This window comes from Carassius auratus, unplaced genomic scaffold (genome assembly GCF_003368295.1).
Source record: "Carassius auratus strain Wakin unplaced genomic scaffold, ASM336829v1 scaf_tig00006910, whole genome shotgun sequence".
Classification (NCBI taxonomy): Eukaryota; Metazoa; Chordata; class Actinopteri; order Cypriniformes; family Cyprinidae; genus Carassius; species Carassius auratus.
In genome coordinates, this window is record NW_020523794.1 from 21,846 (window position 1) to 93,934 (window position 72,089).

The following is a 72,089-nucleotide window of genomic DNA, read 5'->3' on the forward strand; positions in this document are numbered from 1 at the left end:
ATATAAACACTTATTATAGGTGCACCCTAGTGATTCAGGACAGCCTAAAAACACGGTTTGGAAAATGGATTCATGGTGTACTCGCTTATTATATATATTTTGTCAATTTTGAACACAAAAAAGTTACGGACCGCAGCTCTGATTGGTTGTTTCTTACCGGGAGCAGCGTATTTCTGCAAATGGCAATAGGACCACTGGGAGGAGCCAGAGGAGCTTGATTTTTTTTCACAGATTATCTGTCTCATATTCTACTGTCAGGACATAATGACAGGTTTAATAAATATGTAAAAAAAAAAAAGTTACCTACTGCATCTTTAAAGAATCAGCAAACTGGACCACTTCCTAGGCGGACATATTTTTTTATGACAATGCCTGACTGTACATTATCCCTCACTTAGCAACTCCATCTTTCCTTCTCTTTCAGCTTTAATTGTCCACGAAGGTCCCTCCGTATTTCGCATCTTTAACCGCTGGCAGGCTGTTAATCAGCAGTGGAAAGTCTTAAACTACGACAAGGTGAAAGACAATGAGGAACATCAGAAGACCGGTGCCACGTTCCGGACCCTCTCTCTGCCGCTGACACAACGAATGGAGCCGAACGGCACGGAAGGTGAAGCCTCCACCTCCACGTCCTCCCTCATGGCTGCAGCTGCAGCAGCCGCGGTGGCCACCGCAACCCCCAGCACAAACTCTGTCCCGCTGGCAGCAGGTGCCATGACAGAGCCGCAGGACTCATCTGAGCCCAGCAATGGGCAGCCCTCACTGCCAGACCACCACTGTTCTTATAACATCCTTCATCTCCTCAGCCACCACCTGAGGGCCCAGGAGCCACGCGGACAGACCAGCAGCAGCAACCGCGAACTGGTCATGAGAGTCACCACAGTGTGAGGCCTTTGATGAAGTCCAGTTTACGGTTCAATCTCTGCATGCAACGTATTTAAAAGAAAGGATTCACTGAGGAGAATTAAACTGTTACCCGACGACCCAGTACAGTGCTGTCTGAGTTTAAGGCATTTATTTTTAGAGTATTGACTAAATCAAGGAAGCAGTTTCTCTCACAGTGGCTACAGGAAAGATTATGGCCATAAAGCTTCCTATGTGAGCAACTGAGAAAGGTCAAAGGTCAGTGGGGTGGACTCTCTGCGTGTATCGTCAGCTCAAGGTCAGAGTCAAAGCTGTGACCGTTCTGAAGCACAACCTTAATGCAATCCAGTTTCTACACTGACAGCCACTGCTGAACTAACAGCTCAGAGTGAAGAACAAACATGTTTGTATGTAAAACAACAAACATTTTACAATTACTACGTTGTATTTTCAGATAAAATCCTATTATTAATGTCACTTGCAGCATTGAGCAGGTCTAAATCTGTCCCTAACAAACCAAATGGGGTACTGAAGGATCAAACTGTTGTGTTTACACTCGCAGGCAGAACATTTTTTATCGAAATCAATCCTCTTTGTCTTCTCTCAGTCTTGTACGACAAATAACAGGAAACTACGTTACAATGGACACAACTTGCAGCAATCATACATTTTCGAAACAACAAAAAAGTGGCCCAGTTTGAGGCAAATTCTTGGTCAACTGACTTATTTTGTTTACATTTGTTAAATTTGTGTCAGAAAAAAGGTTGCTACATAAAAAAAAAAAAAAGACAAATCAAACTGGTTTAACTGTTGTATGTGTCTGTTTCTCTTCTGGAAATAGCTACTGCCACATAGCATTCAGTCAAATCCATTAATTTCAGTTATGCATTTAATGCGTTTCCTTTCCAGGCAATCGAGAGCACTTGAAATGTTTACATCAATCCCATTTTTATTAAAACACTTAATTTTTTTCTCAAAACAAATACAGACAGAAAGTGGACCTACTGTAAGTGGCTCGGTGCTAAAAAACAGGAAACCGCACCAGTGCCTCCTCCGAGCCTGACCACAGTCTGTTAGTCTGCGAGTAATCATATCTGCCTTCTCCTTCGGTTAATGCTCCGCTCCTTGGGATTTCTCAATTTTAGAAACCGAGGAAAAGACTGAACAATTAAAGCTCAAGCAAATGAACCGTTTGAACAGTGCACCTCCAGGATAAACTCATCACAAATGGAGTTTAATGCATTTTATGACAGAAATGAGGTACAAGTTCTATGAAAAGACTTCAATAGATCAGTGTGGGAGTGGTGATTTGAAGATGAAGAGTGAATAGGCCCATTATGTTTGAATAATCACGGAACAGAAAAATCATTGCATAATATAAACTAATAATTAAAACTGAGTTGCAGCAATGCAAAGCATTCACAGCACTTCCTCTAAACAATGCTAAATGTACACAGAGAGCAGAGAGAGAGAGAGAGGTAGGGAGTGTCAACAGCTTACACTAGCTGCATATAAAGATGCTTTCTCACTGCTGCTGATGTGTGGTTAATTCCATGTCAAACAATAAAACCAAGGCACAAGCGACCGTAAGTGTTTTGACATTTCCTTCACTAGAATCCAGCTACATTCCAGACAGATGGAAAACATTATAGTCATAATGAAAGAGGAGAAAAACCATGAGGTGGAAAACAAAAGCAAATGGAGGAATGGTCCATCTGCTCTCCTAGTGTCTTCATTTGCTCCTCCACAGCGACTGATGATCTCCAGAACCTGCAGGTGATCTGCTACTCCAGCTCCACCAGGAGATCTCCCTCTCCGACTGTATCTCCAGCTTTACAGTGCACACTCTTCACCTGAACAACAACACACATTGTGTTAGGAGAGATCTGAAACAGCTGTGTGCGTTGAAGTCAGTCAGAGATGACAAAGCAAACACTGGACACAGGAATCTCCAGAGAAACAATGGAGAAAATATTTAACAAGAAACAAATGCGTCCGTATTAAGAAAGATAGAAAACACCGCTTCGTTAAAATCACACAAGAAATATCTTTGCAACCGCTTGTTGACATTGTTTCATTGTTTAATCATTTTAATACTTTTAGGATATAACCGATGTTAATGCTTTAGTGATTCTAAACTTTGCTATGAATTAAACTAAAAGACAAAATACACACACATGCTGCATGAAGCTGCATTATTTTAGTATCACGGAGATACTATTATAGTTTACTATTATAGTTTATATTTCAAAATTGTTAGATTCTATATTTTGAATTTTCAATTCAGATTTAGTAATTGCTGTTACTTTTATGTATATTTATATATCTTTTTTTTTTTTTTCAGTCCTTTTAGTACATCAAATACATTAATCAAACTAAGTCCAAATGAAAAATGTCAACTACCGGTAGCTTAAAAAAAAAAAAAAAAAAAAAAAAAAAAAAAAGAAGAAGAAAAAATATACATGTAAAAATGTTGTACATAATATTATTTTTTTGGTTTTAGTTTAAGTTAAATATTACAACCCTGATATGAAGTACAAGAAAATATCCCGCCATCAATCAAAGGAACCATAAACACCTTAACTATAATCTGTTTTAGCTGTCTTACAAGGAGGGAGAGTATTTGTACAGTAGCTAAGTGGTCTGGTCAGAATAGTGTGGATAGTGGTCAGTGTCTATAATCACTCGCTCGCTCTCTCTCTCCCGCTTCTGTAATGTAGCTATGTGGAAGAGTGTGTTCTTTATGTCATATCGATTTATGATGCACAGAGAAGTGAGGAGGATTATGTATCAACTTATGTGTGTGTGTGTGTGTGTGTGAGCTCACCTTGGCAGTTTTTGCTGCGGTCATGCTGTTCTGCATCTTCATGGCTTCAATCACACAAATCTCCTGTCCCTCTGCAACCTTCAGAACGCCAAAGAACAATAAACCACAGCTATCCCGCAATCAGGACTTTAGAATAACTTCTTGAACCACGTAACTCAGAATATTTCACAGACTTCTGCAGGTCTAGAACATAAAACCTCAGCACAAAGAGCAGGGGAATATTGTAATATCATTTCATAAAGGCTCGTGCATTAGAAGAGTCATAACGGTTAACAAACGCACAAAGCTCACTGTAACGTGAGAGCAAAATCAATAAAAGAGACCTCTGTTTATTTCTATCTAATTCTCCATTAGGGAAATGGATTATGGAAATAAGCGAGCACTGAGGAATTACTGGTTCCCTCCATCCACAAGGATTCATTTCTGTCTCATCTATACAGAAGTGCCGAAATCAGGTGATGTGAACGTCACTGCTCTGTGTGTGTGTGTGTGTGTGGTGACTAATCAGTGTGAGAGCTCTTCATGTGATGTGCTCTTGTGTGTGTGTGTGTGTGTGTGTGTGTGTGATGCTGCTGAGTGAATGAGATGTTTTACTGGAAGGACTCAGATGTATTAGCCAGAGCCAGTCGGTCTGTGCATTATATAGAAGTCATTAACAAACTGAGTCAGGACACATTCAATACAAGTTGACAGCAACACCCACACACACACACGGACATTTTGGTCAAAATTAGCCAGAAGTAACAATTTGAAGTTAAAAAATGTCTTGAGTTTGTCACTTAAAAACATACAACTTTTCACTTCACTGGGTGTTTATTTTGTATCTCATTCTGACGGCACCCATTCACTGCAGAGGATCCACTGGTGAGCAAGTGATATGCTAAATTTCTCCAGATTTGTTCCCATGAACAAACACACTAAACCTTGGGTGGTCTGAGGGTGTGAGCGTTTTCAGCAAATGTATATTTCTGGGGGAACTGCTCTTTGAAATAATCATATCAATTATTCAATTTTAAAATTGCTCAGGCAGATTTCACTGGAAACTCCAAACTCTTGCTATTCATCCCTATGCGTTCATGTTTTTAGTGTGCCATCTAGTGCTTCATACTCCAGTCCAGTGGGTGGCGGAAATGTTCCAATTTACACCAATGTAAACAGGGCATTTTTACTGTTAAACTGCTTCAATATCAGGCTGCTTTATTTTTCCTGTTTTTGTTTTTTGTTTTAAGCAAATTGATCTGAGAACTAGGAAAATGATACACAAGCCAAATGTACTTTTTTGCTGCATGAAAGTGATGGAGAGTAAATGATGAAGGCATTTACATTTCTTGATGAACTATCACTATGAACTAACAAGATAAAGTGTACTTTATCTATATTTAAATAAGTATACTATATTTATTGCCAGTATCAATCCATTCTTTCTCATCTTGTTTCTAAGTGACTGGCATTTGACTACGATCTCACTGTTGTGAAATATTTAGGGGTCAGCTTCCTTAAAGGGGGGGTGAAATGCTATTTCATGCATACTGAGTTTTTTACACTGTTAAAGAGTTGGATTCCCATGCTAAACATGGACACAGTTTCAAAAATTAAGTTGTACGTTTGAAGAACAAAAATACTCCTTCCGGTTTGTCACAAGTTTCGGAAAGTTTTTTTCAAATATGGCTCTGTGTGACGTTAGATGGAGCGGAATTTCCTTATATGGGTCCTGAGGACACTTCTCCTGGAAGAGCGCGCGCTCCCGTATAGCAGAGCACTGAGAGCACAGACTCACTGATCAGAGCGAGAGCGTCGCGAAAAGTCACAAAAGAAGTGTGTTTTTGGTTGCCAGAGCAAGAAAACCCTGCACAGATTACCAAAAAAAAACAGCATTAAGGGACCAGTGGATGGAGTTTATTTTTACAGAGCATCAACGGAGTTGTGCAAGTGTTTGTTCCCCTGAATTTGGAAGATGCTTGTTTTACAAACAAGGTCCAGTTTGACGACAGATTTGCACATCGTTTATTTCTTAAGGATAATGCAGTCCTAATGAAAAAGGGTCACGATCATGTGTTGGAACCGCATGCGGTGAGTAAAACTGCTTCAAATATCTCTGTGTTGTTAACTTAGCTATCGGCGCGTAAGCACATCAAGTAAACAACATGTGATGTTGTCATCAAACTGCACTTTCCACATGTACAGCTTAAAAAAAAAAAAAAAAAAAAAGACGACATTAAGTGGAACTTAGTCATTTTCCAAAACCGCTAAGCAAATATATACAGTTTCAGTACATACCACACAGAGACGCTGTTGCTGATGCTGCACTTGTTAAATTTCAGCCTCTGGATCTGATTCTGGATCATAAATATATGCTGAATCTGACTGTTAGCCATGGTTTGTTTTGGTTGGTTTTGTCCTCATGTAATGTCACAGCTTCCAAACGCTCTCAACGCAAAAGCCTACTGGCGCTTCTTCTTTAGCTCCGCCCACACATCACGCCTCCAGCGGCTCGTGTTTTTCCGGGAAAAATTGGTACAGACTATCTTTCTCTTATGAATATAATAAAACTAAAGACTTTTTGGAGTTATGAAAGATGCAGTACTACTCTATAGGTACTCAAGATTAACAGGATATTGAGTGAAAACGAGCATTTCACCCCCCCTTTAAAAGCAACAATTATTTCACCCTTTGAACAATCCAAATTAAATGTGAATCCATTTGTTAAACACGGAAATGGGGAGAAATAGAGTTCTACTGATTGTGCGGTGTATTTGCACTGTTTCCAGTAAGTGGCTTACATTATCTCCTGGTTTAACGGACACGGCCACCACAGATCCTGGCATTGGAGAGCGGAGGATACTACTGGTGTCTTCTGGAATCTTCTCTGGCATGTGTTTACTGAGGGATGATGCCAGTTTACTCAGCACACGCAGCTTAAACTGAGCACATGAAACAGAGAAACGGTTACACAGGGACCTCAAATTAAATACACAATACTTTGACGATACAAACAACCAAATTAATAAATCAGACACTCCAAAAGAACATCAAACCCACACACAAACACATTTCCCCCAATTTTTCTTTTAGATTAATTTTTTTTTTTTTAACAATATAAAGTCTAGAGCACATCTTATTCAGACTAAACAAAAGCCCTGAATGCTTCTTTAAATAATATCACAGAAGATTGTACACCCAAGACAATTATGGAAAATTACTTGCTTGCAGAATGTACCCATGCATATTTCATTTTCTTGCCTTAATTGCCTTTGACAAATTTTTTTAAATCTTCACACTAGAGGTTTGAAAGAGGTCTCCTCTGTTCACCAATGCTGAATTTATATGATCGGATTAGAGGACAAACAGTAATTTTGTGAAATATTATAATGTAAAAACTTTTATCTATATTAATATATTGTAAAATGTAATTTATTGCTTTGATGCAAAGCTGATTTTTTTTTGCATCATTACTCTAGTCATCAGTGTCACATGATCATTCTAATACACTGATTTGCTGCTCAAGAAACATTTCTTTTCATTGCCTATTTTTAAACTGAATAATAATTTGAAAGTATAATGTTTTTTATTTTGTCTATTTAAGTTTTTTTTTTTGTCTCTACGGGCATACTTGATCCATTTGATGTGACTTTGCTGAATAAAAGTGTTTAATTTATTAAAAAATAATACTAATAATTAAAGCTTACTGACCCCAAACTTCTGAATGGTTTGGCCAGTATTTAATTATATTATAGCAGATGTTTCACTATTTCCCAGTACTTTTCTTTTTTTGAGGCTATATGTTTTCTCATTTTTATCTCACAGCTCACAACAAATGGCTAAGAAATGGTTCGAGAGAGTAAAAGCGTCCCATCTTCACCTTTAGGTGGCAGCACAAATCTGTATCCGATCACATGCTGGGCAGGGCTGGGCAGTTAGCGCTTTATTTAGCTTTGTGTGTATCAGACAGATGAAAGGCTCTGTCAGTGCCCAGTCTAATTTAATTAACAGACGAGTGAAGGCTGGCCCTCTGCACTGCTCAGTCAATGAAAAGCAGTTTTGTCAATTTAATGATTACCAACGCAAACACACACAACCTCTCTTCTCTCCCTCTCACAGCAGCAGCAGTATGCCAAGAGCATCCACCCCCTGCTCTCCAAACAGACACTAATGGAGAGCCATTAGCTCATAACAGCCTGCAGAGCAAATGAAGAGCTTATTAATATAGTCACAAAAAGAACAGGGCAATGACATGGAGTTCAATGTTCTGCCAGTCTATCCTCAACAAAAGTGCCATATACTTTCATTTTCCTAGCTTTTTATGGGTGTGTTCATACTTGGCAGGTTTGGTTGGATTCAAATGGGCAGTAGTGCGACTGCTCTGTTAATGTGGTTCAGTTGAATAAGTGTGAACGCTGCCATCTGAACCACCAAACAAGCTGACCAAGACCCACTTTTTCCACTTCCAAACAAACTGTTGCAGTTCGACAGAAATATGAATGCAACGTGGAGCAAAGACTAAAAACATTATCTTATCGTATAAACTATGACAAGTGATATGAGCTCTTCATGTTTATGCCCATGGCCAGTTAGGGACAGTTTTAGGTATTTTTAGGTTCTGTGTTAAAACCGACAACGTGAATGCTAAGTAAACCAGGAATACATGGATTGATTTATTTTTTTTGGTGACAAGTGTAAACAAACCCTTCACGTTCCCCACCCTCGGTGGTACTTCCTGACCAGCGTGTCATTGTGAAGCGCCCCTGGTATACTATTGATGATGTCATTTCTGAGCTATATTTAGCAGAAAGGAAAAGGTGGCTCACTCATTAATCACTGGGTAGCTCTCTGAAGGGAATATGTCTGCTTTCCAGGAATTCAACCAAGGAAGCCTTACATCATGTGTGTTAAACTCAGGTCACACACGGTAAGGAAGGCTGATGATGCGGTGACGGGGTCAAATCACTAAATCTCTGAGCAACAAAGTGAAGCCACAAACTGAAATATTTAGTGGTTGCCAGCAAGTGCTTAGAAGCACCACAACACACCTGGGTATATGAACTTGAAATATAGAAATATGAAAATGAATAACTTTGATTTATCATTACAAATTACATTACAATTTGGGGTCATTTAGAGTTTTTAAATATTTTGATTCTCTATGCTCACAATGACTTCATTTATTTGATCAAAAATACAGTAAAAACAGGAATATTGTGAAGAGTCATTACTCCAGTCTTGAGTGCCACATGAAAAATAAAAAATCTTATTATCAACACTGTAACCAGTTGTGCTGTTTCATATTTTTGTGGAAACCATAACATTTTTATTTTAATGAAATATTTGATGAAATATATCTTTACTGCCATTTTTGCTTTTATGTGTTTTTAATGTCCCCAAACATATGGCATATTACCAGTATAACAATTTGAGTAAAAAAGCTGAATTAAAAATTTTGAAATGTGAATTTTCTAAACTGCAGAAACTTTGGATAAGGCAGATCTGTACTCTGTTATGACAAAGCCCAATTTACAGCATTCATTACTTCAGTAACACTGTTACATAATCCTTAAGAAATCATTCTAACATGCTGAATTGGTACTCGTGAAACATTCTTATCTTATTAATATCGTTCTGCTGCATAATGATGTGTGAAGACTGCAGAAAAGTCGCTAAAGCACTGAGAGCACTATAGTCCCTGTACACTTGTGAGCCAAATTTTAATATTTTAAAAATGACCAAAAGCAGCATTTCTATACAAACAGATCAGTCAATATTCTATTGCTATTTTGAGAAACTAAGGCTATTCCAAGTACAACCTGAAACATTGAAGAGAAGACTTAGGCCTCTGAGTTTCAAAGAAGATACCACATCTGCTACTGACAGATAATATAGATGGACTGGAATAATTAAGGTCAGAAGAATCGCAGTTTGAGGTGTTCCTCTGCAAGGCTCGCAAAGTCTGCTACACACCTATGGGAAGTGCTGCAGAAACCATGATATGAGACTGCACCTGAATATTTTAATAAATCGATTGTCAGAATACACAAGGTCTGCACAGCTGTCACACAGAGGCTTTCTACACACATTGAAGAAATGTAAAGTGAACTGTCACAAAATCATGCTCCATTCCAGAGCAAGGGGTTGTGGGTGGAATTAGCCCGTAAAGCATGAAAATACGCACACGTCAAAAATCTGCCAGAAACATTACACCATCTTGGCACCACTGACATCATTTTCAATGCACCTTGATTTGGGACACATTTATCGTAATCTTGCATGCCATTTAAGATGGACAATATCAAAATTTGGGATGTAGCCTATAAGGTCAATATCAGGTTATGATTATTTATAATAATGATACGGTTTCTGGTACTCACTAATGAATTTTTACTCATGAAGTAGGTAAGGGAAGGTGGTTTAGGCTTGAGGTGCTCTACTAATGGTCTCACAGCATTTCTGAGTCCCATTCCTGAGAAGAAACATCTAAATTACTTTTTCTGACAGGAGGAAACTCTGAAAACGGTTAAACAAGCGCTGACGACCTCAGCCCCACTGTCCCGTTAACACAGAATGAATGGAAGGCATCCCATAATAGCAGTGACCCCAGGGAAACTTTTAAACTTTGAAGCCGAGACCCCCCATGAAGCAAACACGTGTGCAGTCTGGAAGCCAGCATTTCCTCTTCTTTTACAGAGTTACTGTGTTTTAAACCCTGTTTGTTTGTTAAAGCTGGTGATGCGCTGATGCTGATTGTTTAGGTGGCTTTGGGTAAACTATGATGGGACGGCTTGGGTTGATTTGTAGTTGGGTTGAGACACCTGTTTGTTGTTTTGGCCACATGGAGTGTGAGAGTCTGTGTGTTTGCGTGCTTGGCAGATCGACTGGAGTGTAAAGACAGGATACACACTCCTGTGAGTGACATCATAAAGCATATGTAACCAGGGCTCTGAATCGGTTCAAGGAACGGAAAGAAAACCGGAAACTAACGAAATTTTTGACAGGAAAAGAACCAGAAACAGAAACGAAATCAAATTTTATAGTTCCGAACATAATCGAAAAATTGAAATGGCCATTAACCAGTTAATAACATTATTTTATCATTCCATTTAATATTTAAAATTTGCTGTCAACCAATTCACCAATTCCAGCAGTACAGCACAGTACACAAATGTGCTGAAGCCAACGAGTGAAATGTCCGCTCAGCTGTGAACTCATCATAGGTAAATCGCAATGGCAATGCACCGCCTTCAGTGCCGGATTAAGACCAAATTAAGCCTGATTCTCGGCGTTGCGGCTCTCTTCTGATTATTCCCAACTCTGAGAAGCTCTGCTCGCCGATGGCATTGGACAACATCATGCACCGATATATTCGCAACCCAATTTCGACATTTAGAAATGTCCGAGAAAGATTTAACGATGACAAAAGCTTGTACAAGCTCTGCTGATTAGTTCACAGTCACCGGTTTCTGAGTGCATGAATGCAGCAAACTATCAGCTAATTTTGACCGATTAATAATCAGTTAAACGGTTTAAAAAGTCATTTATTTATTTTCAGTAAATTATCAAAATATTTAAAAAGGTTTGATGCATGGTTAATATGCTACGCTACGCGTATATATATATATATATATATATATATATATATATATATATATATATATATATATATATATATATATATATATATATATATATATATACAATTATTTCATTCAGAAATAGACAATGCAGACACAAAATGTTTACAAACATTACAAACTATTAAATTACAATTTTAATTAACAAATTATAATAAACACTGTTATATGCTATTTTTATAATCATTTGGCATTCAAATATATCGCGAATACTGAAACATTTGATTTTGTGTTGAATGAGACCCAACGTTGGTTTGAATTTCGTTTTGGCATAAATTAATTAGTTTTGGTTTGTCGTTAATATGCTATAGCTTCTTATATTTTTAATTCCTGTTCTTTTCTAAATATTGTTAATTGAAATGATTTGTTGTGGAGTGAGGGGAAAATAGCCTAGCGGAGCTTCTCAAATTTACCTTAAGCTGAACAATTTTCATTTGCTGTATTAACCTCAAAATTATTCTTAGAATAAAATTTGGAGTCCGACTTTCGGACGCAAATACATGGGTTAGGCATGCTCATCCTTAAAAAGTACGCTCATCTGTTATACACTGTAAAAAACGCAAGAACAAAATGTTTGCAAGATAAAAGAAAATACGATCTGAAAATTAAATGCGAGTCAATTTAGATCGAATATGAACATTTGTGCTGTGAACCATTATTTGTTTAATAAATAATGCTTAAGCTAAATTAAATATTCCAATGGTATAATCGAAGAACATTTTGATTAACTTTAATATGATATGTTTTGGCTAGGCTAGCATCTCCACAATCTGGGTTTTGAAGTAAAACCAGTTGAGAACCACTGACATAGTTCAAGCCGCTATGTGGTGCTTGTTTAAAGACTTACTGAAGTGCCCAGATACTGCAGGGTGATTTCTCCAGCTGCTGTCCGCAACAGACACTGCATTCAGACACAAAACAGTAAGACATAATGTGTTAAAGTACACACCATACTGATTATACATTATTAATATGAAATCTAATGTTGTAAAAAAGTAGGTCATTTCCTTGAAGGAGTTTATTTTACATAAAATTTATATTTTAAAATTGTGTCTAAAAAAAATACTTGTCATTGATTTTGTCAGGGATGCTAGTCAATTTATAGCGAAAAAAAATTCACAATGCACCTGATCATTCAGAATCAAAAACGCCAAAGAGCCTCGTAATAAGCTGAATAACTGACTCTGGATCAGTGGCGAGGTCAGTAATCTCAAAGTTGACAGATGTTTGTGCAACAGTGTGGTCCTCTATTCTGTGCCTCTATCCAATAATATTACAGGCTTATCTAGTGAATGAACAATTCCAATTAAGGTTACCACATCAAAGAAAAAAGGATACATTTATAAAATTATATTAAAAAAGACAAGAAATCCCATGTAAGGACTCAAAATGCTCAATCTTTTTGAACACTAGCAAGAGCCATTTGAACACAGCAATTCAGCAAAATACATGAGGCTTTCCAAAGATAAATGTGTCCGTGTAGGACAAATGAATTCAGTAGAATGAATCAGACTTTCCTAGTTCAGAAATCCGTTTAGAACAAAACCATTCACTAGAATCAATCAAACTTTCTAAAGCTAATTTATGAAAAAAGAAGGAGCAGCATTTGGGATGAATCGATTCACTACAAAAACTGAGCAATGCTACACGCGAGCAAGCACAACAGTGTGGTTGTTCACCTCCATTCTTTTGGCTGTCAAGTAATAAAAATGTGACATTTAACAGCAATCTTTTATAAAAACCGATAAGGAATCAATACATTATATTAATTAAAAACAGCAGTTGCAAATCTCAAGAGCAAAAAAATATATAAAATAAATGTATATATGTGTGTATGTGTATATATATATATATATATATATATATATATATATATATATATATATATATATATATCTCGTTATTTTGCGGTTTTATTTCCACATTGTTGGCAGCTTTGATTTACTAAATGGACCGGACAGCAATCTGGTCTGGCCAGAACCACCCGGGCCCTTATATGGCATCTGGACAACTGGACTGATTGGACAGTTGCAAAAATGTATTTACAACCACGGTGTAAATATTACCACTTAAGGTCATAACTTTTCAACTTTTTCAATACTGGAGTCAATTATTCCCTACATACGCATATGTATGTTTGTTTTTCAACCTGGAGATTCCTGTGTTTGCCGTTGATGGTGATGGGCAGCAATGCTGAGGCCAGGTTCCATTCTCCAGACACTTCAACCTTCTCTCCATCTATCTCCACCTAAACCGACAAACACACATGGGAGCAGTTAGACGGAGCACAACAAAGATCTGTGTTATAATTGAGTTACTATGTGTGAAAGAGAAAAGGCCTGAGCTGATCTGGATGAAAGAAACAGTGAGACAAAGAAATCAAATGTACGTTTCTGAACTCATGTAAGGTTAGTCAGTAGATTCTGCAACCAAATCCACCTGATGCCTGTTAGGGGAGGTGGGGGGTTTCATGTTAGTCTTTTCTTTAAACCAGTGTCTCTGGTCAAACTGATTACCCTCAGCCCTCAAACACTTGTCTAAACAACAGTTTTTTCAACAGAATAATCTGTTACATTCCCAAAGCAGGCTGGGACACTAGAACCTCCAGGGCCCCCTCAGGAGCAGGGGGCCCAGTCTGATGTGCAGTTCTGGGAGAGAAACACACATCCAGCCCTCAGCTGTAAGAGAAAGAGAGAGAGGGGTCCAGAGAGATCAGGTGAGGGTCCTGAACCCCAGAGGCTGCTTTTATCCCTGACTGAAGGGCCACAGGTGTCTAAACACACAGTTAGTGAGTGACGTCTCAGGGAACGTGTGAGAGCTGCCGCTCTGTGAGGGTCTTTCAGTAACAGAAGAGGAAGACTAAAGATCCACTTTAGATCCTAAAGTGATTTAGACTCAAGATGAGGGATTGATTTCAACGCAAATACCAGCACAAAGAACATGGGTGCTAGTGAGGGAGCAAAAGTGCTCACTAGGAGTACTATTTCAGACGCAGACTATACCTTCACACAGAAATCATCTGGGTAAGCTGGCTGAGTTATGACTTAATGAGGACAATATTTGTTGAAATGGTGTGAAATCTGACATCCTTGCTTAGTGGAATCACAAATGTTTGTAAAGCCACGGAAAAATGCCTTGCTTTGACAAAGACAAGACAAGACAAGAAAGCTTGTAAAACAAATAAAAAACATAATATAGTAGCCATTCATCTAGGGTGCTTCTCGGTCTATGGTCCGATACCAGTGTTGGGCAAGTTACTCTAAAAATTTAAACCTATTATTTATTATTGATTGCTCCTTTTAAAAGTAATCCCATTACTCTTCGGATTAGTTTATTTCAAAAGTAATTAGTAACTAGTTACATTACAAGTTACGTTACTTTTTTCTCAGTGAAATGTATGAAATCCCAGCATAAATATTTGTTATTAAAGCATCAACATTCACAGAACAGTTCTTTTTAACTAAAGCAAGCGGCTGCTGCGGGCATGGTTTCACATGACAGAATGCCAGCAAAGAGCGCTGCATTTATTATCTCTAAAAGACATCTCAGTTCATCGCAATCAATGTAACGTGGTAGTAACGTACAGTCATGCCCAAAAATATGAACATTATGAAATAAATGTCAGAAAACTTTTTTGTCAAACAGCACCTACATCGCCACATGTTGTTTAGGAGGGTTTCAAGAAAAATTCTCCTAGCTCATCCAAAAACAAACTCCAGCATAATCATTTATAAGACACGACTGGAACTTCAAATGGGACTGGCTTCTATGATCAGATGAAACTAAAAAAAATAGCTTTTTAGCAGCAAACACTCAAGATGGGTTTGGTGAAAACAGGGATAAAAAGTACCCCATGTGTACAATGAAATATACTGCTCTATTTTTGATGTTGTGGGCCTATATTTCTGCTGGATGTCCTGGACATCTTGTTTAGATACATGGCATCTTTGATTCGATCAAATACCAACAGATAAAAAATCTAAAAGTGACTGACTCTGTTAGAAATCTTATAATGGGCCATGTTTGGATCATTCAACCGTACAATAATTAAGGTGACCATATGCGCGGTTCATACGGGACACGTCCCAGCCAGGATTTTAATAAAGCCTAAAACATCCAGAGCAGTTTAAGCAATAACATGCAGGTATTGTACATAATTGACCAATCGTGGGGCTGCGTCTGAGAAGGTGAGATCAAGACGGGAAAGATCAAAGCGATGCAAACATGTGCACGTTTGTTCGTTCGTTCGATTGACTTGAAGCATCGCTGCGCACAAATCCAAAAAAAAAAAAGTGCGCCAAAATGCTTCAAGTCAAACGAACGAACAAACACGTGAAAGTGATTCGAAAGCATAAGTAGCCATCTGCTCTGCTCTTTATAGCTCTCATGAATGTTACACAACGATCAACCTGCACAGTGCAAATAGCCAAAACCTGGATATTTTAGGCAATATTAAAATCCTGTCTGGGACGTGTCCCGTATAAACTGCGCATATGGTCACCCTAACAATAATCCAAACAAAAACCTCAAAAACAACACCGAAATGGGTCACTGAGCTCAAAACCAAGCTTCTGCTATAGCCATTCCAGTTCTCTGACCTGATCCCTACAGAAAATGAGAGGAGTGAACTGAAGAGGAGAAGCTGGGAAGCTGAAGGGTCTGGAGTGATTCTGGATGAAGGAATGGTCTCTGGTCTCTTGTCAGGTGTTCTTTAACCTCATCAGGCATTATAGGAGAACATTTAGAGCTGTTAAACTGGCAAATGGAGGTTTAAAAAATAATTCAATAAAAGGGTGTCCTTAATTGTGGCCAGTGTGTATTAGAGAAAAACATTTATTTCATAATGATATTCCCCCCATTTTAAAATCTTATTATCCAATAAAAGGTTAGATTTTTGCGAATGTTTTAAATAAAAGATCAAAAGTACTAACAATGCAGATTTTTTTTCACAGCCTTCTTTGATCATATTTACCAAGTGTGTTCATATTTTTGGTCATGACTGTATATAGAGACCTCGGCTTGTAACTTTACTCTAATTACTGTTTTAAAAAATTATAACTCAAATTACACCGTTACTAAAAAAGTCATAAAATTCCAGTAATGAGTAATGCGTTACTGCCCAACACTGTCCAAGACACTTAGACAGGCTCCTGAATCATCCACGACCGCACACAGGACAAGTGCACTACTTAATGTATGAAGTCTTGCACAACAGCTCCTAACTCAGATGTGACATGAGATGTAATATTTTGAACAATTTCACTCACCGTAAAGTCATTTCCAGACCGAGACACACCCAGCATGTGAACGCCTTTATCAAGCTCCACACACAACTCCCACTGTCTGCTCTCTGCAGGAACAATGGACACCCTGGAACACACACACACACACATACACACACACACACACACACACACACACAGACACTGAATGTTACTCATTTGTCATACCGGGTGCTTCAAATACACTGTCTTTCTCTCCATTTAAGTCGATCACAAATCTCTCACTCTAACTATTTTCAGCTATAAAGTTTCTTTCCCTTACAGATGAACTAAACCCAAACCCGCACACACACACACACAAACCACCTGGTTTCTGGCTGTTTGACTGACAGCTAGGAGACCTAAAGTAAATGTATTAGGAGGAATGCAGTGTTTTTCCACTGTGGTGGGCTGCATTCACTACAAAGAGAAAGTCAACCCCCCACCAATAACTTTTGGAACACATTTAAAAAAAAAGAGAAAAGAAAGAGACTGAGAAAAGGGGAAAACTGAAGAGATGTTTAGACAGATGGCCTTCTCTGCATCTTTTTTTTTATTAAATTTTTTATGTAAATTGGTTTCACTGGCTGAGTCTGAGGGGTACATTAACAACCAATTAATTTACAATTAAAAGAAGAGTTACATTAAATGCATTAAATACAACTTCTGTTTTTGTGGTTATACTTTCCAAGCAGTTTGATAGGTGCATACACTAAATGTTAATTCGCTTCAACTGTATTCTCCTGTATTAGGAGGCTATTGTCTTAACCTAGTATTTAACCTGGTATATAGTGTTAATGATTGGAAAAATAATAGATGGATTTACACAGCAATATAAGGAGAAGTATGGAACATGGTGCCCCTGAAGCATAAGCTTTCTTTTACAAACACACAGAGAGATACCGGACTGATGCAGATATTCGGTACTTTGTCTGAAACAGTTTTAAGGAGAGAAGATCCTGTTGGATTATTCATTATCACGCATTATTATCTGTCCCTATGAACAAATAAACTCATCTACATCTTTGATGGCCTGACGATGAGTAAATGTTCAGCAAACTTTCATTTTTGGGTGAACTATTCCTTTAATAATGGTCATCGAGAACTCAGAAATGGTCATGTGAACTACTGTTTAACTAATGACAATAGTGTCCTAGGTGTCAGTGTGTGTAATGCATCTGTCCCTCACCTCACATCTCCCAGAAACTTCTGCGATCGGAGCTGTGCTGCTACATAAAGAGCGGCAGCCGTAGCCAGCAGCTCCTGTCTCTCTCCTGCTGTTAACAGGTGACCTTTGAACCCATCAGGATACACCTCAGGGAGAAACTTGGTGCTGATATCACCAGACACAAACCGAGGGTGGACAATGATCTCTCTCAGTAGAGGAATGTTATGGGTAACACCTGTGCGAATGAGAAAACTGGGCATTAAAGAAGTGTTGTGCATTTGTGCTATTTTGGCACTTACACATTTCTGCCCACTTAGGGAATTTACCTCTGATGACATAATGATCGAGTGCTTCTTCCATTTTCTTCAGAGCTTCTTCACGTGTTTTACCGTATGTGACCAGCTAGTCAACGTCAAAAATAATACATCAGACTAGTCTGACAGTGGAAATGAAATGAGACTGTAAAGATGGTCGTGGGTTACTATTCTATTACCTTAGAAATCATGGGATCATAGTAGATACTAATGTCACTTCCTTCTTGAATTCCACTGTCCACTCGAACCTTCGAAAGAACAGAAAAATAACAATAATCATCAAAAATCTAATTACCAAAATCGTGATGCATGAACTGGCCTGCATAAAGAGCGTTTGTGCAGTATGTCTTTTTTTTCAACCTCATCCGTGTGTGTCTGTGCATGTGTGTTTCTGAAATCGAAAAACATTTCGCTCATCCTCTCCTGAGCAGCTTCCGGAAACCAATGATCTTTCATTGAAGAGGGCATGTCTTCTTGTTCTTCTTGTATTGATTGATGTGGGAATCTCACACAGAAACACATTTACTCTCACTTGAACACACATAATTATGTAGAGTAAAGAGGACTGGAGGCTATTTTTTCCTTGTCCTTAAAGCGCAAATAAATAACAAATAATATGTCATAATTTGGATCATTCTTACAGACACATTTGAAATATTACGGTTACAAAGTGTATTTAATATAACAATTATTTTATTATAATAACAATAATAATCATATATATAAAATCTATATAATTTTTTTTTACCTCCCTCCCTCTCTCTCTCTCTCTCTCTCTAAAAATATATACACAGTATATACATACGGTATATATATATATATATATATATATATATATATATACACACATACATACATACTGTGTGTGTATGTGTGTGTGTGTGTGTGTGTGTGTGTGTGTGTATATATATATATATATATATATATATATATATATATATATATATATATATATATATATATATATATATATATATATAAATAAAAGGATAATTGTTACTACAATTAAAAGGCCTGATTAATATAAATAAAATAAAATGTTGTTGTTATTAATGTGAATTAGAGTCAAGTCAGGCTAAACAGATCGGTGTACTAACATTGGGCAAATTGAGTGGCTCCTGGTACTGTGACAGCCGGCCGATGGAGGGGAGGCCAAATGATTTGTACGGATCCTGAACAAGAGAGAGATAAAGAGAGGAAATATTAGCTCTCAAATAAAGCACAGGAAACATGAGGTCAAGTGTCTGTCCTTAAAGTTCATGTCTTTACTCAGTTCAAACTGTGGCTCAGTTAAACAGAGTTTAAGATGGCCTGTGTGGTTTCTCTCCTCTTTGGGGGGAATACATTTAGATTTAATCATTTAGCAGATGCTTTTATCCAAAGCAACTTCCAAATGAGAACAATAGAAGCAATCAGATCAACAAGACAACAACAACAGTATACAAGTGCCATGACAAGTATCAGTTAGTCTAGTACAGAGCATATATATGAAAGACAAGAAAAGAAATAAACACTTCTGCCATCCAGACTGGGCCATGTGGGCACATTTTAACATGAAGAGATGAGACAAGACCCACACTGTGCTGGAGTCAGTTCACTGAATATAGATGAATTCAATATTCTCATCATCTGATTAGCTGTTATTTAGGCTTATTAAAATGTCTGCCTATAATAGTCCTGAGACAGGTTGTTTGACACGAATCAAGGTGAGTCCAGGATTAAGCAGAGCTGTTGAAGGAGTGAAAATGCTGTGCCTCCCACCTAATCTTTTTTTAAACCACTAAGCTGAACTTTAAAGCATTCAATGTCATTTTACAGCGGGATAATTCATCATCATGAAAACAAATCCTTTAATAGGACAGGACCTACTAAAGAATTAAATGAAATATAAAAATATATAAATATGAGGGCAAATATGTCAATAACATTTCCAGATCATCTGCTTTCCCCACAAAAAAAAAAAAAAATGGTTGAACTTTAATTGTCATGAAATTCATACACATGAAGTCAATGAATTCGATCACTTGTGGAAAACATGTATTTTGTCCTTCTTTATTCTAGGCTGAAATTTAACCTGGGGTATGTTCTTTACAGAATTCATCAGATGTAATCACAGAATCAATGATAGTGAAATCAGATCTCGTCATACCTCCAAACCAACATCCTGTAGTAGTGTATATTACTGTTGTAGTAAAAAGTATAGTTTGCACTAGCACAAAAATATAAGTAACATTCTAGTTATTTGAAACAGTGAAGCATATAATTGTACATATATATATATATATTTTTTTTTTTTTTTTTTTGCCCAGGACTTTGTGTACACTACTGTGCCAGCAATTTGGATCGGTAAGAATTAAAGCTCATCAAGGCTGTCTCTGGTTGATCAAAAGTACAGAAAAACAAAAAAGTAATATTGTGAAATTACTAGTACAACTTCAAATAACGGTTGAATAAATGTGAATATATTTTAACATATAATTTATTCCTGTGATACAAAGCTGATTTTTCAGCAGCCATTACTGCAGTCAGTGTCACATGATCCTTCAGAAATCATTTAAGATTTGCTGCTCAAGAAACTTTTCTTATTATCAATGTGGAAAACATGTCGTGTTGCTTCATATTATGTGGAAACTGTTTTTCAAAATAAATTAAATTATATAAATCACAAATGAGCAACGTACAAAATTGCTAAAATTATATTTTGTACAATAATCCAATCAACAGTATATATACACATATATATTATTTGCCCAGCATTTTGAAATACTGGCCCAAGACTGCTTTGAGAAATACTAAGAACTTTAGTAACTGGTTGTTTGATTGTTTGTTGGTTTACCTCAGCATAGACTCTGCTCTCGATGGCCCAGCCATTTATGGGTATGTCAGACTGTGTTTGCTGGAGTTTGTAGCCCTTTGCGATGCGGATCATCTGCTGCACCAGATCCAGTCCTGTGATACACTCAGTGATCGGATGCTCCACCTGAGAGAGAAAAGACAAACTCACTAACATCCTATAACATGAGCAACTGTCTACAAACATAACTTTAAATGCTAAAAATAGCAAGTAGCAAAAACTGGAATCTATCACCAGAATTAAAAGGCTACCATTTACCTCCCACCAAACACACTCAAACACAACATAGGTGTTTAAGAGAATCTTGTTAACCGGACAGCACTGCTAACAACTAGTCACTAACTGTTAAACTAAATATTAAACCCTTTTCCCGCCCAAGCAACCCTTCCTCATTCTGCATGTTTTCCTCTGCAGGTTAACATTCATTTTATTTCAAAAACTTTATTCAGTAATTTTCTGTTTACTTTTATAACCCTGATCTGTACTCCCAGTTTCTGTTGATAAAAAAAGCCTGATCAACCAGTTGTGTTATAATAACAATGGGGGCCTTGATATTTAATGACAGCATGAGCTCAATTCTTAAATATGGAAGACTTTCTACAAAGATTTTCTGGATCTTATAACTGCCAAAATTAGGAGTTTGTTTACTTTTTTTTCTCATTTTAAGAGGTTGATAATGTACTAAAACTTAATATATAATTGACCTACATGTTTAATTTAATTCTACCTGAAATACAAGTGTATGATTGCATGAATTGCTTTCAATAAAAACTAAAGGAAAGTGTAAAAGTACAGTTTTCTAACAGTCAGAGCAGACAACGTGGTTTACAGTTCACATGAAGGCTGTTTGCCTTGTCGTTTATGATCAGCTCACACAAATTCCACAGCAAATGTAAGGCTACAGTATAAAAGTGTCAAATGTTAAATAAAGGTCCCTCTTTCTCTCTTTCACAATCACTTTATTAATTCCATAAACAAAGATAAATTGATATTAAGGTTCATCAGTAGCAGTGATTCTCAGCCTTGCCTTTAACACAATATACAAAAGCCTCCCAAAAATGCTATAATATGATTAACTGCTTGTGGCTTTCATCTTTTCAAAAACAGGTTTCAACAGAGCAAAAAAGGTGTGTTTCAAACATAATCATGTTTGATGCATGCAAACCTGTAGACGGGTGTTCATCTCCAAGAAGTAGAAGTTCTTTTTGGAGTCAACAAGAAACTCCACAGTGCCCGCTGAGGAGTATTTCACTGCTTTTGCCAGAGATACGGCCTGCTCTCCCATCGCTCTCCGGGTGTCTGGGTCCAGAAAGGTGCTAACCAGGCACATGAAGTCAAACATAGCAATGTAGGTATTTGCATAAGTCTGGAAGTCTACTGTATGCACACAGCTCTCAACGGAATTCACTTTTCTAGTTCTAGTTCTTTAAATCTAAATATCGGCATCATCCCGATATGAAAAATTATGCCGGTATGTCTTGCCGATAAAAGGAGCAACTCACATGTGCTCAGGTTGTGCTAGTGATTAGATCATGTCAATAGTGCGGTTAGATCACGATTTAACAAATTATGAGCTCTAAAAGATTTTCAGAAATTTTGCAACTCTTTCGCTTTGGACCTTTAACAAATTTTAAATCTTAAAATAAAATGTTATGGTTACTACTGCATCTTTCTGGGGGGGAAAAATGCAGTGATGAATATATAGTTTATATATAGTTATTTTCAAATCTTCAATGTACTGTCATTATAAAATAACTTTATTATGGTTTATTTAATTCTAACATAAAATTTATAGTTAAAAACTAACCAAAACTAAAAATAATTATATATCTGTATTGGCATCGGCTATCGGCCAAACATAGTTGAAAACTATCAGCATATCGGCAAAATTACAATACCTTGCATCCCTAAATTAATTTAATTAAATAATTTAATTTAATTAATTTTAAAATGCAACACAGTGTAGTCATATTCTTTCACAATGACTCTCTCGCACATAACTGTGTGCATCAAAACAACTCTCAGGTTGGCTACAGTTATAAAAAAAGAAAAAAAAACTGCTTAAACCTGGGTGCCTCCTCCACCACTTTCTGGTTTCTTCTCTGGATGGAGCACTCTCTCTCATTCAACCACAGAGCATTGCCATGTTTGTCCGCCAACACCTGCAAACAACAGCAGAAACCATTAGCCAAAAATACCTAAAAATGTTGCCACTCAAACAAAAATAAATATTCCATGTCACTGTAGACAATCTCTGCTGTAGAGAAAGATGCAGATACGGTAAAAGAGTCAGATTGGAAATTTAGAAAGAACACTTATTTGATGGTTCAAAATCCAGACTCTTTCAAAAAGCACTCCACAACAGAGTAAATTATGTAATTTATCATGCATCTAGATTTATAATCTACATTTATAGGTTTGCCACATTAACAAGCATTTACCCAAAGTGACTTACTTAGCAGAGAAGGTATACATTACCCATTTATGCGTTCTCTGGGAACTGAACACACAACCTTAGTGATGCTAGTGCACTGCTTTTCCGTATTTGTTCCAGGAATGTTATTGAATCTAGAAGCTTTATTTACAATTAGCTGATCAGAATCTGCAACCTGGTGTTAAGCTGTTTACTTAAAGGCACAATGACAAGTAAAAAAAAAAAACTGAGGATAGATCCAACAACCTGCTAGTTCCTAGCCCTGCGCCCTAACCACTACACCAATTACAACTAACTTCCTCCTACCTAAAAGGTAATCTAATTGTAACATTAATTTGATAAACAGAATAATTTTGTGGGCCTTCCTAAAGCTCATTCATTAAAGCATGGCACTAGCAAAGGCAAGATCATTGGTTCAATTCCCAGGGGAAAGCTTATAACTTATAAAACTGCATATGATAAATGCATTGGATAAAAGCATCTGCCAAATTCATGAATGTAAATGTGTGGGTGAAAGTGAACTTAAACTGTAAACACAGTTATGGTCACACTTTATTTTAAGGTCCAGTACTCACTATTAACTAACTATTAACTATGACTTTACCTCATTAAACTCCCATTTACTGCTTATTAATAGTTAGTAAGGTATTTGTTAAGTTTAGATATTGGGTTGGATTAAGGATGTGATGTAGAATATGTGCTTTATAAGTACTAATAAACAGTCAGTCAACATGCTAGTGGTATGCATGCTAATGAGCAACTAGTTAATAGTAAGAATTGGTCCCTATAATAAAGTGTTACTACAGTTAAAAAAAGATGAGAGATGTTTATTTTATTTTTATATTTTAGTGAACAAATTTTAATTGAAGCTGAACTAATTGGTCTAAATGCAGATAGTGCCCACTTAACTGCTCTTCAGCAATCAGTTACAACTATGGGTGGTCAAACTAGTTGTATCTGAGGCTATTTAGCTGGAATCTAAGCAGAATCTTTATTGATTGGATTTATGTTAAAATGTTTGAGTCTTCAAATATGTGATGACTGCACTACTATTCTAATATAATGGCATTTAAAAAAGTTTGTGTATACACAAGTATGGTGGCAATTGTCCAGTAAATACCTGAATCTCAATATGTCTGGGGTTATCTATGAACTTCTCAATCAGCAGACGGTCATCTCCAAAACTAGATGCTGCCTCCTGGGAGGAAAAACGAAAGCCTTCCCTGAAACAAATTATCAAAACTTCATAAGACATTATCACTTAATAATAATAATCTTACAAAAAGATTATGATTATTCATATTTGATTATATAATCAACCACTTGTTTGTTATTAACTTCTGTTTATAGTTAGTGATATGTTTTTTTATTTTTAACTTCCATTAACTCCCATTCATGTCTAGTTACAGAGAAATGAGAGAACGACTGACTGTGAACTAACAGATCTTACTTGAATTAGCTAAACTGCCTGGATCTGGGTTGAAGTATACATTGTAGGGGAACTTGACATTTGTGGCAAGAGGCTTTCTCTTTAGTAAATATGCATCTATTTAACTGAGGACTGACTCTCACTATCTGTCTGTCTGTCTCAGTCTCCACTGAATTGCTTGAGTGACTGCTTTGCCTCTCAAGATAAATCCAATTAAAGCTTAAACAAAAGCCTGGCTTCACCTTATGGCAATAAAAGACACAATTTACAGCAGCATGTTCCACTGAAGTTTTCATTAATATTCTCAAACACAGGAAGATAAGGAGGGAGGGAAGCAAGAGAGAGAGAGAGAGAGACAGAGAGAATCTGAATGGTTGATGTGTATATGTACAGTCTCTCTCTTAATTCACTACACTTATACGTGGATGAGCAAATTAAAAACAATAAAATGTAACACTCTGGTCACTTTGTTTCCATTCGTGATTCCCCATACCACTGACCCAAAACAAATACAATGAATTAATTAACTAAATGGTCTAATAGAACTTAGAACTGCTTGAATAAGAACCTCAGACGGACTCTCTCCAAAGACTCTCTCAAAACTTACACAGTGTCACAGCTGGTTCTGATATCGGTTTTATAGCGTCGCTGAATCTGCTTTTCTCATGTCTCACCTGGTTTCCTCATCATTCCAGGCAATCCTCATCCCTTTACCGCCTCCACCAGCAGATGCCTTTATCATAACAGGGTAGCCTTTAAGAGACGGACACACATTCTGAGTTTGCTTTATCACTTTACCTTTTTCTTGACAGATAAAAAGCATTATAAAAATGTCACCATTTGAATAATTCTTACCAATTTCTCCTGCAATTTTAACAGCCTCTTCTGCATTCTGAAAAAAAAATAAAATAAACATCAGCTTGCTTAGTAAATGCATATCTGTTTGTGAGATGTGGCTTGCAGTACATAAGGCAATTCAGTTCCTCATCATGTCCAGTAGGGGGAGTAACATAGCATAATAGTTTATTAACCACTACAGTTTTTGTGATTGAATGTTAAAATGTTCAGATTTGACCACAATTGACCTGGTTAGCAACCCATATTCATGATAATTATGTCTAATTGGTTTACTCTTATGAAACCAAAATACTGTGTGATTGACTGGACTGATTCTTCAGCTATGGGCAAGTTTGGATCGGAGATTTTGAATGTAATAAGTCATTTTATGATGGATTTTCCTTTTCAGTTTCAAAATTAAAAGTCTGGCCCCAGGACAAGGGTTTAACAAATCTATAATTACAAAAGTAGGAAAAATACATGAAGGCAAGGGGAAAAAAATGCACAATGGTTTTAAATGTGATTTAAATTTGATTTAAATATTATGATCTAAAACATTTAACACTGTAACCAATAGAACATTTGAATAAAATTGGCTTGTTTTAATTAAAATAATCATACATCAGCACCTGACACACAAATCAAATCAAATCTTATTCTTGTACAGTACATGCAACTGCATATAAGCCACTACTCTTCAAGAAAATTAATTTGCAACACTTCATCAGTTAATTACCAAATGTGCTTTTTTGTACAAATAACATTAATAATGAGTGTTAAGTCCCACTGTAACATTTCTGGAACATACATTTTTCCATTTTCTTAGAAAATGGAGAAAGAGAAAGAGAGAGAAAAAGATATTAATAAGTCAATTAATTATAGTAAATACTTGGAAGACTGACACGTTTAATGTAAAACAGTGGGAAATGACCATATTATGCATTTTTTGCACACTGAAAGAACCATAGAATCAAATTATAAATATTTTCCTGCCAAAAATACTAATGTGACTTCTTATTGACTGCAAGTAATTTTAACACGTTTGGTGACAATAGGTCATATTTAATTGCTTTTAGAAATTTGTTACATATTGAAATGGAGACAAAGTAATAGTTTACAAACAATTACTGAAATAATGAAACAACCACTAAAATGTTCTCTCACCAGATGTCAAAATACATTAACAGCAGAGTTCTACACCAGCGTTAAATGAAGTTAAGCTAAGGTGAGAAATTCATCAGACGGGACTAAAGAAGAGATGTTCACGTGTGTTTGAGAGTCAGACTGTGATCAGTTTGCTGATGTTATCAGGGTCGTTGAGGAGGTTTTCACAGATGGTAATTGCCATACAGTCAGAGTGTCATGCGTCACATCTTTGCTTTATAGAGCCCTATCGGCTCAGGAAGTGTCAAAACTACCATTAAAGGCCATTTAAACAGCAGGCAGGAGGAGGAGATGGATGGAGGAGGGAGAAAAGGAATGGAGACAATTGAACTGATATGTAGCTTTATTGTGGTTGAGAGCTTTTTTATATGCTTTGCAACGGAGAACACACACACATTTAAACATACATAAATGCATACATCTCTCTCTCGCTAATATATATATATTATTATTATTATTATTATTAAACCCAAACACAACAACAGGAGTAAAATGCAATGCTATTTGGCACTAAGGAGAGTAGAGCTGTGTATCGGCAAGAATCTGGCAATACGATACATATCACGATACAGGGGTTGCAATAGGGCTTGGGCGCTGCGTTGCATTCTGGGACGTGGCGGCCCTGTTGATAGCATCGCGAATGTAAACATACAGCAAGTCGAACGAAAAGAAGCAGAGTTGGGAGAAAGAGAAAAGATGGTAAAATCGGGAAAAGGTTGTGGGATTTAAAGGGATACACAAAATAGGGGTTGTCAGGGACCGGTATGTGCACAAAATCGGCACTATTAACGGTTTGGATCCATATGAAATTCCCAACCAATAGTGGAGTACCGATGGAGACTTGCTGCCGCATTTTTGCATTACAGATATCCTCGGCTACATTGTTTGTTTTGTGAGCGCCTACACTTCAGAACAGTTCCGAAGCTACAAGTCATTAGAGTCTCATGTGCAGTTCACAAATGGATATGTTCAGGAGTTGCAGATCATAAAACCGGCAAACAGTATACGTTACAGTAATCTGGACAAAGGTAAGCTGCGCTACACCTTGCTGCTAGTTTGGTAAACGTTACTGCTAACAACCATTTACACATGTACTTTTAACAAAAGTGTAGTTAGAAGCTGTCAACCCTCCCGTTTTTATCTGGGGTTCTCACGTATTTTAGCTCTTTTCCAGCTGTCTTCCCGTTTTAGTATTTTCCTGTAAAATATCCTGTTAGCCCCTCCATCAGACCTGTCAAGTCTCTGTGCTGTTGTCCTGTTGCTACTCCTTGCCCTTCCAGCGAACAGATGTTTTCAAAGCATCGTTTTGCTGACTTGAAAGCAACCTTAGCGTGATGTTGGGCTTTTTAAGATAGCGTGGTTGTTGTTAGAGCACGATTTCACGCCAATCTGCAACTAAAGTCACGTTAGACCTAGCTTCACAAATCGCTTAACGTTAGTTAATGCAGCAGTTTTGTAGTAAGACTTTTTGCTGTCAGCAGAGGGATAGCAACAAAAAGATGAATGTTGAAATTTCCCGTATTTTGGATGAGTAACCCGAGAAATTTCCCTTATTTTCAATGTTGACTTAAGCTATATAAATTAATATTCAGATGTTATGGCATAGACAGTAAAAGAAATGGACACAGCGACCCCATTGGAACTCAATTGAGACAAATGAAGCCCAGTTTTAGCGTTTTTTAGCACTTCCGTTTCTGACGCGCAGACTCAAACGAAGCTTGACGACGTCAGCAACCTGTCTGACAGATGTAAATCTTCTAGTAGCTGTGCGTGCAAACTGCCATCGTTAATCTTGCAGAGACAGCGAGCTTGAGCGGGGAGTTCTTTGTCGTGAGTGAGCAGGAGTAAGTATTCTGATTAATTATTTTGTATAGTATTTTAAAATGTACCGCCACTACGCCATATTAAGTTAATTGCCTGCGAGCTTCTACACCTGTCTGTACGGTAATGCGACAGAGAGCCGAGTGGTTATGATGCAATCGTTAGCCTATTTTTTACAAAAACTGTTTATACGAGGCCATAATGTAACATAGAAGGTAATTGAGCCCTTTATACATTGTCGTGTATCTTTAGAAATAAATAATGGACAAACAGAGTTTTTAAACGCCTCAGATGTAAAGTTATTCGCTGTCAAAGTGACGCCAAAATGAATGGGAGTCAATGGGATGCTAACGCAAGTGAAGTTTTGCTAAAAGATGGCAGCCCCCACCCGACTTCAACTTCCGGTCGAGTTCCTTGCCCCTTGTGTTATGGTCTCCGTGGTCGCGCCTCCAAGCAGGAAAGCGGTGTAAAGTTAATCCATTCTCATTTTATTTTCCCCATGGCGATTATGTGTTGCGCTATTACACCCCACAATATAGCAATGGTTTACCATGGTTGAAATAGATTTTTAATTAATCAAATTAAGACACACGGATGAGAGGGAGTATGTCTAAACACTGCGCAGTAGTCCGAGTGGCAGTAAAGGAGGCTGTCAACGTGGCGGCCACGCCAAGTAATGACGTCACGACGCCCAAGCCCTATACGATATAATGCAATACACTGCGATACTGTTAGCAAGTGTATAAAGTGTAACTTTAAGCTTAGAATATATTTTTAAGGAAAGCTGTCATTAAGAACACACCACCATATGCAAACCTTAGCAATGAATAAATAAATAAAAATTGTTTAACCAGAACACACTGGGATCTGCATTTGCAATAATCAGTCCCTGTATACAGCAAAAAACGTTGGGTTGTTTTTTAACCCAACCGTTGGGATACACCTATTGGGTCAATATGTTGGGTTATCTTAAAATTTGTTGGGTCATTTTTTTTTCGGCGGTGGGTTATTTTTAGTTATAACCCAACTGTAGGGTTAAATATGTTTCCCGCTTCACTCCGGTTCAAATGTTAACGGTCCAGTCAGAGACTCAGCGCAGACATCAGTGGCAGTCTGCCTGATTATGAGGGGTAAGTAACTGTTAATATAATCGTATGATGTATATAACTGTTATAACATTAAGTAATGTGTCTGATACGTTAATTATTATTATTTTATATGTTAAAAAAGTTTGTATTCCCTTTAGTCCGTTTGTTTCCCCCAGAGAATCAGATCGATTGTAAATGAATGCTATACCTGTTTGTTCGCCAGCTTTAATACATTAAAAGATTAACGTTAGCTGCAAAACTTTTCATACAAGTATTATTTAAAGTTGATTAATATGTCTGGTGAAATGTGAAAGTTTGAATCATTAGAATTAAGCTAGAAAAGCCGCACGGACCATTTATGGGATCTGACCAGTGAATGAAGCTGCTGCGCGAGCTGAGCTTACACACATCCGTCATGAGACAGACAGCAGACTCCGCGAGAATCGTTTGAATGAACCTGCAATTTTCTGTTATAAAAGTTAAAAACCCAGACGAAAGAAAAGCGCGCAGTCGTGAGGTAATCCGCTCTTGCAGCGAAAATGTATACCAGTGCCCCAAATTTACATAACGTTACTCCTACAACAACCAACCTTTGGGAAGCGTAAAACTGAAGCCATATTCGTCTTAGCGCAGCAGCACTAATTCATTGTACAGTAAAAGTGTTTTAATGGTTATTCATATTGAATATTGTTATGCATCTATTAGAATACCCTATAACTACAGCAATTTCTCTTATGAAGCTAGATTGATTGACATGTTTTTAAATGTGTTGTATTAAATGTGTTTATACTTCTGTTTTAGACAATGGACTTTTTCATGAAGGCAACAATAAAATTTCTGCCTGTTAATTGAAACATTTCAAGGTTAGTAACCTATTTAAATTAATGATACATAAGTTTTCAATTTTACTTAGACCTATGACTTCAAAAAATTATGAAAAAAGACAAATGAGGTGAAATAAGTGTATTGTTGCATTCCGTCCAACAAAGCTTCCTTTCATTTACACTGTACTTTTGTTCCTCCCTACAAGTCCAAATGAGTCAAAGGGTAAAGAGTGGAAAAGAGTGGTAAAATGTACTCACATTAGCCACAAATTTTCCGGAGGGAGTGAAAACTGGTTTAGTATGTCTTTTAGTGCAAATGATAGTAGATTCCCACAAAGACTGTAAAAATGTAAACTGTGAGCTTAGTTTTTTTTTTTTTTAACTTGTGCTTTCTCTGTACTTTTTTAATTTAAAGACCTTCGTGCAGAAATTGTCTTTAAACTCTTCCTGCTGTCTGCACCATACCACACAAATGGAAAAATGGTGTGCACATCAAACACGGAAATGAAGAGGTCCTTCATTGACATTCAACCTATAAGTAAAAGCAACACTTAAAATTACAGTGCCCTGTGAAATCAAGTCACCTTTATTTATTTTGTATAAGACACACGTTGTACAATACAAATCGTTCCAAGAAGATATTGTGAAGAAAAAAAAAGGATGACAGAATTTGAATTTTTGGGTGAATTATCACTTTAACCAATTTAAATTCGCTATAGCTTTTAACTCATTTAAATTAACTTATTTGTAAAGTGAGTGTAAAAATGAAATATCATCACAATGCATATTAACTGAACTTTTTTTTTGTTCTTTTAAGGTTGGCACCAATTAGTGCTGCACTTGAATCACGAGACAAGCCAGAATCCACATGTCCTGGTGCTTGGTGACAAGGAAAACTCCTCCCAAGATTTTATTATTTTAAACGGGGAGGCGATGGAACAGGAGACGATACTACAAGCAGTCAATATGTGTTTCAAACTTTTCTTTCTATATGACATATACTACCTTAAGCCCTCTGCTCCCATTTGAGAGTTTTTGGAACACACAGTCTTTAAAGGGGGGGTGAAATGCTCGTTTTCACTCAATATCCTGTTAATCTTGAGTACCTATAGAGTAGTACTGCATCCTTCATAACTCCAACAAGTCTTTATTTTTATTATATTTATAAGAGAAAGATAGTCTATACCGATTTTTCCCGGAAAAACACGAGCGTCTGTAGGCGTGACGTGTGGGTGGAGCTAAAGAATCACGAGCGCCAGTACGCTTTTGAGTTGAGAGCATGTGGAAGCTGTGACACAGATCCAGAGGCTGAAATTTAACAAGAGCAGCATCAGCAAAGGCGTCTCTATGTGGTATGTACTGAAACTGTATATATTTGCTTAGCAGTTTTGGAAAATGACTAAGTTCCACTTTATGTCATCTTTTTTTTTTTTTTTTTTTTTTGCTGTACATGTGGAAAGTGCAGTTTGATGACAACATCGCATGTTGTTTACTTGATGTGCTTACGCGCCTTGTTAAGTTAACAACATAGAGATATTTGAAGCAGTTTCACTCACCGCCTGCGGTTCCAACACACGGTCGTGACCCTTTTTCGTTGGGACTGCATTATCCTTAAGAAATAAATGATGTGCAAATCCAGCGTCAAACTGGGCCTTGTTTGTAAAACAAGCATCTTCAAAATGCAGGGAACAAACAAAAACACTTGTACAACTCTGTTGATGCTCTGTAAAAATAAACACTGGTCCCTTAATGCTGTTTCTCTTTTGGTAATCTGTGCAGGGTTTTCTTGCCCTGGCAACCAAAAACACTCTTCTTTTTTTGACTTTTCGCGACGCTCTCGCTCTGATCAGGCTGTGCTCAGCCTCTCAGTGCTCTGCTATACAGGAGCGCGCGCTCTTCCGGCAGAAGTGCCCTTAGGACCCATATAAGGGAAATTCCGCTCGATCTACAGTCACACAGAGCCATACTCGAAAAAAACTTTCTGAAACTTGTGACAAACCGGAAGAGTTTTTTTTTGGAACAAAAATACTCCTTCAAACGTATAACTTAATTTTTGAAACTTTGTCCATGTTTAGCATGGGAATCCAACTCTTTAACAGTGTAAAAAACTCAGTATGCATGAAATAGCATTTCACCCCCCCCCCCCTTAGTAGTAGTTTCTTCTGCACACTGTCTTCTCCTTAAAAACTTTGTGTTTAGTAATCAGTAAAAAACTTTATTTTATTGATTATCAGTAGGTCCAGCAGCTAGTATATTGATTTTATGATTATTTTTTGTTCTATTATTATACGTTATGTTCTTTTATTTGAAAGTCGTAACATTTGCCAAGTGTGGTAACCCATACTTTGAATTGGTGCTCTGCATTTAGCCCATCCAAGTGCACAAACACAGCACTGAGAAGTGAACACACACCCGGAGCAGTGGGCAGCTATAGATCCAGTGCCCAGGGAACCACTGGGGGTTCAGTGCCTTGCTCAAGGGCACTTCAGCCATGGGTACTGAGGGTGGAGGAGAGCACTGTTCACTGTACATCTCAGAGATGTCTATCTGATGTCTACTTTGACATATGCAATATCCATTTTTAAGAGTGCTTGTTCATCTGCAGTATGTCACTAAGATGCGCGAACGTACACCACCTCACATGATATCGCTCAGGTCCTACTCTCAACATATAAATAAATCCACGCAAATTTTAAAAGAAAGGCCTGCATTTAACACAAATTTAAAATGTATCTAAAAAGAATTGGCTCGAAATACATGGGTAATGTGTCCTGGCAATCATTCCTTGATAGCTAAATTTTGGTTCATTCACACTGCCAGTGATTTCCTAGAATCTATGCGTTCACAACGTAGACTGTATGAGAAACATGGACATAGTGTCGGTGACGTCACCCATAGGTTACCGAAGAGCATTTTTGAAAGCCAAAAGTACTTCTTGACAGAGCGTCACTCCTGGATAATCGAAAATAAGCAAAAAGGCGGGAACTAGTGGCTGAAACCACACCCACCTAGCTAGATGGCGATGACAGCTGTGGCAATCCACCGGTCATTCAACTGGCCACACCCTTTATGTAGACCTTCAAGGTTTAATATCATTTTAAAGGATGAGTTAGGAGTTGACAAAATACAGATAGTTGGTTCACTAAAACAAGAATTCACTAGAATATTTTAATAGAATATTTATGAAATTTCCATTGACAAAATATTTGTCTTTTAATTATAAGTAGTAAGACAATACAGTTGTATTTTGAAATATTTTAATTAATCTAGGGCTGTAACTAATGATTATTTTGATGATTGAGCATTTTTTAGTAACACAAACAGACCTAAGTGAAAACCAGGCTTTTGTGTGACTATTTATATATAAAATAACGATGAAGCAATAATAACTGGTTCAAATACAATTTGAAAACCAAGTAAATTATATGGTTTTATTGAACAACACTGTTAAAATACATAATGTAATATACCTATACATTATATGAACATAACTTACTTAAAGTCCCCATTAAATCAAAATGAAAGTTTTTTGGGGTATTTGTATCAATATGTAAGTCTTAAAGGGGTCATATGATGCGATTCCAAATTTTCCTTTCTCTTTGGAGTGTTACAAGCTCTTGGTGCATAAAGAAGATCTGTAAAGTTGCAAAGACTAAAGTCTCAAATCCAAAGAGATATTATTTAAAAAAGTTAAGAGCCAACCACTCCAACCTAAAACGGCTCGTTCTAACATGCCCCCACATCTAGGTCATGATGTGGGAAGATTTGCATGACGCCGCCCAGATGTTCATGCAAAGACAGGCAGCGTAACTTTTATTCTCATTGTTACCACCGATTGTGGAGATGCTGTGTGTTTCCTTCTGAAACAAAAAACTACTTTGTTTGGTCTTCCAAAAGAATACACAACTAGAAATCGGTGGTTAAGTTGTATTTACAACACTGTTCCAGAACAGTTCAACCCAAATATACAGATGTGAGCAGCACATTTATGAAGGACTGTTTTCTGATCCTGGAAGAGTATAGTACACTGCCAGTTGTTCTGACTCACAGTCTGTAAGTACATTTACATATTTAAAGAATTTGCCACTGATGATTCAAACACGAGTATTGAGCAATGTGGAGTAATGCTTGTTTGTTGTTTCTCTGATCACAAATATAAACATGGTTTTATGTTTACGCGGCGCGATACAACGCAACATGTAAAAAAATAAAAAAACAGTATAAGACAGTGGTTCTCAATTCCAGTACAACTACCCCGCCCACCCACCGCTCTGCACATTTTGTATGTTTCTCTTATCGCTTCAGAAGTTTGTTCTATTCGAACATCTATTCGAATTCGAAGCACCAGCCCCCTACTCCCCGACCCCTAAATAGGTGCTGAGGCTGCAACTGAGATCGGTCACTGTTCACAGTGTATTTCCTGTAACAGTGAATGGCACTTAGTGCACAATGTAGGCAATAGTGAATGATTCATATAGTATAAATTTGCTTTTGATTTTGGAAAATGAGGCCTTGTTTTACATTGTGGCACACAAACACACGCCAGCACGCACAGTCGAGTCAACATATAGTCAACACTTGACACTTAAACTACACAACATCAGCTTGATTATGATCACTATTTTGTTCTACTAAGAGTTTAATATTGAATCTATGGGGTAATCTATTAGATTGTGGCTGTCAAATGAGGCTTTATCGAGCTAATCAATATGTCCCACCCTGTCTTCCTGTTTCAGTTGAATTTCCGTCACCACATTAAATAACTGTGTTTCAAGGCACTTCAGGGGAACTTTAAGTGCATTATATATTATAACAAATACCTGCAGAGGTCACTAATGGCCAGTGGTGATGTTTCACTGTACAGTGTGATTAAACCATGTTTAAATCCATATTTTTTTTTATATTTGGCCACATGAAAATCAGGAAGTTTTATTTTGAAATCGCAATGTACAGTAAAAGGCATATTTAGACATAGATTGTTGTATTGTCCTGTGCTGGCAAAGGAGTTACGTTACAAATCTAGTGAGATAATGAACACGGTTTTCACAGATGAACATTAAGTAATTCAAATTCACCGCATATACAGAAGAAGAGTTTTACCCCTTTCACAAATACAGTCTTTACAGGTAAATTATGGGTAAGTTACCATTAAGGGATCATGTGTGAACAGGACCTTTTCAAAAAATTAGTAAATTTCAATCCATTCATTCGTATCATATCGAAACCTAAGCTTTAAAGCATTGCCTTTTAAATATATACAATACAACGTGTATTGTATTGTATTATTATGTGATATTATTCTTGCCAAGCTCTGATTTCTGAGAGATGCATGGAGAGACCAAAGCAATGCTGTGTTTGATTTGCGCTCTTTTCTCTCATAAAGTTTACATTCATTCACTTCACACTCGTGGCTTTAGAGGTCTATTGTATAATATTGTGTTGATCCCCTGACTCACCTGTTACTAGCAAACTACGGACTGTGCCAGCTTCAGCCGAGTACTCAGGCAGAATTATTCCTTGTCTGTTATTCATTTTTGAAGCAATTATCCGTGTCATTCGGAATAAGGTATTCGGCTTCAGGCACACCCCTATTTACATATTTTAATTTTACATGCAACATAGATAAGGTCATAGAAAGTAACAGCTACACGCAATATTGTAATCCTAAAATTCACGTCGTACTTGCAAACTCTTTAGCCCCCTTTCCACCGCAGGAACTTTACCCAGGAACTAGGGACTTTGGCCTGGTACTTGGTGTGTTTCCACCGCAGGAACCAGGAACTAAATAAAGTTCCGGGTAAAAAAAATTCCCCTCAGAAAGTCCCTGCTGGCGAGGTGGTACTTTTCCAAAGTTCCGTAACTTTCGGGGGCGGGACTTTGGCGCTAAACATTCTGATTGGTTGAGTTCACGCAGCATTGGTTGAGTTCAACCACCATTTATTCGGATCAACATTTTCAAAATATTACTGTTATGTGTCATGAAATGTAATTTTAAAAGTATTTCAGACGAGATTGTAGTTGTTTAATACTCAAATCTGTTGTTTATTTATAAAGACAGTGCCTATTTAAAAAAGTGTTTCGCCGATCTAGTAGACTGTGAGCTCCACTCGATCAGCGGGAGCTCAGTGATCATCTATCCGACGAGAAGCAGCCTCACCTCAGCTAGACCTTCTGATATGTGCCGCTAGCTCTGATGTCTCTTTAGTGGTTAAACATAAAATATAATTCAGCTGCAGGGGAAATCTAACAGGTTTTCTTTGGTCTGTATTCAATTTATCTATATGTTAAAATGAAAATAAAAAAGGCAAATTTATATAATATTTCGTTTCATTGTAATGGCTGCATATACACATATCCCTGAACTAAGTACATTTCTGCAGCTGTTATTATGCTTAAATGAAACCAAAGGAGGCAGTGGTATTTGATATCCTATTTCATTTTATTGTAAATATACAGTTAGGAAAATTGCAGTAGCAAAGACGAGCTGACTGAAGTTATCAAGTAAGCTGCTGTTTATAAATTGAACAGACTTGCATCGTCGCGGACATCACACTCCCTAGACGAATGCACAATCTGAACTAACTACCGAGGATGCACGTCCACAATCAGTGTACTTTTTTTTTTTTTTTTTTTTAAATCAGCGGTACTTTGTATTGAGAAACGCGCGCAGATCTACGTCACCAGTCTATTTGCCTAATCTTCCCGGTACTTTACACCGCGGTGGAAACGCAGAAAGCAACAGGTCTGGGGGGAAAAAAAGTTCCTGGGAAAAAATGTTCCTGGTACAAATGTTCCGGGTAATTTCGGTGGAAACGCGGCATTTGTACGCATTATGGTTAATGCATGCTCGAGTAGTCGATTGTTTCCGACAGCGCCGACTAGTGGTTGAAGTAGTCGATCACTTGACTAGTCTATGCAAGCCCTATTCCCCAACATTGTGGCTTGCGGCAACAACAATACTACAGCAAAAATAAAAATAAAGCATTTCTTTGCATGAACATTTAGGCGATGTTATGCAAATCTTCCCACACAGTAACGTAGACTTGGGGGCATTTAAACGAGGTGTTTTAAGAGGGCATGGACAGGTCTAAAACTTTTATAAAGAATATCTCTTTGGATTTGAGACTTTAGTTTTTAAAAATTTTAAGATTGTCTTTATGGTCCAAGAGTTTGTATCACTCCAAAGAGAAAGGAAAAATTCAAATTGCATCATATAAACCCTTTTACAAATATCTTACCAATCCCAGTGGTGGACGAAGTACACAAATCAAGTACTTGAGTAAAAATACAGATAAGTATAGTAAAATATTACTCCAGTAAAAGTACTCCTTTTTCAATTTTACTCAAGTGAAAGTACAAAAGTACTAAATTTATGTACTTAAGTAAAAAAGTACTGAAAGATAGATGTTTGCAATTTTATATAGGCTACTTAATTTAATTTTATATTAGCACATATTATTTGTAATAATCCTACTGCTCAAAATACCTGGGATTTTTTCCAAAATAACCACTATATGGAGTCAAGATATATTTTTGTTGTTGATATAGACTACGTTGACAAGAGTAAAGTTCACTGTGAAACTTACACTGTGATTTACCTGAGAGAAAGCAGAGATGACCATCTGATTTTCACCAGTAAGAACAAAGTATTTTAAAGTTTGTTGTTTTACAGAACATCACAGTTATATATGACATGATAATAAGGCCTGAAGTTAGGAAGAACCTTTTAAGGGAAATATAATTATATTTTCATAATGATTTTTTCCTTCTCAAATCTTGTCTGTGGTGTAAAAACACCCCTGGCCATCTCTTCCCCTCTTTGATAATTACCGTAATAATTATCCTTACTTTAATTAGTACACATCCTTACTTTGGTCCCTGGATGTAATCAATCTATCTATCTATCTATCTATCTATCTATCTATCTATCTATCTATCTATATATAGGTGGTTGAATAAAAATATTTGGACATTACCTCAAGTTAGCACCAGCAAGCTTGTTAGCTAGACAGTTAGCATCAGCTTTCAGTACAGTTATGAATAAACATTCATGTTGGTCTACTCGTCTAGTTAATCCAAACAATATAACGTTACTGCTGATAAACAATTTGAACGTGCACGAGTTATTTTATTTAATTTGTGTTAGTTTAATGGTGTTTTTTTTTTTTTTACCTAAAACAGAGACGCTGATTGATGTGTCTGCATCGTCTGCACTCGAGCATTTCAGTGGTCTTAAACAGATCACTCTTTACAGCGGATTTAGTTCCCAAACAACTGACAATTTTGACCTAAATATGATTTTCAGTTACAATAATTAATCCTAAATTTCAACATTAATAACTTACTTTTAGCAGCATCAGACGCACGCGCGCTCACAAGATCTCCCGGTTCTTACTGACTCGCACTGAATGGTTCATTTGAATCAGTGAGTGGTCGACTCCAGAACAGCTGCAATCGGATAATTTATTTTACTGTCTATGGATAAACGTAAACGAATCATTTGGTGCGATTTGCGATCCGATTTAAAAGTTTATTTTGAAAAGACTCATGATGAATCAGACACAGCTTCTGCGTGTCGGAGCATGTGATATATTATAGGGAGTAACAATATGTTGTATGAAATGTATTGAAGTAAAAAGTATGAGCTTATGCTTTGGAATGTAGTGAAGTAAAAGTAAAAGTTACTCAAAATAAAACTACTCCAGTAAAGTACAGATACTTGAAAAACGTACAAAATGGATAAACAGTACAGTAACAAAGTAAAGCTACTCCGTTACTGTCCACCACTGACCAATCCCAAACATTTGAATGGCAGTGTATGCACTCTACATTATACTATATAACATATGTCATTACCTACATCACATATGCACTGTAGCTCAGCTAGGAAATCATTTTTGGTATATATATATATATATATATATATATATATTTTTTTTTTTTTTTTTTTTTTTACTCATTTTCATAAACCAACTATCTGGATGCAGTCCTAAAGAAAAGGTGTTTGTGATATGTGAAATGCCTTTAAAAGATAAACAGCATAGGTATGTGAGAAGTAATGGATTATTGGGAAAAGATTGCGATCAGAAATAAAAATACATAAATAAAACATCTCAAATGTTGATCTGACCTTGACCACCCCATCAAAGCCTGGGATGGTGTTGACTTTGGCATCTTTGGCGATGAGTTTGCTCTCGATCTTATCCCCCATGGCCTGGATGGCATGCGTGTCAGGACCAATGAAGGTCACCCCCTCGGCCGCCTGTAGAGGAAGAATTCATAAGAAGGCATATTTCATGTCATATAAATCATTTATTCTGAGCAGATCTTGCGTACAAATCATGATTATAAGCATCAAATCTATTAAGACAACCATCAGAAAATGTCACGTCACGCCAAACGACTCACATGACTCAGAGATAATCTGATCGTACATCACAGCATACACCCACAGTTTCTATTCCCACATCAAACCTCTACACACCTGCACATTACGTGATCCAGCTGCACTCTTCTGGTCATAATACACAGCTGTGCATCATGATCTGATTCCACTTTTGCTCACAGCACCAGTCAAAAGTTTGGACACAGATGATTGATGTATGTTTCTTATGATCTTGAACTTAGACTATCGTTCAAAGGTTTGGGGTCAATAATATTTGTATTTAATTTTAACATTTTCAGTGCCAGAAGCGATCGGAAAAAAGGTAATCCTCTCAAAAAAAATAAAAAAATTAAAAAATAAATATAACAGTAGATGTATATAAACACGTAATTTTCCCCTAATCATAATAGCCCGTGCAAAATTGACACTAATTATGCCAGCAAGGGTCACATATGACATCATTAAACTACGGAGCAGCACCAAATTGTTGCAGTTTTAATGACATACAAAACGCAATGCCTCAGAAAATGTGGAATTGGGTCACATTTAACTGGCAGTGTAAACGAGGCCTAGGAGCACTGGCCTCGCACCGCATTCTAACATCTTGAATATCTATATCTTCGACCTCAAAAGGGGTAAACTTTTTTTTGTTGCCATGGGAACCAAATCCCTTCACAAAAAAGACCCCCAGGGTATGAACCTTGGTGAAGTAAAGAAAGGTAGCTTCAGGTAACGCCTGAAGACACACATCTAAATAACGAAGCCAGAAAAAAAGAACGGGAAAAAGAAGATCTGTTCTTTTCTTTGTAAGTCTCGAGAATTGGGAGACTATTGCTTCCTGGCTAATATACTACAGATAGTATGCCTGAGGCGCACAGAACCCACAGAGCTCTGTAATTAAAAGAGGGATTTGACCCCATGACTCTTTCAGCTCCAACTGGACCCATGGTGTCATGAGATAAAGGATAAATCTAAATTAGGCCAAAAAAGCGATCTGTTTGTTCTTGACAAGTGCTTGGGAAAAGAAACAAACTAAAGTGTCAACGAAATCAGCTTCTGTAATCAATTTAAGTTGATTACAAATCACTAAAACTATAAAGTAAACTTCCATAGGGGATTTATTTTTCACTCAATCAGAAGTTTGCTAGCCCCAAAATTTAAAAGGTTCACAATTATCTAGTTTATTGCTAAATATGATAATAAATAATATCAAAATATATTTCCTTTATTGAGACAAATGAATCAGAGCAACTAATGACCATGAACCATTTAAAACAAATGACTGAAAACAACTGAGCTGTAAAAATAATAATAACAAATAGCAATCCAAAAAACAAAACGACTCCAGAATGATAAAATTACCAAACAAAAAATAAGAAAACAATATTTTAATTAGGTACAAAACTAAATCAAAAGAAAGAAAAAAAAAAAACGTAAACTATACAACAAAAGAACTCAAAAACAAAACAAAAAAACAACCAAAACTAACTTTGAAACAAAATAACAAAAAAAACAACAACAACAAAACCAAACCACAAACAAAACAAAATAAAAATAGAACACCACAAAACAAAGTAAACAAAACAGAAGAGGGAAAAAAAACAGGTCACAAAAGATAACTAAGCTACAAGGATCGCATTAAATTAAATCCATAAATGGGACACAATATCAAGGTTTAAATTCACTGACAAATTATGGCGGCCCCAGTCACGCTAGAGGCCTTCCCCTCAAACCCCTGTCAGTGTCTCTGTTGAGCTCTGGAAAATTTAATCTAATAAAACGCTTGGGCCCATTCAGATGTCACTCAATCGCTCTGCTCCTCCTGTTTTTAATAAGTCCCTCATGTGTATTTGTGCATGTGGTACCTTCAAAGGGCTAAACAACCAGCAAGCCGCTACAATAAGAGTAAAAAAGCCTCTAGAGGCGTCAAGAACTTGTGTACAACCGTGAACAGGAGTGAGAGAACACTAGGATAATGAAAACATCTTGTTCAAGACAACATCCAAAGAGTGAAAAGGCATGAAAACACACACACGCTCACTCTATTCAAACTCAATCTCCTCTCCGCTATTGAAAAGCGTTTCTCTTTTAACATGCTAAAGAGGCTGTAGAGGTAATCCTAACAGAGCTCTCTAGGCTGAACCTGCGCATGCCCAGGGGCTCTGGCCAATCGTTTGCGCGGTGTGAAACGGTACTAACAGTTGGGCAGAGGGGGCAGCTATTCAGGATGGGGGGCTCATTCACCTCTTATTCATGTGGGGGGTGTCACTATTCAACTGCTAATGTAATGACATCTTCATTTCCACGCACACACGGAAGGCAGTGGATGGCCCACTTATCTGCGTGCGCACGCGCGTGTGTGTGTGTGTGTGTGTGATGCAATGTGAATGGGGGGGATGGAAAGGTAGAGACAACAGCAGGTACAGATGTGGTTCAGGAATTGGTTATGAAATGAATTATTTACATTTACCAATCCAGCAGGTATGTTTATTCAAAGCAATTAAGTATACAGGGTAAGCTGGACAAAAATGTCTGGAACATTACAAAACAAAAGATTAAAAGCGATTAAAACAAAAAAACTTCTAAAAGCTTAAGACTTAATAGTCTGACACATGGTTTAAATTAAATGCTTGTGCTTAAACTACTTTCTGTAGGTGAACCATTGCATTAACTACTTTCTGTAAGAAATGCATTACTATGACACTCCGGACTCATTTCTAAGCCCACACTTTTTAGAGGGATTTAATCATGGCAAAAAAAACGTGTTTAAAAGAGATGAAAGTACTAATATTATTATTTGCTAAAAAGGCATTAATGCCACATTGTTTAAAATTCTTGATAATAATTTTTTTTTTTGGACCATTAACGGCAGCAAACAGAAACACAACAAACTTTTTTCAGACGAGTTTCACACCTCCCCCATCTGCCACTGTTCAAGTCAAATAGGTATTCTACCTAAAAAAACACAACATTGGTTGAAACAAGGCTGTCAAGGACAAGTTAATTGAAATAGAATAGGGAAAAACAATAAAATAATAATAATAATTTGTAATATGTTTTGCTCTTTTTAAATGTCATTCTATGACCATAGTGTTTGAATAGTTTTGAATTTAGCTCAAATTGTCATGATAGCAACTAAAGAGCACCATAGTGACAATGCTTAAAAACACTAGAAACAATTCAGTTCATTATACAATTGTTAAAAAGGATTCTCACTGGCTTCATCTGAAATCTCAGAGTAGAGCCTACTTCTTTTGAATAAATATGTTTTGACCATTAAAAAAATACATTCTATATTATAAAAGTATGTAGTATCAATGCAATCTGGAAATACTACATTGGTCATGTCACTCTCAACCTACAGCATCAGCTGTGTTTCTTCTCTGCCGTTCACAACTCCATTCACTGGATCCGACCTTCAACATCTTAATGGAATAAGTATGTCACTTTTGGGCGGCAGTGGCTCAGTGGTTCAGTGGTTCATGTAGGTTGTCTACAAACCGGAAGGTTGGTGGTTCGATCCCCGGCTCCACCTGACCAAGTGTCGAGGTGTCCTTGAGCAAGACACCTAACCCCAGCTGCTCCCGACGAGCTGGATGGCGCCTTGTATGGCAGACACCGCCGTCGGTGTGTGAATGAGTGAGTGGATGGGTGAATGTGAGGCAAATTGTGAAGCGCTTTGGATGGCCATGTGGTCTGTTGAAAGCGCTATATATAAATGCAGTCCATTTACTTTTTGCCTACCGTTTTATGAATACTTCTCTTTTAATATACCAGTACTGCTGTTTGTCTACTATATAGTAGGAAAGTATGCATATTTGGATGCATCCTCTCTCTTTTCTCCTTGATTGGCTGTGCAAATTATTAACCTCAAATCTGCATAATTTATCAATTGCTTTGTAGAAAAATAGCAGACATTACAGTTTGCAGTGTCACAATTCATTCCAGCCATTGCAACGCTTAGCAAAAGGTCGGTCGGTTGGGTTGGTGTCAACCATGCAGAAATTTCGGTACAATTTCATTTATAGGAAAGTTTTGCATTAACATCACACACTTCATATCAATAAACATGAGGTGGGAAGCACTTTGTAGAATGCATGTATAGCCTACTCATGTAATTCTAATGACTGAGGAGCCATGCAAAATGCAGCAAATCTGCTTCCATTCGTTCTGAGCTGCTAGGCAGATTTTCCTCATTAAGATGATGTAGATTTAAAAAAAAAAAAAAAACAGGAGTTTGTGACTCATTCACTGCAGGATAACGGTCAAATCAAAAGGTGTCCTTTACATCAATGCGTTCAAAAACCTTGAGGGCCATGAAACAAATCTGGGTTCAGCTCAGCTGATTCGGGTCCCTGACTTCTTAATATTTAACACTTATTTTGACATACTGATGCATTTTTACCAGGCTCTGTTAAATAACAGTATGAGGTTCTGCCGAAAGCCTTTAAAACAGAACCAGAAAAGCATGTTTATTTTAAAATTTTTAGCTAAAAATTTAATCTACAACTACTTCTAGGCAACCCATCAACGTGAGCCCGCCGTTGCTGTGACGACGCACCGCGTGTGTTTCCCTCCCGCCTGAATGTGATTTATATCAAAGCAGATCGTGAGAGCACATCAGCGCAGCTGCAGGAAACCCTGCCAGCAGAGTCTCACGTCGCACTACACTGAAGAGAGGAAGACACGTGATACACGCACCACAGATCTGTATATCGCACAATAAATAACCATGACTGACTACTGCGGACAAAAGAAACAGAAAGTAAGAAGAGAAAGAGAGAGGCGTGTCATCTTCCCACATCGATGTTCTCAAATTCTTTTTGTTCCTATTTTCTCTGTTCTGCGATGCAGCAAAGCAGGCAAAAAGAAGAAATCTGGCAGAAGAAATCCGGAATCCCAAAAAAAGCAAAAATATCTAGATCAAAAAAGAGAGTGACGGCCCCATGTGAACTCTCTGTGTGTGTTCGGGGCCTGCCACGACACGAAGCATGTCCTTATTTAGTCAGAATCGATTGAAGGGTTAAAAAAAAAAGATGGTAGCTACTGAGTTTAGTTGCCATGGCAACACTGAGACACAGTTGGAGGTTGGCACATGCACTTGTTTGTACCGGAGCACTTGGCTCAATTATTTTGGGGTGCAGGGGTTAAAGGGATAGGTCACTAGAAAAATAAATAAATAAATAAATAAATAAATATAAATTTTAAACTGTATCATTTAAGTATTGCATTATCTTATTCCATGGAAGACAAAAAAAAAAAGTATTTTTTTAATAATATTATTTTACAAAAAACAGGAGTAGAGCTTTTAAATCTATAAAAGCTTATTTAGAGCTTTTTAAACTACCATAAATGTAGTCTATAAAGCTTGAGCTTGTGCGTTATTTATAAATGCCTTGTGAAGTCATTCAATGGTAAAGAACAAAACATAATTCGAAACAAAGCAAGACCCAATTCTTGAACAAATCATACTTTTTGAGTCCAATATTTTTTTAAAGAATCAGTTGGTTCACTAAACTAAACTGAATTATTGGTTCATAAATCTAACACATTTAGATTTGACTTTTAGCACTTAACATCTCTCTGGAGGGGAAGAATATCAATAAACAATTATTTACATTTTGGCCTGTTTTTCACTCAAAGCTAAGACTGGTATAAAGCTATTATAAGATGTGTGTCCTCTTTGTAGCCAGAACACTCCCGTTCCCGTTAAATGTTATTGCATAGGGAATAAATATCAGGACATTGTCATTTTTGGGTGAGCTACTTTTATAGAGCCCTTTTCACACTGCACGTCGGAGCCGCGATATTTCCGGAACATTGCCGGGTCGCCTTCTGTGTGAAAGCAACCATGTCCCGGGATTGATTACTGAATTGAATCCGGGTCGGGGACCTAGTAACATTGCGGAGTTCGACACGATATGAGCGCTGTGTGAACAAAAGCCAGATCTAATTCCGTGTCGAAGTGATGACGCGCATTATCGCGCGACTCTTTTACTGGCTGTTTTGAAGGCAGATCAAGGAAGATTTGTCGTTCGCGACGAAAACATATGTGCAAACTGTAATGAAGCAGAGATCAGTTAGTTCCTCACTTTCCGCGCTGACGCCGAGATCGTTTGCTTGCTTCAGTGAAAGTATAACGTGCCTAGCGTTGTTGACTCATACATTACACGTCACGCGCTGATGTCACGTGTCGTTACGGGATCTTCAAGGGTTGTGTGTGAAAGCACGCACATATAGGGGATCATCACTGGCAGTGTGAAAGTGCAAAATCTAGTGACCCGGGAACAATTGCCGGAACACTTTGCCCATGTATTTGCCAGAATGGCAGTGTGAAAGGGGCTTAGGATTGTTGAATAACAACCACGTACACTACTGTTTAAAAGTTTGAGGTCAGGGAGATTTTTGTTACTTTGTTTCTGTGGATTTTTTTTAATATACTTTTATTCAGATAGCATCCAGTAAATTGCTCAAAAGTTAGAGTGAAGACATTTATAATGTAACAAAGATTCATCTCAAATAATCTTTTGAACTTTCTTAAAATGAGAAAATGTATCATGGTTTCCACAAATATATGAAGCAGCGCAACTCTTTTCAACATCGATATTAATACGAATTTTTGATGAGCAGCAAATCAGAATATTAGAATGATTTCTAAAGGATCATGTGACACTGAAGACTGGCTGCTGATAATACAGCTTTGCATCAAAGGAATAATCGAATGTCAACATACATTCAAACAGAAAACAGATTTAAATAGAAGTAATATTTCACAAACAGATGCTGGAGGAAATACAGCACTGTCCTCCAAAAGAAAAAGAAAATGGAACTGAATGTGAATGTGGAATGAGTCTCTTTATCAAATGACCCTTTTGGCCTTTCTGCCTTCATTTGGCTTGCAAATAATCTTCTCACCTCAGAACTCGCACCTTTAATTAAATTACTACTGGGGGGTCTGAGCTGTTAATTACGAAAACTGTGTGTGTGGGAGGGACACTGGCAGATGTAGAACAATAAGTGAAGGGGCTACTCAGCCCCCCAACTCGAACACAAACTCATTTAAATATTGCTTTTCTTTAACTATACAAATTTCTTTCTCACCAGTCTCTTAGCAAACTCCTTATTTTCAGACAGGAATCCATAGCCAGGATGAACCTATAGGACAGAGAAAGAGACTAAATGATTTACCTACATGCATTCATAGAGTTAATGTTATACAAGTGACATTTAACAGTTTCATCGTATCACTCAGTTTATAGATAATAACATTGTCCAGGGCACCATATCATAATATATGACATTGTTTTCACCAACATGGATTAGGCTCCAACTGTGCCAAATTCCCGTTTTATCTTACATATGTACACACACACACACACACACACTTACAGCTTGAGCTCCAGTCTGCTTGATGGCATTCATGATAGCATCCATGTTCAGGTAACTTTTACTTGTAGGGGCAGGACCAACACACACGGCTTCATCAGCCATCTTTACGTGAACCTGACAGAATGAAAACACATGAACATAACCAAAGTCTGTACTATATATTTGCGCGTACAAAATTTCTGTAAGACTTTAGAATAGGGATCAATTCTCACTATTAACTAGTTGCTCATTAGCAGGCCTATTATTAACATATTGGTTATTTATTAGTTATTTACTAGTATTAATGCTACTCAATACATGAACTTAACAACTACTTATCTAACTAGTAAATAAGCTGCAAATTAGGAGTTTGACGCAAAAGTCGTAGTTAATGATGAATTGACCAAAATTTCTATTTCGATATTTATAGGTCAATTCTACCCATTTATTTAATTATTTATGGCAGCTGAACAGACCCAATTTATTTATTTAATTATTTAAGGTATTTTTTGTGCTTTTAAGGTAATTACATTTATGCATTTGGCAAGTACTTTTAACCTCTGAAACCTACACTGCATTTAAGGCGCACATCTTGACCAGTTCACAACTTTTTAAATTTAGTTTGCTGGAAATTGAACCCACGACCCGGTGTTGCTAGCGTCAAGCTCTGTATTTGAGCTTCAGGAAAGCATGCAAAAGAAGCACTTTTACAAAGATGATTTTAAAATGTAGATTTTTTTTTTTTTAAAGACACTTATAAAATGCAATACTGGTTATAACAGTTTATGTAATAAAAAAAAAAAATAACCCAAAACTTTTAACATATAAACACTTTCAATTTCATTGCTGTTCATGCCAGTTAGTCGTCTGCGCAAATGTCTGTGTGGCCAAGATGTCGTCACACACGGTGTGAAGCAACTATGACAGCGAGCTGACGGAGTGACAGACCTCACAATGGGGGAAGCATTAATACTGACAACTGCGTCAACAGGGGAGATTTGGAAAAGACTTGCTAGCAAACTGCTGCTCCTCTGCTAATGTTTTCCACACATGTGTAAAAAGGGACACAAAGTTGTTTTTCCCTCACATTTAACGAGGGTGACGCAAACAGAAGTGGGGAAGTTTCTTCCAAAAGACTGAAGCAGCCATATACTGCAACCTCTGACTTTAAAGATCCTTTTACTGAAGAAATGATTATTGAACTAACTTGATATTTTTAATCGACTGTATTTCTTGACCAAGTAGTGTTTAATTTCATTTAATTAAACACTACTTGGTCAAGGTTTTGTAGCATTTTCCTTTAAATGCAAATGAGCTCTGCTGACACCGCCCCTCTCTTCCGAGCCGCTCTCTGAGAGACGATAAACTTTTGCCGCATTCATCATGAAACTTGCTAATAAGAACATTGTTAGGAAAGGCGACTTTCAAAGATTAATTAAGAAAACATCATACTCACTTCTTCTGTTGGTGAGGCTGTATAACGAATGATTAGTGTGAACATAGACACATTTAAGTAGATTGGGGTGCATTCCCTTCAAAACAAACGAAATCCACTACGTCTTCAGCAGTTCAGATGTCGTAAAGTAAGTGACGACTGCTGTTTTTAATATTACATCCAACAATGGATGACCTCAATCGCTTCAAGTCATTCTTGTTTACATCTGCTCCAATGGTGAAACAATGGCTGACTGATGACAGTCACTCAGGACGGGTCTAAGGGAAGACGCCAATCCAGTCTGTGCAGCAATGCTACTGTCAATCAAACTATCGTGGGAGGAGTCTGTTTTTGTGATGTCACACAGACAGGCTTGATTTGAGAAAGGAGAAATGATTTAAAGAGATTTAAAAAAAAAAATAAAAAAAAAAAACCTTCAAACACATAAATCCTGAGGTCAGTATATGGACTTCTAACGTCAATTTGTTCCCCCATACAGAGTCCAGATTATCGCCCACTGCTCTGGTTTAAACATCATTTAGATGCTATTTGGAAGCTGCAAATCAAACGCAAAAGATCCCCACCTCTAAGCCCCATCATTCCCACAATCCAGCACAGAACACAGCAGGGGGACGAGCTGAGTTTAAAACACTGCCTCTATCAAACCCTCATGCATATGGAATAGGAGGGGGTGAAAACTGACAGCTATCAATCACAGCAACAGAAGATTACACTCCATGAAAAAATAAAGGTTAGAGAAGCAAAAGCTTTAGTTTATCTTGCAATGCTTGTAAAAGTGTAGTGGGGTCTAATTTAGATATTAGTACCAGACTGCCTCCAGATGACTAACCTGCTTCAGCCATCTTGTATTAGTAATCTTTCCTTTGATATGTGGAAGTTTTTAATGAATTATCAAACATAATTTACAGTGTGGTCAAAATAAATGAAGAGGTTTCTATTTGGCATTTTTCTAATTGAAAACAAGAATTTTAATTAAATGATAGTTAAAGTGAAAAATAGTATAGTTCACCCAAAAATGAAAATTCTGTTTTCTCTTGCATGCAATTCCAAACCTGTATGAAGATAAACCATAACCAATAATTTCTTTTTACCAGCATTCTTCAAATAGGTCATATAACATGAGGGTGAGTCTTTTTAAAATAATTATATTTATTTGCTTTAAATACTTCAAAATCCTAAAACTTTTGCCGCCTTGTTTTTTAAAAGCCATTCCAGCATCAAGGCTGATTTCATGATAAGAAACAGAATAGTTTCATACATAATGACAACCAATAAATAAACTTACAGCAGAAGTCAGTTTTTGAAAAAAATAGCTCTCAGACTTTTGAACCTCAATGTACGTGTCTTTTTTATTTAGGTATTATTCATTTCTCTCACCGCACTAGAGTCCACATCACTGTGAACTGCGACGGTCTTGATGCCCATCTTCTTACATGTTTTAATCACCTATGAATGGAAAAAAGGGGATATTTAACAGCAAATGAAAGTGAATGTTTTTTATTCCACAGAAGTAAAGCTGTATTGAAGGTAAAATACATCTAGAGATGATATATACAGGACTTCAACCCGATTTAAAATTAAAATATAAAGACAAATCTAATGTTTCGCCTTAAACACACTGAAAGGATCGTTCCTGCTGAAGAACACACTCTTACTCACCCTGCAGGCGATCTCGCCTCTGTTTGCAATGAGGATTTTATCAAAGGTCTGTGGAAAGGAAAAGGGAACAGGGCGATTAAGACATTTGTTTTGTCAACACTTGATTTGTCCACAGTGTGTGTCTCTAACGCTGACTAAAGCTCAACTCCTTTAGCTGTAAGTGAAAGCTGTTCAAGACACACTGCTTTTTAGATGATAAAGAAGAGAGAAGAGATAAAGATCTTCGAGATCAAGCTCTAAGTGCAGAACTGAATAGAAGAATCGGATGAACATCTATCTTAGTTAAACTTTATCAGGTACAAAAACTACTTATATACTTAAACTACTGTTGGGTCATTCTGTGTCAACTCAACCAGAGGGCCACTGCTCAAATTTTTGATTTTGTTCATATTTTTCTTACAGAAAAACAATCATGAATAGTCATGAAAGCCCAAACATTTAACGTCATAGATTAATATTTACTACATAATCCACTATTTTGTAGAGAGAGGTCAAAATGTCAAGTTGCACCTAAAATTTGGAACCAAATTACAGGGGGGTAAAAATTAGCTGGCGACATCCAATTGTTTTTACACATAGATTGGTAGGTCTATTAGTAAAATCTGTTGACTTTGTTTCATTATATGCCAACAGTGACCGTTAAAAAAAAACGGTAGTAGAAGTCATTCTTGTGTTTTTTGCCTCAAGTTTGCACGCCTGTAAATCAAGAAATATTAAAGATATCTTAATATTCTTTTACATTCTGGCTCTCAAACTTTCCTTTGGGTATCTTCTTTTAAAGGCCCTCAACGGTTCAATCTCAGAGATATGGAGATCTTCATGAGTCTCCATGAGTAAATTGTTCACATTTTCAGTGGTTGAACCAAATGCGGGTCACTTTGTATCCATCTGATTTTTTTTTTTTCTTCAAAGACGAATATCTAAAGAACAAAAAAAAAAAAAAAAAATTCTATCAGCTCAATTGCATAGAACATACCTGTATTAATGCCATTAATATTCTTTTCATAAAGTTGTCAAGCCAGTAACTCTAAAAGTATAGATATCTTAATATCCTTCCAGATTCTCATTCTTAATAAAGTTTCCTTATAAGGGACCCTAATGTGACTCCATCTATAAATTAGGGGTGTCCCTGACTAAGGATTTTCATAGTCGAACCGGAATTTTCGAATCTTGCCGATATTCGACTGATAGTCGAATCTTATGTTTGGGGGCGGGGCAAAATGCATTAACAAGAGTCAAGTCAGAGATTCGACTAACATAATCCTAACTATCCAAACTGTGTCAGTTTGAGTCTTGGTAAAGTTTAAACCCCTGAGATGCTCCTCTGTTGGTCACGGATTATGGAGAGTGACGCATAAATCTTATAGGGGTGGTTGGATTTATTCACGCACTTTAAAATATGAATTTGAAGCTTCTTTCTTTTCAGATTCTTACAGCTTTATCATAATAGGCTGTATTTTAACTTATTGGGAGACAACCGGTAGCTCTATGTGAAATCAGACATTTGAGCTCCCCCATATAGTCAAAATGGCATAATCAATAACACCCCGCGAATATTCGACTGTTAGAGTCGAATCAGGCTCCTCGAATCAACTCCTCGATTTTACTCATTTTCAAAGGCCAGTAACTAAATGCAGGTAACTTTTGAAACAGCTGACAGTTTTTGTGTTTGAAGAGGAATGTCTGAAGAATAAATACTATTGAAACTAGAAATATATTGTTCCCCAATATCAAAACAACTGAATACAACACACCTCTCTGAGTGGCAAAAACAAATATTTTACCTGTGTTTAGAAGTCTTTAATTCAAGAAGTGTTAAGGATAACTTAATATCACTTTAGATTATTGTTCTTATGAAACTTTTCTTTTGGAGTCTTCATTTTTAAGGCCCTGTGTTGTTCAGCCTTAAAAATATTGGAATGTCAATGAGGTAATGTTATGTACTGTGTATTTTAACTGTTGGTAGCTTCAGAAGCTTTTAAAATGAACAAAATCCCATGTTCCAAACATGCCTTAAACTGATTCAAATATAGATTCTTAGAAATACACCTTTGGGAGCAAGTTAATGTGCCTCCACTTAACTATGTTTACTGGATATTTGTTACTCAGAGAAGTGTTTTATGCCATTATTTTAATAGAAGGAAAAAAGATACATTTATTCATTAAACATTATTTATTCTTTAGACATTCCTCTTTAAATGCAGTAAGAAGTAGCTGTGTGAACACATTTGGTTTTTGGTCACTGAACACGGGTCAAATTCAACAATTTGAACATGGAGCTGCTTTATGCCCATATCTATTGAAATGAACTATATGGGGATGAACAATTGAAATTTCAAAAGGAAAGTTTATTAACAATGATCATCTAGAAGGATATTAAAGCATTTTGAATAATTTTAGAGTTACAGGCATGCAAACTTTGGGAAAAAAGAATATTTATGGCAGGTATGTTCCATGCATTTGTGTTGACAGATATCCTCAAGATACATTTCTACTTTCAACATCATTTTCTCTTTAGATATCTCTCTCTCTAAAAAAAAAAAAAAAAAAAAAAAAAAGTATCAGCTGTATGTAAAAAGACCCACATTTGGTTCTTGACCACTGGAAAATGTGTACAATTTCCCAATTAACTCATGGCACCGCATTAAGATCTGTATCTCTGGGATTGAACGACTGAGGGCCTTTAAAATAAAGATACCAAAAGAAACATTTGTTAAGAACCAGAATCTAAAAGGATATTAAGATATCTTTAATACTTCTTGAGTTACAGGCATCCAAACTTGAGGCCAAAAAACTAAAGTAGTGCTTTCACCGTTGGCATATAATGAAACAAAAATTGGGTAACACTTTTATTTTAAGGTGTGCTTGTTATGCATGTTACATGTTACTATTATAAGAACAGTTAATTATACATAATTACATGCAAGTAACCATAAGCCAAACCCTAATTCTAACCATATAGTAAGTACATGTAGTTAATTAATATTACTCAGTACTTAAATATATAATTACACTATAGCAAGGACACCTTAAAATAAAGTGTAACCAAAAATTGCTAAAGTCAATAGATTTTACTAATAGACCTACCAATCTCTGTATAAAAATAAAACAATGATGCTGCCATCTTTCTAAGGTCATTTTTTTACCCCCTGTAATTTGGCTCCAAATCCAAGTTGAAAATTGTCATTTTGACCCCTCTCTACAAAATAATGTATTATACCTTAAATATACATCTTTGACATTTAATATATTGGCTTTCATTACTATTTATGTTTGTCTTTTTACTAATATAATAAAATAAAAATAAAAAAATAAAATAAAATAAAAATTAACAAATTCAAAATTGAGCGTGGGATGTTTGATTTGACATGGAATGACCCTGATATCTATTCCATGAAGTGCAATAATAAACATATACAAGTTTAAATGGAGGGAGATCTTGATGATTCTGACTTTTAAGGTGGATGTTAGTGTGCCTTAAAGATTAAAGCATGTTGCATGTTGTCTACCATGTGTAAACAATTTATGGAAAAACTTACGGAAGTGTCTGCTATAAACCATGTGTCAAGATAAGCCTAGGGCAAAGTGTCCTGAAGAACACATTCCTAAACTCAAAGCATATTTCCCATTTGCTCATATTGCTACACCCCCACTCCCACAACACACAAACACACCTCCAGGCAAAGACTGATCATGGGAGGATGAAACATCAAAGCTACATGGATGCAACAGGCTTCTGGCAGTGTAGGGAGTATGTGAACAGAATTTTGACCCTGATATATGGGATGTTTCACAAAATAATGGAGGCTTCCGTGTTTCCTCCATGGATATCTATATGTAGATACATTCTGCTCCAGACATGTCGGCATGTAAAAGATGCTACTCATCACTCTCACTAAAAACAATCCCATTATTTCTTTATCAAAAATTATGCAACTGTTTGCAGCCTATGAGGATCAAATGATCAACTAATATGCAGAAATATCTAATATTAACGATAAACAAAATTTTCTGAAAATCAGCATCTAAAGCCTACTTTAGATAAAAATATTCACGCACTACTTGTCAAAGGTTTGAAATAATTGTAATATTGTTCTTGTTTTGAAAAAAAATAATTCTGCCCATCAAGGCTGTATTTATTTGATACAGTTTTTCACAGCTCAACATTTTGTGGAAACTGTGATGCATTTTTACTGGTTCTTTAATAAATAGAAAATGGAAAAAAACAGCATTTATTTCAAATAGAAATGTTTTGTAAAATGATGTATTATAATTTAGTGTATACTTCCTATATATATATATATTTAAAAATCTTACATACTTCAATTTTTTAATAATTTTAAATGTTCCTTAATCAGCAAACCAGCATATGAAAATATTTTCTGAAGGATCATGTGACAGTGAAGACTGGAGTAATGGCTGCTAAAATTCAACTTTACATCACATTTTATAATATAAACATAGAAAACAGTAGTATAAAATTCTAATAATATTTCACGATATTAAAGTTTTTACTGTAGTTTGGATCAAATAAAGGCAACTATGATGAGTAGAAGAGACTTTATTTAAAATCATAAAAAAAATATTTTGACAGTAGTTTACATATGAATAACTAGCTCTTGAGTGTTCACAGAGCTTTGATCACTGCTAATATGCCAACTAAACATACAAATCACTGGTTTCTCCTTTGTCATCATTGAGGAAATGTCAATTGACAAAAGACAGCGCCATGATTTAACTAACAAACATAAAACCATTAAAATAGCATGTTATTCATGCACCAAGATGTAGGAAAGGAAACAAAGATGCACACGTAAAGAAAAGGTGAAGCATCCATGAATGTCAAACCCTCCTATTATCAGACTTACCTTCTCATTTGGGTCATACACTGTAGAGTACCGGCAGATTATAACACCGCACCTCTGCTTAAGACAGACATGCTAAAAGACAAAGAGACAATGCTGTCACCGCTGACTGAATAAAACAGTTTATACCAGAGATGCCCAAACAGGACCAGCAGGCCAAAGGTGACCAGTGATGACCTTTGATTTGGCCCACCACTGGAGAAACATCACACAGCCCTCAATTATTCACCTTTTGACCTTTCAAAACCTCTGGTTTATAAAACTTTGTTCAACACAAGTGACAAATGTATTAGGACCACTAGCATTGTGTTCAGTTACAGTAATGAAACATGAAAGACACAGAATTTATATATATATATATATATATATATATATATATATATATATATATATATATATATATATATAGGTCAAAATATTATTCTGAACATCAACGGGCAAGTTTTGTGATTTACAGTTTGAATCAGCAAAAAAAGAACTGACTAAATGAATGAATAAATGCAACCAGACATAAACGGTTTTCAAATTTATTATTAGGAATCTTTCAGTCAAATATTCAATACATTTACGCTGCACAGACAAACTGTGTTTAAATACAATCGGCACAGATGCATCATCTATACACTTTCTGAGATCATTTTGACATTGACATGAATTCACAGTCAATAGTGATATAAAAAAAAAAAAACATATGGTCGTGATTTCAGCTACGCTAACAATGAAGGACACACCATAAACTTATAAGGGTACGAGTAAGTTAATGTTTCATAAATAATACTTGACCGTTGTGAATCAATGAAACTGTCCGTGTATCGTGTCAAGAGAAACTGTCGCGGATCTTTTACGGCATGTCAGGACGCTCAGATAATACGACAAATAAAATAATTGGACTAATCATTAGATTAGTAATATGAATTGTTTTCCATCATGCGGCGACTTCAAATTCCAAAGCTCACCTTAACAGCATGAAAAACTCTCTGAAATCCTGCAGCGCTTCTGTAAGCCGCCATAATAATCGGAGTTACGCACAGCCGAGCGGCGCGCTCTTATGACGTAACGCACATCATTTGGGGGTGTTTGCCCTCCCGACCAATCAGATGTGTCCGAGATCGAAATGTGCTTGAGGAGAGGAGAAACTGACAACTAAAGGTTGGAAGACAGGTTGCTGATAAAAACCGTCGTGACCTTGAAGACTATGCTCGAGCATCTGCACTAATCCCTAATGTATGACTATTCATTAATCATTTTAAGTATTTTATCAAAATTAGTGGCAGTTGTTAAAGTTTGATTCATTTATTTTTGCGAACAGATCAGGTAGGTAAAATTATTAATCAAATTACTGTTTATTATTATTTATTTTTATTCTGTATTGTCACTTCCCTGAAAGTACTGCAAATGATGTTGAAAATAACTGTGATAATTTATACTTTATTGAAAATGGCAATCATACAGGTAACTTAGTCTACTTTTATACTTTCAGGCCATTTGTGTTTGTGAATTAAGTGAAAAATGTGAGAAAAAAAAAATATGAATTACAATTCTTATTATTGTAATTTAACAAATGAGACTTTTGGTTTTATTTTTGGTTTCATTTTATTGTCTTTATATATTTTCCTTCATTTTACGGATAAGCATTAGCCTAGTTATCGCAAGAACTGAGAAATCAATTGATGAAAATGAATCACAATTTTAAAGGTAACAATGCTGTACATATTTTATTCGTAGTTATTATTCGTACATAGTTTATCATAAATATTTAGTTTTTTTAATAAAAAATAAGATATTCCATCATTTAAAAACAAGGGTCTTTTTCTCAAAATAACTCGGAGTGGATGATTTCCAGACATGTGTAACATACATGGAAATAATACAATAAAATACATTCACAGAACTGTTTCCATTTTAACGCACTACATTTGACTTTGGCACTTTGGATCCCCGTTAATACGTTTATGGTACAATCACGTAACGTCAAATATATCTAATAATCATGACAGAAATATTGTGTTCAAACGCCTTACTGTGAAACATTTCTATAGTCAGAAATATACATCCATCCTTCGTCTTTGGCAAATGACCAAATGACATTTTATTCTTCATATAAGAAAACAGCCTTCGTTTTAATCGCATGGGCTAATACTTTTGTACTTCAGTCACAGTGCAACACTGAATGCTGCGGACATAAAGCCTCATTTACTATTTACAAATAATAGTTCCGTTTATTTGCCGTTTTTGGCGAAGTCCTTAAACGTACCACTCGCTAAAAGTGGAGGTTAAACTGCTGTGTGCGCTGCTGTTGAGCGCGGCGGAGTCCGGAGACATGGCGTTGTGCGTTTCCGAGCACGGAGAAATCAAACTGGAGGGAGTGGACGACTCGTACCCGGAGCTTCCGGCAGGAGAGGAGTCGACCACTGGACCATGATCCTCGTGAACCTACAAATGACATCAAACAGTTCGAATCAGTTCAATCGGACTAAACAAGGCAACAGATTGGTGAACGAAGAGTAGCTGTTAAATGGACTGAATTCTCACCTTCATGTGTTTCCTTAAAGAGCTGGGGTGAGTGTAAGACTTGTCGCACAGTTTGCACAGATATGGCTTGTCAGACGTGTGCACGTGCATGTGCTTCTTCCGGTCACTGCTGTTGGCGAACCGTCTGTCGCAGCCGTCGAATTCACACAGGAACGGTTTTTCGCCTGAAAGACAAAAAACAATTCTATTTAGATGTGAACTTATTTTAGATGAACGCAGAATCGATTAATGCTATAGTGTTGTGGGCTGATTTTGATACTGCAAAAGGGGTGATGCGCAACCAAATTACGCATTCAAATTTCAGAGCAATTCACACTTACAAAATCATCAGCTTTTAATTGTAAAACCACTATAGGATTTCTACCCATAGACTAACTTGTCTACTGACTGCTGAGACACCAGTTTGTTACAAAAACACTGGAGAAAGTGTTGTGTGGCATTACTGAAGACTGAGCAAGGTCAAAGTTTTGGATTTGGAACTGAAATGACCATTTAAACTCACGCAAAATATACAAAAAATAAAATAGCGTATTTAAATCGATAAGTAATCACCTGTGTGTGTCCGTTTGTGTATTTTCAGATTCTCTGAGCGCGCGAACACCTTGCCACATCCCGGGAAGGGGCACGCGAAGGGTTTCTCTCCCGTGTGCACTCGGATATGATTCACTAGTTTGTATTTTGCTTTGAATGGCTTGCTTTCCCGTGGACAGTCTTCCCAGAAACAGATGTGGTTACACTGTTCTGGCCCTCCGACATGCTCCGTGGACACATGTGTGACCAGCTCGTGCATTGTGCTGTAAGTTTTGCTGCAGCATTTTTTGGGGTCACCAAGCTCCGGGTCGATCCATTTACAAATGAGCTCTTGTTTGATGCACTGTTGTCGCATGTAGCGGAAGAATGCTCCGGGATGGTGCGCCATGTTCATGCTCATATTTAGGCCATACTGACTGTAAGCATCGGCCCGTGCATTGGGCACTTGTTGATACTGCTCCGTTCGCCCGAAAACCTCACCGGGTAATCCAAGGCGTCCGTTCAGGATGTTTGGAGAGCTGTGATGGGACCCATGCTGCTCGTGGATTCCGGGGAAAAGTAGGTGGCCCTGGCCTTCTGGATGAGAGTGATGGAGAGGCCCTGCTGTGGAGCTGAAGATGGGGTGTTGTCCGCTGCCCGAAGTCGAATCCCCAAAGCCTCGGCTGCGCAAGAGAAACTCCCTGGTGGAGTTAAACGTGGAAGTGGCGTACGAGGCAGCGTGCGCCGCCGCATGCGCTCCAAGAGCGGCTGCGGAATAGCTGGTTGCTTGGGACGCAAACGCTGCGCTCTGACCCGGGGACAAATCGGGGTGGTTCAGTTTGAACGCGGCCATATGTGCCGAATCCATGAAACTCATATCTCTGTCCTGTGTCTCGCTCACAGCCGAGTGATGCCTTGTGAACGTGCCAACCCCTAAACTAGAGATTTGGTGGCCGGCATCCAGTAACATCGCCACGAATTTTGATTACAAGATGCGACTACACCCGAGTTTACAAATAAAAGTAAATATAAATCAACTGACTGGCTGTTAATTGCCCACAATTCGGTTAATTAAAATTCATACCAAGTGATGATGTTAGAGTAATATCAAATAAATCCTTTTGGCACGATGGAAAAGCTGCAGAAATGTACAACATTTGTACATCCGAATAATTCGTGCGCCAAAGTGAAACTTGTAGCGGTTGCGCGGGTTCTCTGTGCGTCGTGTATCTGAGTGTTTTTGCGCTCCTGACTGCGCTTATCTCTGGGGTCTCTCCAGGGCACCACACGCCCCTCACGACTGTAACCCCGTTTCCCAAATCTAAGGATCTCATTGGTCTGTGTAACTCCCAAATCCTGTTCACTTGTCCAATCAAACGTTTACTCACGGTGAGTAATCAAGGCTGACGGTTCTTGTGGTTCCGCCCTGTTTTATGCGTTTACGAGAGGATAATCTGTGCTTGAAGTGAGGGGGGGATTAGTGAAATACAAAACACTGTGGATTTATGTGACAATATTATTTAGGCTATTACTTGGTTTGAATTCAATAACTATATTAAACAAGTCGGTTTAGTAAGTTATAACACACATTTCTAGGATACTTCTGTATAAAAAAAATTGGATAAATCCTTCACTGTGAGATTTAATATTGTCCTGAGTAGAAGTTTCATTTGTGAGCTCATTCTAATTCAAAGCTTTTATTATAAACTAACATCGCCTATGTATAACACATCAGTGAGTGAGGTTTTAATGTTTTTCTCATGGGTTTGGGTGCAGATCTGTAGTGCAGTGCATGCGCGCTATTGCGTTATTAGACCTGCACAATGTCAGCGTTGAATTCGTCCTCGCTTTTAGGTTATTCTTTAAAAATCGAATATTTAACGAAAATGTCTATTTTGGTGTCCAGAGTCAAGATTTTAATAAATACAATTATTATTTTTATTTATTTATTTTTTTTACAATTTCACAAAATCGTTTTTTTCCCCCAAAGTCACGTGTAAAGTCACGTTTTGAGCCGTGTGAAATAGATAATTATGGATCACTTTTATTATGTTACAAATGGTTTTAATTCGAATCCCACGCAGTGTGAATTCATTATGACATTTGATATTTGATCTTAATCGAACCCCTTTTGACCTCGATGTGTTGTATCATCTCTGACAGAACGAGAGTTAATAGGAAAACACATCTCCTTCTCTCCAGCTTCTCACTTGTGCCTAGGTTGTTATTATTGCGCAGTGAAAGAGAAGGAAGGAAGGGACATGAGAGTGTTGTAAAGAAGTCACCAGCTTTGAACTGAAACTTATTATGGGCTCGGATGCCACTCGGGTTGTCCTGACAACGGCAGTGAGATGGGAAGTGTCTCCATTGTGGATGAGTTGTTTCTCTTCAGAGGATATCAACCTCCAGACACATATTTACGTGGCGAGGGTTGAACTGGTGACACACACAGACGGAGAGACGCCGCTATGCCATGAGGATAAAACCAACAATGTCAAGAGGTTAGAATAGAACAACTGACCCTTTGCGCCTTTTCTAACAACTTCAAGAATATTTCAAAAACATTTAGTAGTCCACTATGTAAAATATCCCATGCTCGGATAATAAAAGGACCTTCAGAATTCAGCATTATTTTGCGCTTAGATTTATAAAGAAACGACAAATGTTCAAGACAAACGTGGCTTTATTATAGGCTATATTTCCTGTCATGTATCTCAAGAAGAACATTAAATAAAACGAGGTTTAAATGTCAGCCAACACATGGTCTTAACAACTGACCTGTAGCCTAAATCAATTCAAAACAGATTAATTAAATCAATTATCATCAGCACGTCATAATCTTTCGCCCAGTGAACCGTTTTGAACATCAAACTTGGCAAAGGGCAGGTTACTGGCTTATTCGTATATAGCATAGGCTATATGTCTGTCTTGAAGGACCATTTACATTTGAAAAGTACATTTTTATTTTATGATTTTAAAATTTAAAACCAGATAATAAAAAAAAAAAATCTTTGTACAGGGAGTGTGTTCAACAAGTAAATCAGTAAGCCTATAGAAACTTGTTTTCAAACGAAATATTGTAAATAAATATGAGTAAATACTTTGAAAATGTTGCTCTTACATTTAGAGGCGTTTCAGCGCATTGATACATTTCACAAACACTCACTCAAAAAAATAAATAAACAAATAAAACTGAAACCATATTAAAATATGTTTATTCTTAAATGTTCTCAAAGTATTTTGACATATATACTTAGTAGCCTTTATTTTACCCGCTGTTGCTCATTTTGAAATAAAAATATAAAATAATGACTGAAGTGGGCGGTGGGCTTTTAAAACATCCCTAATCGCAATATATATTATTTTTGTTTTATATTTATAATTGTTTTGTAATGTTACACTTTCAAAATAATAACATGCTTAGCTACATATTTGAATAGTAATTAGCCTAAACGCCTTTAAGATAAAAATAAATGTTTATTTAGAGACTAGATTAAGGGTTTGAAATTAAAGAAGAGAACTTTGGAACAAGTGTCATTATTATTATTATTATTTTTATTTATTTATTTATTTATTTATTTATTTATTTATTTATTTAGGCCTATTTATTTCATCCTGGATGGATGTCAGTTTTGTGTGCACGGCTGCTCAACCTGAAGTTTTAAAACAATTGTAAACTCAATTACGTATAATTTAATTTATGTTTAAGGGCTATCTGTGTGTAACTTGTAAATCTGGGTAAAGACCCCCGGATCTGTTAAACGGTGTCTCCCACAATCACTGTGACGTGGGCGTCGCTAGGCCATTTAAGGGGGGGGGGGGCTTTCTGCTCCACCCACTTAAAAGTTTTGCGATTAGCTCCATAAACTGTACAAGAATTCGTGATCGACTCAGTTCTCTTAAAATTTAATTCAAAAATGAAAGAGTTCGGCAGAGTTCGGCTCCTCCCCAACCTTCAGCTCGTTCTTCAACCCGCAGACAAAGAAGCCTTTCTACTGTCTGTTACATGTTTAATCATTTCTGATGGTGTGATGAGGGGTGAACGGAGAGAAAACAACAATAGATAGGAAACTGATTGCTCCCCAAGACATTTAGTAAACTTTGTGTGTGTGTGTGTGTGTGTGTGTGTGTTTACGTTTTGTTCATGACAAAGACCTGCACAGATATGCCGCCGATATTATGAACACACACCTCGTTGAAGAGAAATAAGTTTGTATAGGCTACCTGTCTATATTTGAGCTAAATAAAGAGGTTTTTATTAGAAATGCAAACACAGTTGTGTGTGGGCGTGTGTGTGATGGGGAAGATTTGTATTTGGCTCATTCGTTTTTCAAATATCATACTCATCTATGCATTACAGTTAGGTAGTCTACCCTATTAGTTTTTATTTAACCTATTATTATTATTATACCCTCATTGGGGGCTGAGCCCCCCTAAAATGAAAATTCTAGAATAGCCCCTGTATATGACTTCCTGATATTGAATAAAAGGTGCAAAATGTCCCCATTAAACAATTTGCTAAATGTGTGATCCCACACAAACATGCACACTCATTTGTAAAGCTCTGCTTCATATGCGAACAACCTATTACTACTCAGTGTGTGTGTGTGTGTAAATGTGCTCATCATTCAGTGCTGTACAACACACTGTATGCTGTTTAATGTTTCTGCACTGTCAAGCGGATCTCTCTCTCTCTCTCTCTCTCTCTCTCTCTCTCTCTCTCTCTCTCTGTCAAAATCTGTGTGGGCAAAATCACTGAGGGAACCACAACTGTGAAGTTCTAAAATTCTGCCATTCAGAAACACAAAAGCCTTTTTTCATTCACTCATGAAGAAGGGATGGAGCCGCTTATATTCAGAAATGACAGAAGAACATGACTATACAGACTTGTGCAGAAAAACAAACAAATCTTTCCTCAGCTGCATCACCCTCACTGGAGTCTGTGAGAATCTCACATTTGACATGTAGTTTACTGGCATCAGACTGCAAAAAAAAAAAAGAAATCTATTTGACTAAATATTTACTTTAAACTCATCAATAAAAAAAGTCATAAAAGATCTCATATCAGCTGAAATTTGAGGTTTGGTTAGCCTCTGACGTCTGAATGGGAAAGCTGACACATCTGGCACATTTGCATGAATACAATAAAAAGTGTTTCATAATCACAGTTCATCTCTTTTTTCTTGTCCATTTTTCTCACACTCACACACACACACACACACACACACATACATTTTGAGTTTCAACCCCCTAAAAGCCTCTCATTTGAAATTGCTACTGCCCAGGAATAATGCTGCTATGGCAACCATATATATAAAGGGTAGTTTGGAGGGCTTAGCATAATATCAGCACTGATAGACAGGACAGCCCAGAACCACCATCCCACCTGTGTTTCAGGAGCGTATGAGCTCCAGCACTGTGGGGTTCTGCAGTGCACTCTTTAAGACAAGTTTGTGATTTTTTTTTAATTTTTTTTTTGACATTTGCACAATAGCCTATGAAGAAAATTACTTTTTTTTTTTAATGTGATCTCAAGGTAAAGTAAAAGTTATTTCTAAATTCGAGTGATTTGGAGCCACTATTCAACCCTTTTTGTGTGTGTAAAAACCATTATTACCTATTAATGTATTGTATTCATTGCCTTTAGAAGGTCACAATCACATTTTTCACTTTATAAATATGTAATAAAGATGTTATAACCATGTTACAACAAACTTGCACTCTATTACTATGGTTGAACCCTTTATATTAAATTGTGACATTTTACCAGTAAAAACAATTCAAAGTGATCTAAAATATATTATTAGACAGTGTTGTTGATTTCATGTAACATGTTGATTTAGATGTCGTTGTCTAGTACCACATTCTCTCCATCAGCTTTAGAATCTCTCTCAGATCTCCCCCATGGTGAAATGATCTCCTGAGATCGAGAAACATTTCATCTGTCCCCTTCAGCCTGTATGTGCCTCTCTCTCCAGCAGAGAGCATTGAAGCTGGTCTTACACCTGTGGTCAATGCTATGAAGGCTTCTGTGGTCAGATAATCACAGCTGACACATAGTTAACACAGACACAGCACTACAATGATTCAAGCTGGAATGATTCTGGAACAGAGGGAGAGGTGTATAGCTTTATTTACACTCTATTTCAGGAAAAGTAATGCTTTGTTTGACTTTTCGGAGATCATCTACTCTTCCCTGTGGATTACATGTGACCTACTTTCTGTATGATCTGAATTTCTGCATATTGAATTTTAGAATATTGAATTTCAATATCCAAATTTCCTCTTCATCTTCAAAACTTAAAGCTGTATTTTTAAAAACTGTATATTTGCAGTCTAAGAGACAAAACATTCGCTGTTTAAAAAAACATGTCTATAAAACTGCTATAAATAAAAAAAGTTAGTTGTGTTGTTTTTAAAAAAAAAAACATCTAACTCAGAACGATGCTAAATGCCACTTGGCAATAATTATAATTATAATTTATACAATACAAATTCAAATAGTTTTGTCCTAAGCTCCGTATAAAGTATAACTTTTCTATGAGAATATGTTAATTGTAATTTATTAATGTGATGCGAAGCTGAAATTTCAGCATGCATTACTCCAGGCTTCAGTGTTACACGATCCTTCAGAAATCATTCTAATATGTTGATTTGCTGCTCAATAAACATTTTATATCAATAATGAAAAACATATATTTTTCGGGATTGTTTGATGAATAGAAAGTTCATCACAGCATTTATTTCAAACAGAAATCATTGTAACATATAAATGTCTTTACTGTCACTTTTAATTAATTTAATGTATCCTTGATGGATAAATGTATTCATTTCATAAAGTCATAAATCCAAGAACTATATTGTAAATAAAACAGCAACCATATCATTTTTATACCCTTGAAAAAAGATGTTTTGTAAAAAACGACCTACAGTAAATAAGACCCGAGCTAGATTTATTCAAACCCGCTATGTCTGTTTGTTCAATTGAAACATATCTGAGACGTATACGTTATATATTACAGCTCTAAGCTGTTAGAACTTCAAACACTAAATGCTGGGTTAGCTGGGTTAGTCCATATCTGACCAAAAGTTGGGTTGGGTTTTTTAGAGTGTAGTATTACCATATTACATATAGACCTTCTAAAGGCAACAAAAATACTTTTTTCTTTGAAATAGAGTGTAAATAAAGCTATACACCTTTCCCTCTGTTCCAGAATCATTCCAGCTTGAATCATTGTAGTGCTGTGTCTGTGTTAACTATGTGTCAGCTGTGATTATCTGACCACAGAAGCCTTCATTTTTTAGATCACTTTGAATTGTTTTTACTGGTAAAATGTCACAATTTAATATAAAGGGTTTAACCATAGTAAGAGAGTGCAAGTTTGTTGTAACATGGTTATAACATATTTATGACATATTTATAAAGTGAAAAAAGGGATTGTGATATGTGGCCAAGTATGGTCTTCGAGTATCGGCTAAAGAAGTGGGGACAGAGGAACTGATGATCTGGCCGAAGAAGCTCTGAAGAGGCTAAAGGTCAGGGAACAATGCCTATAGAGAGAAAGGTTACCAAGATGGACGACACATGGCCTCAGGCTCTCACCCGCCGGGCATCTGTGGATAGCAGGTGATGGAGGACAATACAATAGTGTTTCATAGCCTTTAGTTCAGCATTATCTTCACATAACCGCAAGTTAACACAGACTAATGCTGGAGCCACAGGCAAAGAAGACACTAATGGAGTCTCTAGCTGTGAAGGTTGTTTCAGGTCATAATGCCAGTTTCTTCCCAGGTTATTATGGGTTTGCACAGTGGAACTATATGATTTACTTATTTTAAACATCTGGTTCACTGCAACTTCATTGCTGTTTTGCCTCAGAACTGAGAAAAAAAAAGAGTTGGTTGTGAAATACTCATTAGACGTTGTCATTTGAAGCATAAATGAGAAGATAACATTTATGTATGATGTTTATGTATATATTTATGCAGAAGCAGTAAGAAAGTGAAGTCAGAGGGTTGGATCATAAACACTCTCCATCAGAGAGGTCACACTGAGATTCTACTGATGTTTTTCACTACACATACTAGATCAAAGCAGACCGTCATATTAAGTATTTTAGAAATTCTTGTCTATAAACTTAAATTGTTTGATATTTTTTGTTATGGTTACACATTTGATGAATGAATGAATGAATGCCTAACAGGCATAAAATACATGGAAGGAAAAATAAACAAATAATGGATCTATAGATGGTTTGAAACAGTGGTCAATTTCATATATTTTTATAATTATATCATTAAAATGTTAATGAAGATCATTAAAATGCTGAAAACAAATAATAAAAGAAAAACAAGAATACATCAGATTTCTTTTCCCCTTCAATTTTTTGTGTGTGTGTGCTGTAAAATCAAATAATAATGATTAATCACATCCAAAATAAAAGTGTACTGTGTATATTTCTATGTATATATAAATATACACATACATGTATATATTTAAGAAACACATTTACTATATATTTACGTATATTTGCTATATATATATATATATATATATATATATATAAACGTGAAATATGTTATGCAATATATGCACGTGTGTTCATTTATATATGCCTATGAATATACAGAGTACACACACATATTATGTAATATAATATATAATTACATATATATATATATATATATATATATATATATATAATTCGTTTTAAGAATGTTTTAATATGTTTTTTTTTTTTTAGTACATGAAATGAAAATGTGAAATGCTGCCATTGGAACTAGCCGAAATAAAAGAAATGTAAGATTTGATATATTTATTTTATTTCACTTAACATTGAGGTTTTCATGGTTTTAATTTCTGTTTAGTTAACTACATTAACCCTGGTCAACCCTTCCAGTAAACTAAACTAATCTAATCTAAACTAAACTAAACTAAACTAAACTAAACTAAACTAAACTAAACTAAACTAAACTAAACTAAACTAGTCAAAAATATTGCTATTCAATGGTGTGCAAATTCATTTAGGCATCATATTATAACATCATAGAGAGAGAGAGAGAGAGATTACATTGAAGAGTGTTATTCAATTATTTATACAGATCAATTTCAAAATCTGTAATATCATCTGATAACCGATATAGTATTGATTTATTATGCATCACTACAGAACATTATGAAATAGAATAGAATAGTAAACTTTGTGTTAAAATCAATTCAATTCAAGAACAGAGAATAGATAAACTACACTTAAGCTGGGAAGGTAAAAGTGAAGGATGTGTGTTCTACCGCTCTTAAGAGGCTTTATATGAAGTACTTGAAGGCTGCTTCACTTGACGGTGTCAAGGATCCTCAGTGACTTCCACAGGATCTAAATCCCATCATCCACGCTTCCAACCGCCCTCCAGCGTCAGTCAGAGTGAGACTTACTGGGACTCACTGCATAATTATTCCCAAAATAGAACAGAGAATAACTGTACATACTGACCTCTATGAAATTCCCATTCTTATTTACACTTTAGAAGCACCATTTCAGTCAAGTCACAAAGTATGTGAATGGAAAACAAACCTTAAAACTACAATCTCCGAGGACATGAAACAGGTCTTAGTGGAGTCATTAGACAGGATTAAGGCAGTGTAGTGTATGAAACAGGATAAAGTGGGATTAATTAACTTCAGGAGTCTAATCTGATCTCTTCTAAAGGCCACTTCTACCAAAGGAACTACTACACACACACAATCTGCAATTACTCAACACCATCAGATGTAATAACCTGGGGGAGAACAGACGAATTCGCTCTAAATGTTCTCCAAGAGATGATTCTACCGGGATGGTTTGCATATGTGGTGTAACAAACATCCAAATTCAACAGATGCAAGTCAGTCCTCTTATTTAATGAATAACCACCATCCATCCTTCTTCATAAATAAAGCAAATGTGAGACAGGAGAGTCTGATTCGAGGCCGGACCAGTACAAGAACTGGGAGGGGTTTGCAGGCTAGACGAGGTCATCTTTTCAAGGCCTTGTGTTTTTATTGACTCCTAGCAAACCAAAAAAACAGATTGTGTGATCTGTTATAGACACAGGGACACTTGAGGGGCAAGTGAGGATTGGACACGGACACGCTGTCATTCCGCAGCCCCATTGTGACCCAACTGAATGAGGACAAAGAGACACCCCACTGATCAGAATCTGACGGGACGCCCCAAGAGACACAACTGACCCTCTTTTACAGGTGAAAAGGGGTTGAAAGAGAGAGAGGAAAATAAGGAAGACAGCAAGAGAGAGAAAAAAAGGGTTGAGGAGTAAAAAAGAGAAGGGGAGTGACGAACGTCTGCAGTGTGACGGAGGGACAAAGACTCCAGAAGGGCCGTGACGGGAAAAAGAGAGCGAGGGGTTGTAGTGGGCGGAGGAAAGAGAAAGAGAAAGATATAAGAGGGAGAAGGGGGACAAAAAGTGTTTGGGGAGGCAAAAAAGCAAAGACAATATATGCAGTTGGTCACTTCCGGCACCACCTTGGACAATTTCCATAATCATGACTTAAACATTCAGATGAAGTTATTGTAAAGATTAAATTTGACTACTGCCTTGATCATAGACCATCATCACGGAACATTCCTCATGATTATGATCTATTTTATATATGTTTGTGTGTGTGTGTGTGTGTGTGTTATGTGTAAGAAATCTCAGCGTTTGATTGAACATAACATTACCCACAAATAAAATAACTGTGTGCTAATTAATTTTTGTTTTTTGTAATTTCTTGTTTTGTTTACGATGCGTATATAAACAATAATGCTTTAAATTTAATATATATATATATATATATATATATATATATATATATATATATATATATATATATATATATATATATATATATAAAATCTGACAAGGGGCTTAAACCTACATATATTAAAAGTATGATGGAGATTTGATGTTTTGGAATATGAAAATGATAAATGTTTATATATTTTCAAAGATCACAGAGTAGCACATCTGATGAGTCACTCTTAAACAGATCATTTGTCACATGCCATGGTTTCAGAGTTAGTGGTTTACAAGTTTCAATTATTTATTAATCTATTCATGATGGAAGCATGTGGTCATAATAGTAGGTAAAAATAAAAACTGAAATAGTGTTATAAATGTACCATATTTTGAAATTTTGACAAAAAAATTATTAAACATAATCCATCAAATCACTTCATCAAAGCTGAAGTACCACAAAAAGAAAGAGTGGGAGAACAACATAAGGAGAGGAGGAGACAAAAGAGAGTGAGGAAGAGAAAGAGAGAGAGAGAGAAAGTCTTGGTGTCACTGGGTGACTATCTTTATTTGCATTTTATGACCTCATCAGAGTCTGTTAAATAACAACGTTATTTAATTTCTCAAAATCTCAATGAAAAGACTAGAATGATTTATTAATTTATATGTCTTGGTAATTAAAAACATTTTAAAAAGTTTTTGAAATTAGTCTCTTCTGTTGACCAATATAAAAATTGAATAAATTAAATTTGATCAAAACACAATAAAAATGTGATATTGTGACATATTACCATTCAATAAATAGCTGTTCTATGGCAATATATTTCAAAATGTAATTTATTCTTGTGATAAAACACATGATCATGATATACAGACCTAAAAAAAAACAAATGAACAAACAAAAATATAAATAAATTGTGCCAACTCCAAATATTTGAATGATGGTGCATTACTAACAAAGCTTATGATATGCTGATGTCAAAATTAGATTATAACTGATCATTGCTTGTGACAGAGTGAAGTGGACCATGTGACTATATTGGCTAATGCGCACACTGAACATGGTCAACTTGCAAAATGAAAAAGGAATTTAGCATATCAGACATCATACATTTTTGCATAACTACTACGGGTGATGTATAAATACTTGAAGACATCAAAGTTACAAAGTGTAATAAAGTAAGAGCAAAGATTTCAGTGGTCAGAAAACACTGCATTGTCCAATGAGGATCACTTTAACACTCAAGAGTTTAGAAACCTATGAGGAGGTTAGGATTACTTACAGCTTCTTGATTCTTCATGCTGTTTATGTTTGCAAGAAAACCCCCACAAAGACTTTTTATCATATTGAACGTGTTCATTAAACAAAAGAGACTGGTGTTATTCAATCTTAAAGCTGCCAACACAGCTGACCAACACAGAGCTGTCCAGCAGACACACTTTCAGCAGTTTTTATTTTATCGTTAAAGAAAACCACTCAAGCTTTTGATCCAATGAATAGACTTTCCCTCATTTAGGTGTCCGAATACGAACAAGAGCCCCAAAATGAAGCGTTTAGCAAGCAGGATTAGAACAGAGAGTGATTCAGCCATGAAAATGCCCCATTTTAATGGCTGATGGTCGAAGTTGCACTTTATAGCTGATTTGAGAGCATCTGAGGATCTGTGTGACTAAGTTAAAAGTTTGAATTTTGAATGCATCAGCTGATCTCAGATCAGGACCCTGATGGAAGCTGGAAAGTGATCATTCATATGAAGTTTGAAAGAGAAAGGCTGTCCACCCACACTGTTTATAAACCATGCCACATTCAGCCATTGTTCAGAGAAACACGTTAACAAGAAAGGATGATGGAGAGGAAGGATCACAAAATCTTGAAAGTGATAATACAGATCTGCTGACACAGCCACTATCACACTCCCATATATATATATATATATATATATATATATACAGTATTGTTCAAAATAATAGCAGTACAATGTGACTAACCAGAATAATCAAGGTTTTTCGTATATTTTTTTATTGCTACGTGGCAAACAAGTTACCAGTAGGTTCAGTAGATTCTCAGAAAACAAATGAGACCCAGCATTCATGATATGCACGCTCTTAAGGCTGTGCAATTGGGCAATGAGTTGAATTAGTTGAAAGGGGTGTGTTCAAAAAAATAGCAGTGTGGCATTCAATCACTGAGGTCATCAATTTTGTGAAGAAACAGGTGTGAATCAGGTGGCCCCTATTTAAGGATGAAGCCAACACTTGTTGAACATGCATTTGAAAGCTGAGGAAAATGGGTCGTTCAAGACATTGTTCAGAAGAACAGCGTACTTTGATTAAAAAGTTGATTAGAGAGGGGAAAACCTATAAAGAGGTGCAAAAAATGATAGGCTGTTCAGCTAAAATGATCTCCAATGCCTTAAAATGGAGAGCAAAACCAGAGAGACGTGGAAGAAAACGGAAGACAACCATCAAAATGGATAGAAGAATAACCAGAATGGCAAAGGCTCAGCCAATGATCACCTCCAGGATGATCAAAGACAGTCTGGAGTTACCTGTAAGTACTGTGACCGTTAGAAGACGTCTGTGTGAAGCTAATCTATTTTCAAGAATCCCCCGCAAAGTCCCTCTGTTAAAAAAAAGGCATGTGCAGAAGAGGTTACAATTTGCCAAAGAACACATCAACTGGCCTAAAGAGAAATGGAGGAACATTTTGTGGACTGATGAGAGTAAAATTGTTCTTTTTGGGTCCAAGGGCCACAGGCAGTTTGTGAGACGACCCCCAAACTCTGAATTCAAGCCACAGTACACAGTGAAGACAGTGAAGCATGGAGGTGCAAGCATCATGATATGGGCATGTTTCTCCTACTATGGTGTTGGGCCTATTTATCGCATACCAGGGATCATGGATCAGTTTGCATATGTTAAAATACTTGAAGAGGTCATGTTGCCCTATGCTGAAGAGGACATGCCCTTGAAATGGTTGTTTCAACAAGACAATGACCCAAAACACACTAGTAAACGGGCAAAGTCTTGGTTCCAAACC

General features: G+C 36.6%; 2 protein-coding genes, 1 long non-coding RNA gene and 1 pseudogene across 4 annotated transcripts; 2 read left to right on the forward strand and 2 right to left on the reverse strand.

Annotated features, from left to right (window-relative positions):
* Window positions 1–366: 366 nt before the first annotated feature.
* LOC113071305 (E3 ubiquitin-protein ligase MARCH4 pseudogene) lies at window positions 367–1,621 on the forward strand (annotated as a pseudogene).
* A 170-nt stretch (window positions 1,622–1,791) lies between these two features.
* On the reverse strand, window positions 1,792–56,542 carry LOC113071307 (propionyl-CoA carboxylase alpha chain, mitochondrial-like). Of its 2 annotated transcripts, XM_026244677.1 has the most exons (23): window positions 56,194–56,542; window positions 55,241–55,312; window positions 50,373–50,420; window positions 50,091–50,159; window positions 47,279–47,392; window positions 46,991–47,044; window positions 39,635–39,766; window positions 25,626–25,662; window positions 25,445–25,523; window positions 24,462–24,564; window positions 22,975–23,069; window positions 22,073–22,223; window positions 20,890–21,033; window positions 19,151–19,225; window positions 18,233–18,301; window positions 18,066–18,141; window positions 17,761–17,974; window positions 16,578–16,680; window positions 13,460–13,558; window positions 12,158–12,211; window positions 6,472–6,612; window positions 3,692–3,769; window positions 1,792–2,717 (listed from the first exon to the last, which is right to left on the reverse strand). In XM_026244677.1, the coding sequence occupies exons 1-23, from the start codon at window positions 56,245–56,247 to the stop codon at window positions 2,649–2,651; spliced, it is 2,130 nt and encodes a 709-aa protein (XP_026100462.1). In that variant the 5' UTR covers window positions 56,248–56,542; the 3' UTR covers window positions 1,792–2,648. The 2 variants fall into 2 exon arrangements, with proteins under 2 accessions (XP_026100462.1, XP_026100461.1); XM_026244676.1 differs by having other exon boundaries at window positions 25,445–25,662.
* LOC113071309 (uncharacterized) lies at window positions 27,498–31,036 on the forward strand. The gene is made up of 3 exons (XR_003280072.1): window positions 27,498–27,799; window positions 30,482–30,543; window positions 30,920–31,036. It is a non-coding gene; the product is annotated as an uncharacterized LOC113071309 (long non-coding RNA).
* Window positions 56,543–56,924: 382 nt separating the features above from the next.
* On the reverse strand, window positions 56,925–59,573 carry LOC113071308 (zinc finger protein ZIC 2-like). The gene is made up of 3 exons (XM_026244678.1): window positions 58,322–59,573; window positions 57,770–57,933; window positions 56,925–57,670 (listed from the first exon to the last, which is right to left on the reverse strand). Exons 1-3 carry the CDS (start codon window positions 59,247–59,249, stop codon window positions 57,482–57,484), a joined length of 1,281 nt encoding a protein of 426 aa, XP_026100463.1. The 5' UTR covers window positions 59,250–59,573; the 3' UTR covers window positions 56,925–57,481.
* Window positions 59,574–72,089: the final 12,516 nt, after the last annotated feature.

What these genes read in the sequence shown, in the direction of transcription:
- LOC113071308 (XM_026244678.1), bottom strand. Translation starts at nt 59,249, where the DNA reads ATGTTACTGGATGCCGGCCACCAAATCTCTAGTTTAGGGGTTGGCACG. An exon ending in ACACAAACGGACACACACAG is followed by an intron (nt 57,934 to 58,321) that starts GTGATTACTTAT and finishes TTTGTCTTTCAG; the next exon opens with GCGAAAAACCGTTCCTGTGT. An exon ending in CTTTAAGGAAACACATGAAG is followed by an intron (nt 57,671 to 57,769) that starts GTGAGAATTCAG and finishes TGTCATTTGTAG; the next exon opens with GTTCACGAGGATCATGGTCC.
- LOC113071307 (XM_026244676.1), bottom strand. Translation starts at nt 56,247, where the DNA reads ATGGCGGCTTACAGAAGCGCTGCAGGATTTCAGAGAGTTTTTCATGCT. An exon ending in GAGTTTTTCATGCTGTTAAG is followed by an intron (nt 55,313 to 56,193) that starts GTGAGCTTTGGA and finishes TTTGTCTTTTAG; the next exon opens with CATGTCTGTCTTAAGCAGAG. An exon ending in TGCAGTATCTGGGCACTTCA is followed by an intron (nt 6,613 to 12,157) that starts GTAAGTCTTTAA and finishes TCATGTGCTCAG; the next exon opens with TTTAAGCTGCGTGTGCTGAG.